The 72,089-nt window shown below is 33.3% G+C and overlaps 1 protein-coding gene across 2 annotated transcripts; it reads right to left on the bottom strand.

Annotated features, from left to right (window-relative positions):
* Positions 1-41,705: 41,705 nt before the first annotated feature.
* On the bottom strand, positions 41,706-59,953 carry LOC146534238 (uncharacterized). 2 transcript variants are annotated; one of them, XM_085193086.1, is made up of 12 exons: positions 59,118-59,953; positions 57,360-57,551; positions 51,385-51,531; positions 50,559-50,747; positions 48,889-49,039; positions 48,380-48,511; positions 47,801-47,968; positions 47,135-47,324; positions 46,607-46,758; positions 45,887-46,002; positions 45,502-45,666; positions 41,706-45,000 (listed from the first exon to the last, which is right to left on the bottom strand). In XM_085193086.1, the coding sequence occupies exons 1-12, from the start codon at positions 59,392-59,394 to the stop codon at positions 42,563-42,565; spliced, it is 4,317 nt and encodes a 1,438-aa protein (XP_085049212.1). In that variant the 5' UTR covers positions 59,395-59,953; the 3' UTR covers positions 41,706-42,562. The 2 variants fall into 2 exon arrangements, with proteins under 2 accessions (XP_085049212.1, XP_085049213.1); XM_085193087.1 differs by lacking the exons at positions 57,360-57,551; positions 59,118-59,953 and adding an exon at positions 53,669-53,769.
* Positions 59,954-72,089: the final 12,136 nt, after the last annotated feature.

The following is a 72,089-nucleotide window of genomic DNA, read 5'->3' as shown; positions in this document are numbered from 1 at the left end:
GTCACCAGAGTATCATCATCTTTAATGATTGCTAAGTGCCTTCTGGGTACATTAGTATAATTTGTTTTCTATTTTCTAGCTTCACACTGAATCGCGTATAATATAGCAAAGTAGGAGAACTCGCGTATATAGGAAACTTATTTCTTCGCGTTGGAATCAGAACCCAGAACTTGTTCCCAGAACCCAAAACGTTTACAGTTGCACGCTCTACACTTTTTTGCAAAAAAAAATAAACAAAATTCATGCACTTTACTCGTACAACACAAAAATAAAGAAAATGCGTAAAAATTAAACAAACTAAACATTTCGAGTATCCAGTTTCGAAGGCGGAAGCTTGAAAGCCCTAACGAAATTATGAGCTTAACAGGTAATGGATATTGAAGGACGGTGCAAAATTTTCAATTAACTTGGTTTACTTGTGAAATTACCGAGATACTATTTCTAAATAGAAATGTTTTGAATAAAACAAATAATTTACCAAGATTACAATTTTTCTACGTTGTATGGGAGTCAGTGGGAACCTAGGGTTAAAACATTTGGTTCCAATTTTCCGTTTAAAATTCGAGACGACGCGTGTTGAATAACGAAATTCAACGCCGCGATCTATGACTTTCAGAGCAGGAAAGAAAAATATTTCATATATAATGATTTCCCTGAAAAGGAATCAAATCTATAACTATCACGTTTACAGTCAGAAACTGTCCCACTTCTCCGTAAAGCCCTCAAATAATATTTTAACATAATATCTTAATAATAGATGGAAAATATAGGTCAGAGACTACAAAAACACATACTAATTACAAAAACCTTTTTAAAACAAACTGCCATTTTGTTACGGTGGTTTTTTTTTAATGAACAGTAGGTAAAATTGGTTATAATTATGTAATTTAAAACATCAAAACTGAAGTCGTAATCCAAATTTCAACTCAAATGAACATTGGAAAGGGTCAAAGTGATTCTATAAGAATTTAGTTTTTTATTTTTTCAGGTACGGAACCCTAATAAAAGCCTAGATATCAGAGCCGATGGCTTCATTGACTAAAGTATGATATCCAAAAGGCAGAAATTCGGTTCCCACTACGTTATTTTTTTTATTTCCAAAGAATGTTTTAGTTCCATCAGTATGGATAACACTTTAAAATACGCCAGCTGTAAGAAATAGAAACTATGACTAAGTTTTTTTTTTCAATAAATTAAACGTAAATCGAACTTTCTGTTATTACCTCACCAATCAACCACTAAACCAATCCCACCATACTAATGGTTTATTTATTCAATTCACGTCATTTATACGTCTAGACAAATACTCTCTAATATCATTTTTGACACGTGAAATATATACAAAAATATTTTTCTGACAACGCGAAGCTTATTCCAGTGACAGTTGTTTATTTTGTTATGGTTTTTACTTGCGTTCATGTAGTGGCTTTTTGTGGTTCTTTTAAATTAAGTGGATTTTTTGAGCTTATTTGAACTGCTTTTTTGGATAATGAAAGTAATAGCTGTAAATTCTATGGTTGTAAGTTCGATTCCCACTCGGGGATATGAATTATTTTTTACTTTCTTGCTATCGTAAGAAGACTAAGCTCGGCACTGAATTTCGCATCTTAATATTTAATTTATCGCATATTGAAAGTAAAGTAAGGCGGAAACGCACGGCGTTGAGTTCCGCCATTCAACACGCAATACCTCCAGAATTCGCCTGAAAATTCAGGAACGGAAATGTCTCAATTTGAATGGAGTATCTTAACACTAGGCTACCAGGTTCCTTCTGTCTATCCTGCTAGGTGCAGGACAACTGTATCCTTCCACTTCACACTAGTGAAGCTTTTATTTATATTTTTTATATACGTTATATATAAAAAAAATGTTTCCATTATGAATATGGAGTTTTTAGGAGTGTGTTGTCACTGTGGTTTTAAGATTGTGTACCTCAAAAGATTTAAATGGAACCCTGTCTGACATTTCGACCGACACCATTCTTTTTATTTTACTGTGAAGAGATATCAAAATGAAATCGATATTCCTTCGAAAACATTTTATATCTACAGAACTTAACACCGCACATGGATTTACTAGACCAAAAATAAAACATTTCGAAGCAACGACGTAACGTTAAATTAACTTATCAAATATATACTCGTAAGTTTCCCGCTACGGGGCTACTAACAATCAACGCTCAGCCGAAACTATGCGGCGTATAACGCTGAAATTTGGCACACGTGTAGATTCTTTGGAAAGTGTAGGAGAGCACTAATAGATAATCGAAATTCCTTTAATATAGTCTACAGGAACTAAATCACAGTTTGGATACAATATAGAAAACCCTTTATATAATGTTATCCCCTCGCAATCTCATTAATATGCAAAGCCGATCGATCGATGTTGTTAAGTAATTACTTAATAATTAACTATAGATTTGTTTACAAGCTTAGTCCTTTTAAGTTTTAATTAAACATTTTGTGTTTTAGATACATTTTCTATGTACACTGTATAAATTATTTCTAATGTATAAAGGCGATCATGGCGAGGGGACGCAAAACTCGACGGTCGTGGGTTCGATTCCCACTCGACTCAATATTTAATATTTTCATCTCTTGGATCTGGTAACGACGCAAAGCGCGGCGTTGAGTTCCGCCAACTAGCACAGACATGAGGAGTATCTTAACACTAGATTCTCACATTCCCTATGCGTAGCTTCTTCAAGCGAATATCGAACCAGCAACCTTCGTATATCCAAACAATGTTTCTCAGCTTAACTATAGTCCCATAATAACTTCACTGTATAACAATATTTTAGTAGATAAGCTCACCAAGTACAATATGTAGAAGGGCTGACATCTTAAGTACGGAACGAAGGTATAATCCATCAAAGTAACGAAGCTTCGGGAACCCAAAGTACGTAGTAAGTAGGGTATTTACTTTATGCTTACTGTTCTTGCAAACTTTATAAAGTGCATTTGCATTTTGAGCTATAAAATACAGGTATAATTGTTTTTCATGTAATACAAGTCAAGAATTTGTATTATACGTGAAAATAGTGAGTTCAATTCCGTTTTTCAAAATTATTATATTTAATCTGATCTACCCCACTCAATACCAAATGTCTCAAAGTGTCTTAACACTATACTAAACACTAAAAAGTGAAAAATATTAACTTATACATTTTTTACAAGTGCCGTCAATCAGTAATCAGAGTTCTATTTAAAATGTAAACAAATCGGGAAAAACGAAAATATTATTAATATAATAATAATGCAGTAACATAAATCATCCCCCAAACAAGAATTCGAACTGATAATCAATCACGCAAATCAATTTCCACTATATTAAATATCCCACTCCCATATTCGTAGTCACTTACAAAGTGTTTGTTATACACTTCCCCTAATGTATGGGATACATATCGTATAAGTTTTAATAGCTTACCATTTGTATCATGTTGTCGGTGTTTATAGCATGAGTAACGACTTTGAATGGCTTCAAGTTTACAAGTTATCTTAGAGTCAAGCTGATCTATGTTTTATATGCAATTTTCTTTATTGTTTTACAGTAAATTGGAGGCTAAGTTTAAAGAATATAGTGTTAAGACACTCCGTTTTTATTTTTAAGCCCATTATATATCAAGGAGTCTGTTTTGTTAATTTAATCAAGCCTACATATATAAACCGTGAGGAAAACAAAGGATTTAGTCTGTTTTCTTTATTTGTTTTACTGATAATAATAAGTATGTAAATCTATTAATTTGCTATGGTAACACAGTAGATTATGAAAGCTTAAGTAATTTTAAGTGTATAAGAGGCTATATTGGATTAATTTACCATTAGATTGTGATTAATTTACCATATTGAACTTGAGCAGTGGAGACGAGTGCTAGTGCATTGTAAAGGGGTCCCCGAAGCCTTCACTCGGCTCGCAAGTTCCAGGTACTGCCCTGAGCTCAAGAGTGTTTATGTTTGTTAATTAACGAAATTTATTCATCAAATTCTGGAGACATTGTGTGTTGAGTGGTGGACCTCAACACCGCGCTTTACCTCGACAGAATAAGAAGACAGAAAAGTGAAGAAATGAAAATATAAATTTAAATAAATATATCAATTCTTCAAGTGGGGATCGAACCCATAATCAGTTGCGCTTACAGTTACATACTAGTGCCACTGAGCCTGTAAATCATATAAGTACAAAAACTTCGACATTCTAAAAATCTTCTTTATTTTACTACAAGAAAAGTATTTTATCTTTATAAGATAAGTTTAGGATGAACTCGTTCGGTGTTTGTAATTACTCCACTAAACTTAATTGACTGTAACTAAATTACTACTTTTAAAAGCTTATTTAAAGTTTTAATTTGTTAACTTATTTGATTTTTATGTATATTCATGTTATTTTTTTAAGTTTTATTTACATTATAGTTTGTTTTTATTTTAATGTATGCATTTAAATAATAGTTTTGAATGCATTTATACGGAGAAGTTTGTATCAATCAAGACACCTTATTTTTAATTATCCGCCAGATTTGAGTATAATGCGGATCAAGTGGCGGAGCTTAACACCGCAATCTGTTTTAGAAAAAAATACTCCCTGAAATTTCCAATCAGATGCTATCGTACCGATATCTTTTGAATTACTCTAAGTGTTTTGTTTTGATAAAAGAAAGGTCAAAAAGGGACTAAATCTAATAGAGACCTAAGTATCCAAAATGTTCTTAAAGGTTGCCTTTTGAACGTCAGTTGACTGTAAAATCTAATTCAGATTTGAATTACATTTTACTTTTCTTTGGTACCAAATAGTTTTGAACGTCTAGACGCGAGTGATTGATGGAATTTGCTATGATACTGCGTTTTGAAATATTTTGAGATGAAATCTTTATTTCTTATTGAGTCTGGAAAATGTGGTAAATCTTACATTACTCAAGGCCAGTCGTGGCCTGGCGTGGGGGCGCAAGTGAAAACTACAGCGTGAAGCGTGAAAAAATTAAATCTTTTGGAAGTAAAAATTAAAAAAATCAGAATTTCAAAAGACTCGAACTGATATTAATAAATATCAAATTTAAAAAATATAGCTTAAATAAAGAAGAAAAAAAACTCCACTTTATCAACATCTATTAGTTTAATAGAAAATACAATTAAGGAAATTAATGTAAAGAATAATGGGGCCATTATTGGGCGTAACTAAAGAAATGTGAGAACTTCTCGCAGCTAATGATAATAGATCACTTACGAAGTATATTGTTCTGATAATACTAGTTTTTACATCTGACTTGTATGGCTATATTATTTTTATCAGCTTCATTCTGTACGAACTAAAAAGTGAAAAATAATTTGACAAAGATTTTATAATTTTGAAGTCATGTCACTACTGGCATCAATTTTAAAAGTTTTTGCTTGTAACGATTACAGTATAATCAATTTTTTACCAAAAAAAAACAAACTTTCTCAATTTTGACCGGATTCCATAATTGGAACCTGACCTGACCAAACTTTCACCAAATTATCCTTGATCCTTGTGTATCCTTTCAAATAAAAAAGGATCATCAAAATCGGTTGACGCGACATTGAGTTATTCGTCTATTTGTCGCGCACATACCTAATGCAAATTTAAGATTTATGTGATTTTCTCATAGATACTATTGTCAGATATGGACCAAAAAAAAATGGGACCATTCGGGAAGCTTCACCTTTCAAATAAAAAAAAAATATCAAAATCAGTTCACCCAGTCAAAAGTTATAAGGTAACAAATATAAAAAAAAATACAGTCGAATTGATAACCTCCTTTTCTTACAGAAGTCGGTTAAAAAAAATGTTAATCCTGTTGTAATCCATGTCTCATCATAATCAATGTAAATCCATGTTTCTTCGACTTACTTTACTGTCCGTCAGTCCGCCATCAAAACAATTTGCCTGGAGATTGCGTGGTGGTATCAAGGTAAAATTAATATAAATATTCAAGTCTACGGTCCCTTGGAGCACGAAAAAAAAAAGCTTCCAAGTCAACGCAATGCTAATAAGTTTATGCAACTAACTACTAACAAATTATATGAGAAACATAAAAATATTCTACACACTAATATATTTTATCGGCCGCGCGTAGTAGCGCAGCAACACATCATCTGAGTATATGCGCGACGAGTAAGCATTCGATTCCCACTCAGGGTAAAGAAAAATAAAACATTTCATCGCTTTAGTAACAAGACAAAGGAAGTACTGAGTTGCACTAGTCAACACGCAGTATCTCGAAATTGGGTAGAGCGTGGTTAACACTAAGCTGCCTCTGCCTATCCTGCAATATATAGGAGAAAGCATAAATAAATAAAAAAACTAATTATAATTAACCAACCCACTGTACTATTAGTGTTACTCTCTCTTAAAGCCAATATAGTGCATAATTTCTCCTTCCCTAAATCATTTCTCCATAACGTCAGAAGACTACTCCAATTAACGAGAACCATCGATCAAATATAATCGATACGTCTTACACATTACTGTTTCATACAAATGACTTATTTTGATAATATCAATATCAATAGTATTTGAGGAAGTGTCTTAATTTGCTTTTGTTTATGTTACTTTTATAAGAAGTGAAATATGATAGTTCTGGGTTCGATTTCTACTCAGGGGATCGAATTTTTTTAATTTCCTCGATCCGGTGACAAGAATTGGCGGTGTTCAGTTTCACCACTGAACACGTAATGAACGTCGATCGGTACTTGCGGCAATGGCGTAACTTAACCCTAGGTTCCCTCTATCTACCCTGCTATATGACAACGCAGAGAGAATCTAAAATATATTACTATTGAAATTTTACATAATATAAAATATTACAAAATATGAAATGCCTTGTTTTCTATCTTATATCTCAACAAGCCGCAACTTAGGCGCAATTTCGTCGTCAAACGAGGCGACTTAAATTAAGACGTATATGTAAATTTGGTACGTGAGCGGGTCTTTAGTGACAAATACTCGTGTCACGGATGAAATATTCCTTTATATCTTGATGATATACAATATAGCTGGTTAGCTATAGACTGTATTTGCTTATTATATTAACATATCGTCATTGAGGCCAGTTGCATAGTCAGGCAGCTATTGGCGCGATGGTAGGGGGTTCGATCTCATTTCCCCGCTCTAGTATGACAAAACCTGGCGTTGAGTTCCGTCAATCAAGTACCTGGTATATTTGTAGTGAGGGAAACTCAGAGTGAAGCTCTTTGAGACCCACTAATGAAACACCTAGTCTAGTGAAGTTAAAAAAAGAAGAACTAACGTTATTTAACTGGACTAAAATTTACTTAAAAATAAATGTAAAATTTCATAAAATTAACTGCCATACAGTCATATGAAACGGCAGCTTTACCGCTGAAACAGCAACTCCCAGGTTGACACCTGACGCGATAGAACCACAAAATAACCTGCCAAGCATATTTACCGCTAACTACTATATGAAAATAATTTCCGGTTAAAAGTTAAACTTGAGAGATTTATTTGACGCAGAGGTGCTGTGTGGGACTGTAAACACGAGGGTTGTAAGTTCGATTCCCACTCGACGACTTTAAATATTTAATACTTTCATATCTTCGCTCTGGTGTCAAGGCAAGCGCGGCGTTGAGTCCCGCCAATCAACACGCAGTACCCCAGAATTTGTCGAAAAATGGAGATCGGAGTGTGTTAACACTAAATTCTCTCTGAACCAAGACCATTTGAGAACTTCGTGGTGCCGGGGCGCAGTGTGTGACTATAACTGCGTGGTTTGTGGATTCCATTCTCACTAGAAGGAATTAGTAATTTTCATTTCCTCTTCTGTTAAGAAAATAAAGCATGGCGTTAAGTTCCACACTTAACACTACGCTTATCCTGCTTATCCTTCTATTAAAAAAAATATTTCAATATAAACAAAGTACGAACACATGTATGTAAATATCTTTCAATTAATTATAACAGCTATTCTGAGCACGGGCGCGGTATGCAGGAATGTTGAATGCAGTACTAACATCCGTACTATTGCGAATGGAGGTCTGCTTGAATTATAGTTTGGGAATATCTATTTGTATGGATTATACTCAGAAATTACAGTGAAATATTTTATATATTCATTAACATATATATTTTATATGTAATTTTAGTAACGAGGAAAAGTGCGGCGTTGAGTTACACCACTTAATACGCACGAGAATTTGGTGAAAAATGGAAACGAAAGTATTTAACTAGCTTCCTAGGTTCTTTTCGCCTACTCTGCTAGATATATGCAGGATACTGCGGTGGGGTGTTATGACACCGTTCCAATTAAAACAATTAATTGTACCAGATCGTGAAAATGAAAATATTAAATATTTAATTTCCCCTTTGGCCTCGATATAGTCATGCTAAAAGACTTAAATATTAATATATTATATTTTCCTCCCCATAAACATACTTATTTATAAATATTTCACAAAGCAATTTTCAACGCAAATGGTTGAACAATTCTTAATTTTCACCTCTTATCGTAATTGCGATCTCAAGGAAATAATTTTCTTGTCGAGCCTAAGTGCTGTCGGACCCACTGGTGTCGGATATTTAAGATTTTATAAGATGTTCTAATAATACATATTATGATGTAGCTTCATCGCTGTGTTATAAATGTAATAAATAAAAGAAAAAAAATGGACTTTAAGGATAAAAAACGGAATTATTATTTATTACTTAATTATTATTATCAACTTCACGCTGTATCCTGCACAGTGCAGGAAAGAGGGAACCGTGTGTTAAGACAATCCGTTCTCCACTTTCCGCCGAAATCTGCACCAAGACACTTCCATGCATAAATTAAAGCATACCCTACGATATGCGGGATACAGCGTGATTCTGTTAATTCAGCGTGATAGTCTTATCAAAGTACTGTAAACGCTTTCCCTCCAAATAGTAGTTTTATCGTATCTTCATACCACTCTGTGAAACTCGATAGTAACGTGCGTCAGTCATTACGCTATCTGCATGTTCCTGCGGGGTACTGGAAAAGCGACGTATTTGTGTGTAGGCTCGATACCACGATATTTGGATTTGTGAACATTAAAATGGCATTTAGTTCTCTCTGTAGTTCTAGATATGGGTTGGATGGTGGTTTGAACTGAATTTAATAATAAGAGGTTAACAGTTTCATCTTTTCTCATATAGAAAGCTGAAGAGTTTTGAATAACTTGGATAATCTCAGGAAGTAATGTTTCCATTTGAAAATTTGTTTTTTGTTTGATAGTCCATTTACTGAGTATAGCTGTAGGAAATTACATTACTTACTTAGAATGTGTTATTTTTCATATACCAGTTTTGAAGTCTAAATTCCTAATTCCAAATTAAAAAATAACTTACAAGATTTCTTCAACAAACTCTAACAAGTTAGTTAAATGTATTGTGAATTAAGTTGCATCTCAGCTCAACTAGCTGAGCTTTATAAACTCGCTCGCTCGAGCACGTGTACGTGAAACTACGTTATCTTTGTAAATAAAAATTTAGAAGTGCTTTATTTTTACCTTCACGCTTTATAAGACTATTTCTATCTAGTGTTATAACACTCTATTTTCCATTTTCCTCTTAAATTGAGTTTGATTTAGATTGGACTGTTCCCTAAGTACAACATTCAAATTTGAAAAAAAGTCTTGATATGACTTTTAGGTTTTGTAAAATTTGTAGACAAATGTATATAATGTATATAACATAATTTAGTACATATTTGAAAGCTAAAATTGATGATTCTGTTAAAAGAATATCTAATATCAGTTTACAAACATATTAAAGTGATAATCTCCTTTTATTAAGTCGGTAAAAATATAATATTCTTTCTTACTCTTTATAGCTTGTAAATACAGTTTACATCTCTATACATTTTATATTTGCATAAAAAGCAGCGTTACTTGTTACTCTATGATGATGTCGTACAAGTTATTACGGAGTTGAGCCCGAGTGGTTTCGGACGGGCGTAAATGTAAACTTTGTGTTTTATATGTTAACATCTCCTATGAAAACAGTTATGAAGTTGAAGTTGGTTTTGATTTTTATAAAACAAAAAAAGTATTTTCAAAATGTTTTTCATTACCTCGAGTGGACATCAAACCTTCAATCATCGTGCTTGCAATCAAACTCTGTCATACGGCACCACGAAGGCTTCAATTTTTTTAACTTCATGGTGTGTCTATCCCGTAAATTGCAGGGTGGGTAACCTGGAAATCTAGTGTAAAGACTTCATTTTCTTCATTACTAAGATGGAAAATTAAAAATATTAAAATATTTTATTCCCCTGGGTGAGAATCGAATCCACACTTGATGGTCTCATTTTTTTTTAACTTATAAAATAAGTAAGCTAAATTTTGTCTCCATTACAGAGGGACAAACTTAAAAACTTAGATAAACATGCTGGGGCTTGGTAAAAGATAGGCAAGGAAGTATCAGTATGACAAGAAGATTTCTTTAAGCTCTTACGGGAATGGCAAATGATGAGATTTTCCAAGCTCAAACTTTCTCGTCTCATACCTAATGAACATTAAAAATTTGCGGTGTCCAAAATATTACGTGGCAATTACGTAGGGATAGAGGCGACACGGATCAAAGGAGTCGTACACTGAAACCCCACACTCTAACGAGGGTTTTTACCCATATTAACTATTCAGGATATTATCAAAGTAAAGGGAAATGGAATATTTAATATTTTTATTTCTTCGCTCTTATAACGAGGCAGAGTGCGGCGTTGAGTTTCGCCGCTCAAAACGCAATCAATGCCTCAAGAAACCAGCGGAAGGTGGAGATCCGAAATGTCCTAATGAGAACGGAGTGTTTGAACACAAGATTCCTAAGCTCCTTTCTGTCTATCGTACAGCGTGTTAAAAAAAAGAAAAAATATATACAAAATGAAAAAATCATAAAAAACATACTAAACCTATGTACATACTAAATCCTCAAGCTTGTAGGCAAAACGCTTTAGCGAAATAGAACTGCCGTACTACGTACGCTTAAATTCTGAATTCATCAAGTTGAAATGTGCTTCATCACTGGGAACCCGCGCAATTGTGTAAATTTAACCTATTTGTGTGAATTAAGTACGTTTGTGTATTCGTCACTAGTCGCTGCTACGAAATAGGGGAAGTACTGAATGTACGATAAGATTAACGGATGGAGCGTAATGATGAAATTGTTATATTTTTTCGAGTTTTACGCTGTATTTCACTCCTGGCATGGGAGGCAGAGGGGACCTGGGAATCTTGCGTTAACACACTTCCCTTATTATAATTTATTAATCTTATTTTTTAACAATTTTTTATATTTTTTAGCGTTACATTATGTCTCTGACTGCTCCATTATTCGTTATTTACAATTTCAGCCTCCCGCTGTATTCCAGATCTAGCAGCTATTCTGCTAGAGCAGAAGCTAGAGGTTTGACAGCCTAGCTGAGAACCTAGAGTTATGATACTCTGTTACCATTAAGACACGGAGTAAGAATTGAATAAAAGAACCGTCGCGTTCGCACGCTGCTTCCCCTGCACCACAACGGCCTTTATAATTTATAATCATTATCATTATTATTTCGAACTAGTTGAAGGCAAAATATAAACAAAAATCGAACCTATAACCAAAATAAACTAAATAACCACTGTGCCACTATACATCAGATATCAATAGCCATGTTATTTTAAATAACGTTATACCCATAAGTATTCCCATGTCGCGTCCTTTCCCATTGAAAGTAAGTTGAAATGTAATAGTATGGAATAGAACCATATCCTTAAAAGGGGAAGCACGATAATATCTTTATAGCTTTTCCGCTAAGAACTTTGGAATAAATACGTAGGTACTTATGTAAGAAAATGATATAAAATTTATTTAAAAAAATATACTTGGGGAAATTTATTATTATTTTTATTTCCTTGCTTTGGCAGCGATTGCGGTGTTGAGTTACACCTGAACTTTAAATGTCCTAAATACAGGCGGAAATTGGTGAATTATTATCTTAAGGCTAAATATTACTCGGAAAATACTTTTTTTGATAGCTTGAAGCTGTATCCCGCATTAAGCAGCAGGCAGAGAGAGAGTGTTAAAATACTCCGTTACTCACTTTCTACCCAATTTTTCAAACTTTGGTCGAGTTTAGTGTACTTTTATCTATCTTTAGGATTTCGTTAAAAATCTACAAAATATTAAAAAATACAAAAAAAGACGTATTCTAATATAGGAAAAGTCATGCTAACAGGGTAGGCAGAGAGAGCCTGAGAGCGAGGAAATGAAATTATTAAATATGCTATTTCTTCGAATGGGAATCGAACCCACGACCAAGCGCGTGTAGTTACAAACTTGTGCCCTTTCGCCAGAACCACCTTGTATAAAATTATTAAACCCCCAAAACTATTGACATAACCGCAAAGCACGTACCAAAATGATTACTTAGTTCCATGATTAAATTTAACTGAACTTTTCTCAGTTAAAGTTGAACGTTCACATTCACCACTTAACTGCATAATTTTAACTTTTAACGGTTATTTGAATCCCGCAAATTAGAACATTTTCGAGTTTTATAGCTCTTTGTTATTTTATGGATAATTTATTAAAGCAGTTACAATATGTAGTTTTATAGCGTGTTATTATAATACAAATCAAATATAAGGATACTTATGTTACTTTTAAACCCTTATGTTGGTCAATACCAGGTTTAACTATTCAATCTAAGGAGTTTACACGAGTAGGTGAAGGCGATGATTAAAATTAAATAAATTACTAGCTGGAATGGAAATAAAAATCCAAAAAAAAAATTAAATTCAAGTTACAATTTCGAGTATAGAAGGAATGGCAGAGAGAAACCTAGTGCGAAGGCCGTTTTCCTTTCTCTACTCCAATTGGAGACACTGCTTTTTGAGATGCTAATTTCAACACCGCACTTTGTGCACCAGCACGGCGATAAATAAACTATTGCCATCATGAAAATCAAATTTTAATTTATATTTATTTTTATGCATAAAAATCGAGGATCGAAATCGAGTAAAAAAGATAAAAATACATTTTAGACTCCATACTATTATACACCAATAACACAATGAAACAACGACACCAATTACTCTAACAATAATAGAAAGATGTAAATAAGATTCTACTATCTTTTCAAATTATTGTCACAAGAAGTTGGTTCTTAGAAATTCTGTAGAAGAAACGTTTTTTTAGAACTTAAGTGAGTATTTTTGTTCTCAAGGATAATAGATGTTTAACAAAAAGTCAATTAACGGAGAGTATCTCAGCCAGGCGTTGTCAGCGGCAATGAATCTATTTGTGCTTTTATTATTACACTTTTTACAGTCGGTTTTTTAGTGTAAGTAATGTAAGTAGTGTAAGTTTTCAGAGAAAACCAACTCGTCCACTCTCGCCGGTGGCTCTAGTATTAGTAATGTGTGAAATGTGTCACTCGATTAAATAGAAGGGGCACAAGCGTTCGTCCGTGAACACGACAGGATGTAGGTTCAATTCCTACTAGGAAATTAAATATTTTCATTTCTTTCCTCTGGTAACAACGCAATGCGCGGCGTTAAGTTCCACCACCCAACACGCACGTTACCTCTGCGTATTCTGCTGTGTACGGGCTACAGCTTTCTCCAAGCTTATATATTAAAAAATACAATAAATGTTATAATTCTACAATTCTACATATCAATATAACATTTATACCAACCTTTGGAGACTACACCACGTCGCGCGTCGCCGTCAATACAGTCAGGTTAATTAATTAATTAAGATTAACTAGATTGATCTAAACACAACTAATTAATAAAATTATAATCTGATTATATCTAATAATAAATTAACATAATTATTTGAATGTGAAATATAATTTAGTGTAGAATTCAAATTTAATATGTATTTTTAGAAGCTGTCTTGGCACGGTGGGACTGTTTCTTATTGTAAATGCAAGAGTGTTCTATCCCCGTTTTGGGAGTTTGATTATTTATTTATTTATTTATTTATTTAGTTTTATTTAAGGTATTTCCATTTCCTTATTTGAATTCCAATGAAAAGTAGATTACGTTGTGTCTTAACACTAGGTTCCTTCTGTCTACCCAGATGGGCGGGAAAAAGGTTGAAGCTGCTGAAATTGTAAAAAATATGTACTACAACTTTTATTATTTACTACCCACCCAATTGTCGACATATTACAGGCAGGTAGAACGTAACGCCACGTTTTTATGTCCTTATTAGGGTGAATTAAAGAAAATAACTAATTTCCTCGACTGGAAATCGAACTCTCAACCCATCCTCGCAACGACGGCTTTAAAAAAACCAAAAACCCATTAACCTTAGACTAGTATGCATATACATATAAAGACCGCTTCTATTAACCATATTATATAGCGTAAGTGCCACCATAACTTCGTCCGGTTGAACAAAAGTGATATTATCCTTCTTGATTGATACTAATATGTCACATCTCTCGTAGACTCATAAACCTCTGGTTTGAGGTTAATGTAACGAATAAATTGTCCTTTATTAAGGTCGAAAGTATGTTAATATATTTTATTAATCTTTTGGCTTAATGATCGTGGAGATTGTATGTATGTAAATACGAAGGATGTGGGTTCGGTTTCTTTTTGGGAAAATGAATTATTTTTATGTTCTCACTGTGGACAACAAGTACAAGAGAAAGCGCCAAGGCTGCGCTTTGTTCTGCTACTCAATACGTATTGCTCCAAAATTAGGCGGTAAATGGCCAAAACGAGCATCATCAAAGCGAAGAAATAAAAATATAAATAAACAATAATTAATCGTCTCGAGAGGGGATCGAACCAGCAACCATCTCCGTCTTACAAACACACGCTTGAGCTCCAAGGCCAAGGCCTCATGTTTTCAAAAAAAATATGTACAAATATTTCTTTCTAAAATGTAGAATAAAACTTTAGAAAGAAAACTATTTTTTTGCCTTTATATATACTAAAAGTTTTAAAAGCTTCCTATTTGAAAAGCTTTACCATAACGACAATTCGTAACTTTAGCTAAATAACCAGTAAATACCATATACCACCGAACTAGATGACCCGTTTTACGATGGTGTTTGTGTATCCTCTACGGATATTGAATTTGAGTAGCAGAAAATTATTTCAAATACTATTTTTAATAGACACTGGTACTACAAATGCGACGATTGTAGGTTCGATTTCCATTTGGGGAAAAGTTTTTTTTTTATGTTTTCATGTACTCTGGAATAATGGAGTCTGGATTGCATGGAGGTTTCAAACTGAAATTAATAGAGAATGTTCAGAGGTCTACTAGAGCACAAAAAAATCAACAACTCGAGTTAATGCAGTAATGTAATGAGCACATGCATTTTTAATACGTTTTGTACAAACCTATAGGGTACTTTTCGTGGACCTACAGGTATAAAATTTAACAAGGCGTGAAAACGTATTATATAAATAAAAAAAAACGAACTACCGACTCACACTTGACTGTCTTCTTATTTATTATATATCTTATTATCTTAAATTAACATTTGCGATTTATACCAAGAAAGTAATGACATTTTCAATGTAAAATATCTTCAGTTTAAATTAAAATCCACACCCTTCTAATAGAAGTCAACAGCACTTTATTATTACAAGAAAAAAAATCTCATTATATTTATAAATAACATTCTGAGGTAATCTTGGTTAAATTATGAGCTCATATTTCCTGAGAGCGAGATGAGTCGTTAGAGAAGATACGTCACAAATATCATCTAAATAGCTGGGGGAGGGTAATTTTGTGTGTTGGTTTATTTGTTAAGGATTGTTGGCAGGAGGTAATGAGTTCGATTTGTCTATTAGTATATAAATAATATGTTTTTTTTTTAATATATTTCAAAATTACGATTTTGTTACAATTTTTTGTATATAAATTATTGTTTTTAACTTCACGCCGTATCCGTATTGACTAGTGTTCTTTTCCACTTTATACCCAATTTTCGAGACATTACGCTTCTTACCAATGTAAAGGTATGAAAATAAGAGGGAAAATTGTAGAGTTTATTTGGTAGAATTTCTGGTTCGATTTGAAGAAATATTTTCTTGATAAATAGATTATTCATCATAACTCATAGGTAAAGGCTTATTTATCCCGCATATTTATAGTTATTATCATTGAAGGCCAAACCATCGGTAATAACTAGTTATACTCGTATATGAATAAAGGTAATTGTATAAAAATGTATCCAAATTTAACTGTATGAGAACACAAATCAACATAATAAAAGCAATTCCGCGTAACGACTGTATTCCCATGAATCGACTTCATTACGCTCACAGAGATTAAGTCATTTGGTTGGAAATACACCGCGTATGTAGCGTACATACACTTCGTTAAATTGTGAACAAAATATTTTTTTCTGCTTTTCCTTTGCGTTGCGGACCTGTATCCCGTATACTGCAAAGAAGGGGAGGGAACCTAATGCTAAGACACTCCGTTTCTCTTCTCTCTTGATTTTTAGAGAGATTGTTTGTTGTGTCGCGGAGCTTCAACAATGCGGCGAAAAAATATAAAATATGTCAATCCTCCGAGTGGGAATCAAACCCATAAACATGACTATTATCTTCAAACTGTGTCATATTGCACCATTACGGCTTCTCGCTTTATATTTTACAATATAATTTTAACTAAATACGATTTTTGATTCATCCCAGTTTAATAGTATGTTTATATCAACTTCACGCTGTATCCCGCATAGAAAGTATAAATTAAAAAAAAAAACCATTTTCTCGAGTGGGGATCGAACCCAGAACCAGTCGCGATTACAGTCATACACTTCTGCCTCTGCATCACGACTGGCCTTAATGCTAAGAAGTTACTTCTCTCTTTTGCTATCATTTATCCACAGTAAATACATATGCTGGCTAAAGACAATCCTATTATGAACAAGAAATTTAAACTTTGAAATGTCTAACAAAAGGTCACCGTATATAATTTCCGCGTTGTGTTCCCGCAATCTAACTTTAACAACAAAAAACTTCTGCACACGCCGCAAAATGACCGAGAATTAAAGTGGGTAGATTGAAACGTTGTAAAGGAGCTTATAAGTAGAATTTTTACTTTTGCTATTTATACCCTACTCAGATACACCAAGGTACTGGATTTCATAACCTGACATATAAGTAGTATCACTAATGATGATAATGATAATTATTAGTTTCTATATTTATCTATATATATAAAAGGACTTGTCCTCACTGACTGAGGTAAGACGCACGCACAGCCGTAACCGCTGATGGTAGAAACGTCAAATTTGGACAAAAGTTTACTTTCGTAATCTGGACATCCACTAAGAAGGGATTTTGAAAAATATTAACCCTAAAGGGGTGAAATAGGGGTTCAAAGTTTGTATGGAAAAAAATTTAAATCGGCACCTATTCTTATAAAATTTGAAATTTAGATTTTTAAAAGTATTTAATTGAATACGTGTTTCGTCATTTTCTAGAATTCTCCCACTAAGGGTGCAAATAAGGGGTTGAAAGTTGGTATAGGATTTTTTTAAATCGTCACCAATTTTTATAAAATTTGAAATTCAGACTCTTAAACGTATATAATTAAACACATATTTCATGGTTTTCTAGACTTCACCCCCTAAGGGTCCAAATAAGGGGTTGAAAGTTTGTATGGGAAAATTCTTAAATCGCCACCGATTTTTATAAAATTTGATATTTAGACTCTTAAAAATATTTAATTAAACATATGTTTCATGGTTTTCTAAAATTCACCCCCTAAAGGTGCAAATAAGGGGTTGTAAGTTTGTATGGAAAAATCTTTAAATCGTCACCGATTTTTATAAAATTTTAAATTTAGACTCTAAAAACATTTCATTAAACACATGTTTCATGGGTTATTAGAATTCACCCTTAAATACGCAAGCAAAGCTGCGCGCGTCCGCTAGTCTAAAATAAAACATATCATCAAATCATATCATCATTATTTATATCAGATTTTAACTATTTTATTTCCACTGTATAATAAATATTACGTACGTATTTCGTTTCCAAACAAACATGTCCAAACAAGTTAATTGTAGTCAGTAAAAAAGAAATTTGGTTGCAACATATCCCGATACATCGATCACGCTGACAGCGAGGCTGACACGCTACGTAAAATAGCTTTAACACATCAATTCTGTCTTTTAAATTTAAATTTATACATTTTAAATGATGTTTTTAGTATATTAATAATTAAAACGGAGTTTCTTAACACTAGGTTCACAGGTACCCTTAGCCCACCCTGCTATGCTCGCGATTCAGGATAAAGCAAAAAAAATAATAACCGCACAAAAACATACTACGAAGTAAAATATAAATCCTTGTTCAAAGAAAAAAGTAATTAATTATTTTCAAGGATTCGAAAGGACGAGCCTGTTAATTAATAAACAAAGGACATTGGATTGATGGTTGGGTCGTCGTATTGTTTAAAACTTACTTTTAAAGATCTGTTAGGGAAATGGTATTTTTATTTTCAATATTATAGTGGACTAGCTCTCCTTTATCCAGAGTCGAGAGCTATCAAATTCCTTTTGACGTAGCTTAACGCTGTACCTACCTATACAAAATAACGCAGGGAAGGTGTCTATTCCTCACACACCACCAAATTTCTAGACATTAAATGTTAAGTAGCGGAATTCAACGCCGCGCTGTCTTGTTATCAAATCGTATAAATTATAATATTTTACTCACCTGAGTGGAAATCGACTAACTTTAAAAAAAATAAACATCATAGATAACTCCACATATTATTCTTTTCTATTCCCTTTTTTGGATTAGAAGTGAGATAATGACTCTCTGACCAAACCAGGAAAACAAAAATATTCTCAAATATAAACAATCCCATGAGTGGAAAAAGTAAAATTCGGTTCACAATGCACTTTTTAACTTAAACGATAAACTATTTTTCAAGGATTTATAGCCCGTATGATAAGACTTTTATATTTTAAAAAACTCGATGTTTATATAATAGTACTATTTTGTAATGAATGGTAGCAGCGAATATACTGAGGCAGTATTCGTCACTTATTTACTATATACAATCAGATAAAATTACATAATATAATAGCTATAGGCTTCCTCGGCAAGTTCGCTATGCAATACAAAAATATTTTTTCAATTATAAGTAATAGTTTCTGAGATTAGCGCTTTGAACCACGCAAACTGTTTTCTATTTAAATTATACCTGTCACTATATACTCGTATATAGATGGGCCAGTTGTTTCTCAGAAGCAGGTCATGAGTTCGATCCCCGTCTAAGGAAATTAAATATTCATTATTTTCGTTTCTCCCACACTCAAAACACAATGCCTCCAGTTTTCGGCGGATAAATGATAAACAGAGTGTCTTAACACAAGCTTCCCTCCTTTCCTTGCGTGAAATTAAAAGAAAAATGTATATAGATAACAGTATAAAATTATTCATTAATCGATTCTAAATTATCAATAGAAATTCGAAATTTCCATACAAGAAATATACATATATAATGGATACGCAAAATTCACTACATTAGTTGGTCAATGTGTGGTTAATAGTTGCTTCTAAACTGAGCACTCCGCTAATGCAAGCCTGTCTCAGTTCTATATAATTCATAGTCTAACTAATTTGGAACTTTGCAAATACACTATAGTTTAGTTACTCGTTACTGTTAGTTGAAATTGCCTCAAATGGGTGTTGAATCCACTGACTTTTGGTTTTGTATTGACATTGAGGTTAATGTTTTAGAATACGTGTATATTTAGTTTATTTTTCTTTAATAATCGATATATCATGGCAATCAATTAAAAAGTTTGCAGCTTCGTCAAATTATTTTCATTTATAACTTCACTCTGGCAACATTATATTGCCCGGCGTTGAATTGTGCCATTAAATATGTCATACTTCGAAGTTTGGGCTGTCCTTAGAGACCTGAGTGTTTTAACATTAAGTTACCTCTACCTATCCTGCTAAATGCGGGACACAGCGTGCTACACTAGAAAAAAGTAAAATTCCTAAATAGATACAAAAAAACCTATATGGCATATGAAAGAAAATTTCACAGTATGACACCCAATATTTGTTATATCCAAGAATACAATAACGCAGTGATTGGATTACATATGAAAACATTTTTTTCTCGATACAAAAGTAATATTTGGACGTGCGGAAAATACGAGTGTCCCTCCACGGTACAATATATATCGGCTATTTAATATAAGGGAGAATGAATGCGTTTTGTATTTTTTTTTTCTATTTAATTAAAAAATAAATAAACTGGCTGGTTGTGGAACTTCAATAATATGGCAATAAATTCATTTGATTCACTTTAAAAGTACTTCTCTTGTAGGTCTTCTCGTAGGTGTGAACGGGTAAACAATAGATCAGGGTTCCGTATAGATTTTATTTCAGAGGAAACAAATTACTAATCAATTCATCAAAAATACAGCAGATAAAAATGAAAGTTCTACTAAAAATACCATAAAATCTACGTAAACGAAGTAATGGAATATAACCAAATTAATGACATAAAAAAAGTAAAAAAGAAACCTTAATTAAACTGCCTCCACCTGAACACAAAAGGTACTATTGGTGATACAATCTCCCACAAAAATACAAGCTATTAAGGGAATGGTGTAATTTCCTGTTCTGTAATTTAACTGTCCTGAAAAATGTATAGGATACGATAGATTCAATTTTCAATATGTTGTGAATGAAAATCGAAATATTTCGAAATATGTCTCTCTGAAATTAAAACTGGAAAATTCTTAATTTAATCCGCTCTGTAAAATTACAATTTTATATATATTTAATAACTTATGGACGCAGCTTCACAAGTATGGTCGAATGGAAACAACTAAGAGACCCATTCTGAGTTCATGGTAAGTCTAACCGTGGTTGCAATAGTATACGAAATGATTAATGGGATGGGATGCGACACTAACCCATAAAGGCCAGTCGTGGGGCACTAGAAACGCGACGGTTTGTGGATTCGATTCCCACTCGAGAAAATGCAATATTTAAAATTTTCATGAATATTTAATATTTTCTCTCTGGAACAAGAGATAGCACAGTGTCCACTTTCGCCACTCAACGCCTCAAGAAATTGACAGAAAATGGGAAACTGAAGTGTGTTAATGGGAACGGAGTGTTAGTACTTAGTTTTTAGGTTCCCTCGGCCCACCCAGCTATGTGCGGGATCCAGCGTGAAGCTTAAACAAAGTGTTTACCTTGTTCAGTATTCTACTTAAATTAACGTGTAGATTTTAATTAGTATACATGACATTAATCTTAATTAAACTTTGTAACGTCGTCGTATCAAATGCTAATGTAAGGATCATCGTCTTAAGTTGTAAGTAAATTATAATTTATTTCCTGTATTATATAACGTTGTATAATGCCAAAGACAAGGTAAAAGTAGCAAAGCGGAACTCAACGCCGTAGTCTGTCTAACTGGGGAACAAATTAAAACCATTTTAATATTATTATTGCCTCGGATGTAAATTTAAAAAAATATATATATTTTAGTGTTGTATGCACTCTCAAAGTGGAAAATTTTCGAAATGTTGACACTGTCGTAGAAAAGTGACATCGTCTTAAATTTTCATTTCATTAATAAATACCAGGTTTCCTCTACCTACCATGCTATATATTAAAATGGTATTATTAAAAAATATATTTCCCCGAGTGGGAATTGAACCCAAAAATTGTCACGTCTGTGCCTTAACTGGCCCCACGAAATTAGGTCACAATTAAAAATTAACAAAAGCCAAGCCGCGAGCAAAATATATGTATGTATGTATATTCTATACGATCATTACTTAAGCGTTCACAATCTAGCCACTTGCTCCAAATTGGTAAGAAAGAGCTGTTTAAAAGACAGAAAGTGAATTTTAAACCTTATGTAAAGAAAATTAACGTCCATTTTTGAATATCGGTAATATAACGTAGAGCGTTAATTTACGTAATGCTGATATCCTTCCAATATTCAAAATGTAATGTTTAAAATATCCTCTTGGAGTGATAAATCATTTTGTTATAGAATTTCTGATATCAAGATTCATTAGTTAATTAAAGTTTAACTTTTAAGACATTTTGTACTTAAATGTCTGTAAATCTTAAATACATTATGATAAGTTGCTGAACTCAACGCCGCGCTGTCTTGCAAAAAAAAGGGTTTAATCTTTAATCTCCCAGAATCGGGGTTATATTCTTAATGTACATATAAGATGTCTTTTAGCTTTATTAGAGCCGTTGTTGTGGCATCTAATAGGACAACGCATGACTGCAGTGTTTCGAAAATTTGTCGGGAACTGGAGAGCGAAGTGACTTAACAGTACGATAAATGAAAATATTAAATATTTTATTTCCCCGAGCGGGAATCGAACTCACAACCATCACGTTAGCACGCACCGTTGTACCACGACGATCTCTAATAATAATAATGAAATATACAAAACTTTATAATTTACAGTCAAATTTAATTGAATATAGTGTCAGTTTACAAAATGAAGCTCCAGTCTTTGTTAAGAGTTTACAAGTATATTATATTAGTTGCACTTTAGCATCTGCCGGTGCAAAGTTTAAGCATATTTCATATACTTTGGTCTAGCTTTTAGTGAAACTTCACTACGTTTTCTACGTATATTGTTATTAATTATCTCTTTGTTTTTCATTTAAGTGTATAAGTTTTGTGAAAAAGATTACAGTCGTGGCCCACTATTTTGTATGTATTAACTTTTGGATATAAAATAGAATGACCTCTTTCCGTCCGTTTCCGTTGGAATTTAGAAAAACTAAAAAATGCCAATGTGCCTTGCGTTGTCTGTCGATCAGACAAAGTTTTATATAGAAAATTAACACACGTGATTTTCTATACGCAATGCAGCGTTAAGTTACGGAATTCTCTATCTAAAGTTTGCGATATTTTTCTGTATTAGCTTCGAGGTAAGAAATGTAATAAAAAATATATATTATAAAAGAAAATTTGTTTGTAAGCCCACGATCTATTTGTATATCTTTCCCCATTCTTCTGTTACCCATAACTCAAAAATAACATATCATAAGTGTAAATCAGTATGTAAACATAATTTCGAGCTTCGTTAAATATCAATATATCTAGTTCTTTACTTTCATTACTGAAGTGTCACGCTCAAAATTTATAACCTACACTTGAATAGAGGTAAAGGGAGGAATTTATTAATGCCTTTGTTAGAGAAATTTGATCTGGTGGATAGTGCTTTCGGAAGCAGAGTAGGCTAAGGGAACCTGGGAACTTTGTATTAAGATGCACTGTTCTCATTAAGACTTTTCTGTTCACCAATTTTCGTTGAATTTGAAGGCATTTGCCTCAATAATAGAGCGAGAAAATAAAAACATAAAATATTTAATTTCCTTGAGTGGGAATCGAACTCACAACCTGTCACGATAATAGTCGAATGCTCGTGCCTCTGCGCTACGACTGGCCTCTTGAAGATTTACTTTTCAAATTGATATTTTTGTAAAATTTCAGTAGATAATTCTAAATCAATTTCAATTTTTCAAACTCTCTTGAAAGCTTTAAGTTAAATTAAAATGTCGAATCTTTATGTAGGTACGTGGATTTTCGTCAAGAATTGATTTAATATTACAAAAGGACCGGTTAAGCCTCAATTTGATAAAATAAATTGCTGCTTGAGGTCGGTCTTGGCGCAGGGGCATAGCGTATGGCTGTAAGCACGACAGGTTGTGAATTCGATTCCGAATCGAGGAAATGAAATATTTAATCATTTTAATTATGGGTAACGAGGCAAAGAGTAATACAAACTGGAAAAAGAAAAAAATAAGAAAAGTAGAGCGGAGAATATCTTGAGACTAGATTCCATTTATCTATGGGGGAAAAAAGGGTGAATATTTTTTTTAAACGTCAAGTACGTTGTTAAAGTGATATTTCTCGTTGAAAATGTTTAAGCGAATTTGTAATTTCCACCTTAAATCGTAATTGCAATCTTAAGGAAAACGTTCTTCGAATACGAGTGCTTGGACTCTTCTTAGGGAATATTTAAGTGGAAGAATTTAGACTTTTACAATTCCAAGTACATTTTAATTCGTTATAATCAAATATTAAAAAAATGAGGCTGTAAACACGGCATTTGTGGGTTCTATTATTTTTCCCACTTAGCCGAATGAATTATTTTTATTTTCTAGTTCTGGTAACAAGATAAAACGCGGAGTTGAGCTCCGCTGCTTAACACTTGGTAATGATACGAAAATTGTGGGGGAAATTGAATATATCAAGTAGGATATTAAGGTATATCCTTGCATGCATTATAATCATCTTTATTCTCAAATATACCTACCTAAAAATATATATTTTTCACTGGAAACTAAACTACATAAATATAATATTGCCCCAAATGGGAATCGCACCAACGACCCCCGTCAAAACGAACCAAACTCGCGTCAGCAAATAATTAATTCACTGTACAAATCTTTGATAATAGCAAGCGGCGTATTTACAGCATTACAAGATAAATAGACGCGGTGTAGTGACAAACTGTGTCTGTTAGACGGGATTTCAGTTTGGAACGGCCTTCAGCGGATATACCCTTAAATTGTACTTAATTGTATGTGATAATAGCGTCTGGCAGTAAACGTGATGGTTGTCAGTTCGATTCCTACATGCGGAAATAAATATTTTCATTTTATCGCTCTAGTTGCAAAATAAATCGCTACGTTGAGTGTTGTAACATTTTTAACACTATATTTTACTCTCACTGGGGGACACTTTTAACAGGCTAAGCGCGGCGTTAAGTTTCGCTAAGGCAAGCGTTGACTCCATTTAACACGCAAAGCCTCGAATATACATCTGAAAGTGGAGAACGTAAGTGTCTCATTGGGTAAAGGAGTGAAAAGTGTTTATTTAGCTTTAGACTGTATCCTGGACATGGCAGGGTAGGCAGAGGGAACCTGGGTATCTAGTGTTAAAACACTCAGTTGCCCATTAAGACACTCAAACTCCGTTCCTCACTTTCTGCCGAATAAAGCATTTAAAGGCATTGCGTATTAAAAAGGGCGGAGTTCAACGCCACGCTTTGCCTCGTTATCAGAGCGAGGAAATGACTATATTTGATATTTCAGGCAAAAAGTGAGAAGCTGATAAAAATACATATTATAACTTAAAAATAAAACTAAGATACCGTATTTATACCATAAATCATAGGAACCTTCGATCTCTGTCGTTGCTAAGACCGCCTACATACCGTCTTAAGCCAGTAGAGCCGGGCCATGCATCCTAACTAAACCTAGCTTAGAGTATAACTATTCTTCATTACTCTCTCGATATTTTTATATTGATATTGTATTTTCAGTTTAGTGTCTCTATTTTCTAAGATAGTAATAGTGGGTTTGATTACTGTCAGTTATTTATATTAAAAATCCAGTTTTAGACACTGCAGTTTAGACAAAAATTTAATCTTTCTATTTTTTTGCACTGGTTAGGCCAAAATGCAGTGCACTTTTCTTTATCTTTTACGCTGTACCTCGCATGTAGCAGGGTAGGCAGAGACTAGTGTTAGGACACTCTGTTTCACATTTTCCGCCAAACTCCAGATCAATCTACTTTTTTTATAAGCATGCACTTTAAATACTTAAATGGGGTGTTTCAGATTTGAACCCAGGTCTTTTCGATTACAACAAGCAGCAGATCGGCACTATCGTATGAAAATATTACCGTCACGTCCCTTATAAGCCTATCACGCGTGAGTTCACGCTACTGTGCCATATAAACTGAAGATCTGTACGAGGTTAACATATTTATGGTTTTATTATGTAAAATATATTTATTTTTTATAGTTATATCGGCGTTTAGCCTTTTGGACTTAATTTTGTCCTATTTTATTATGAAGAAATGGCCATACTTGACCGTTGTGACCATCGATTTTGATTCGGAAGGATGATATATTTTCGTTCCTCACTCTGGTTATATCACTTACATCACTTAACACACGATGTCTCTAAAAGAAGTGAGTGGAATATGGGAAACCGAGTGTTTTAATATTATTTTCATTTCGTATCGTGCCTTTTCCTTTCACGCTATATGCGAGATGAAGCTAAAAAATATTTGAGTTGACCGACTAATAAGGATGTAAATGGACTAGGTTCCCCGCCGCGGTTTTTACGAGCTACTTAGTAATACGAGCAAAATAATTTAATGTAATATTTTTTATTGCGATCTAAAACTATTATACAGAATATATGGTCTATATTATTTTCTTTCATATAATTTTACAAAATATTAACTAAGCAAGATTTGAAGCGATACAACATGTATCACAAACTAAATTTAAAAACTGCAGCAAATGCTAAAATAAGAGGCAACCTAGTCCAAACACTTTATTCCCAATTTCCCTTTCGAATTCATCACGAAAATAATTAAATTTACCAAATGGGAATCGAATTTACAACCATCGTGTCTACAGTCCAAGTACAAAGACATCTACGTCTATATAACATTACATCCACTTGTCTTTCTATAGGAAATTCACAATGTACTGAATTCATATATAAAGTTAAAACGTAACAAAAGTGATAAAAGCCACTCGCTGGTAGCAATTGGTCGCAATTTGGCATACTCTGGGAATGGTGGAATCAATCAATCACAAATCGCTTCAAAGCCTTTTGAATGTACTTTTAGGTGTATTTTGACAATTGGATATTGAATGTAGGTAGGGAATGTCTATCATATTTATAGCTTTTGGCAGGGTAGGCAGAGAGAACTTGGGAAAATGTTTTTAAGACACTCCGTTTCCACAACCTTCTGTTCTCCACTTTCTGTCGAATTCTGGTGGCATTTCAGTCAAACACTTGCACCCCTCCACCACGACGGAAAATTGTATTTTATGATTGATTTAACTTTTTAGAACATTTAATGTTAATTATGTTAACATTTTATATTATAAAGCTAAAGAGTTTGGTTAAAAGCGTAATTTTTTTTTAGCATCACGTATTCTACGGGCGTATTTCTTCTATTGCAAATAGAACCTACTACCCCACCCTTACGTTGTTGAGGACGATTTTCTAATAGAAGCTAAATAGACAAGCCTACAGTAAAACTAAAAGAGCATTCCAAAATAAATCTGTTACTAAATGTTTTCAGCTTATGTAGGTACAATCGTGTATTTCGGGACATAAAACAAGCGGAATGGACGATGTACTGAGACTGGAACATAAATCTCTTACATCTGTGCAGTTTTATGGTCCTCTAAGTGTTTACGGGTGAAGGTGGATAGAATTGGTGGGATTTCTCTCTATGTACAGAGTGTCATTGTAAATGTGACAATCTTGGGTTCGATTCCCATGCAAGATTGTTTTTGAGTTATTTCTAATATACAATGAAACTTGGCAATTATATGTGGATTAGAGGACAGTACAATATTATGGCACCATCGAGCTGGTCTGATGATGGAGTTCAAAAATGGAATCTTGGACTACTACTAGTAAACATATCAAGCTTTTGATTACTTCAAAATATTTTATTGTTCTGTTAATAAAAGCGCGTTTTTAGGTTTTTAAACTGTTAATTTATCTCTAGATGCTTAACATATTAGACACTTTTACGACTACACTCATTTGTATATAAATACAATTGAAATTTGAATTGCATAAATCGTGTTTTGGTGAACAAAGACTACCCATATATTACAAGTTTCGGAAATAATCTTAACTAACATTATCTTTATAATCCTCCTTTGAGAAAAGAGGAGAAGGAAAACAAACATATAACTAATTTCATTTCCTCACTCTTCCGGTAGCGAGGAATGGAAGTGTCTTAATAGGAACGGAGTGTCTTACACTAGATTTCCAGGATCTCTCTTCTTCCCTTGCTATGTGCGTGATGCAGCATGGAACTAAAAAAAATAATTTAAGATTACACTAGCTTTTATAAATGCGGATACGTTAGAGAAAACTACAAATAAGTTAAGTCTAAATATGATTTCTTTAATAATAATCAGATTTAAATTTTCAATATTCGTTTGTTATATTACAGCAAGTCGCCCCCGCTACATTGTCTTGAACTTTAAGATGTAAAATAGTTAAATCTTTAATATAGTCTCTTTGAAACAAAATTTGAGTGCCTTAATAAAATTGTATCCAATTGGAAACAGAAACCAATAAAAAACTATCTAGATAAAAAAATAATGAAAAACTCCTTTAGTACGCTCATTTATCTTAGTAGAAGAGACCAGTCGTAAGGCAGGGACACAAAGAGATACTGTACTGTAAACGACAGGTTGTGGGTTCAATTCCTACTCGAGGAAATGAAATATTAAATATTTTTGTTTCTTCGCTCTGGTGTCGAAGCAAAGCGCGGCGTTGAGATCCGCTATTCAATATGCAATGTCTCCAGAATTTGGTGGAAAATACTAAACGGATTATCTTCAGACTAGGTTCCCTCTGCCTATCCTGGTGTATAATTGTATATTATTGTATATGGGTGTGTATAATTGTAACTACTACACCTATGTATATTACCTGGCCGTCTTCAAGGAAAGAGTGAATAGGCATTTTCTGGGTAAGCATGTTCCCCCATCGTTCGCATCGTCACTTACCACCTGGTGAGATAGCGGACAAATGCTTACCCATCTCCAATAATAAAAAAAAAAAATATCATAGTTGATACTTCATTTATACGACACGACAAAGTTGGATTTAGCCGGACGAGTTGAAACTTTTAAAAATAATCCCCGTAGAACATTGTATATATTTCCTTGTTCCTATAAAATTATCTACTACCTTTACAATTAAGGTACTCGAGAGTTTTTACTGTGAAAATGTTACATCTACCGTTCTAAAATTAGTTTGGTAAATTTTCGTTACTTCAATTGACATTGTATAGATTTAGGTATTTTTTAATATTTGTGATTTTTTTTATTTTTAGACTAGTTATCATCTGCGACTTTGTTCTGTGTTTCTATTTGAAAACAACACCCCTTTTTTCCACTTTCTACAAAAGTAAAATTTTGATAGATTTCAACGACACGCGACAAAACTCACGTAAACGCGACGGTTGCGGGTTCGATTTTCACTTGTCAAGTTCAGCGTAAAGTTAAAATAAAATATAACAGCAAACTATTAAACTAATAACTAATTAAACTATTAAAAAATAATTATAATTAGATACTTCTTTTGAGGCAAGGTATGTATATAAATAAGTGTATATTCGATTTAGGCTTGTGTTGAATATCGCTACATGAGACTATAAGGAATCCATAAGGGATTACACGTGAACCAATTTATTTAATAGCACCATTATTCGTTATAACGTTATTAGTGTAAGCTTAGTGTTTGAGTGTAAAAAGAGTAGAGCATTTATGTAATGAAATATCTATTTCCAATAATTGACTATTGACACTTTTGCAGAAAACCTACTTACCCTCTTGTAGATTAAGAATGTTTACTTTTTTACCAATAATCATTAAAACGCTACAGTTTTAATGATTAGCATTCCCTCTTCCCAAACGATAAATCTAAGCAATCGTCTTAGCGTAGGTTATGGTAGAAATCTCCCTACATAAATAAATTGCTACAAGCGTATAAGAATTTCGATCGAGCTTGTTATATGATGGAACTCAACGCCGCGTTTTAACGCATAATATACAGTTTGGCTTAGCAAAAAAAAGGAATAAAACAATTTACAGCAGTAAGTACCGAAGTTCAAAAAAAACACAATCTTGGTTAAGAATGAAAATTTCTAGAGATTATAATTATGATAAGAGGTGGAAATTAAAAATGGTGCCATTCACAAGTGAGCGGAAATTTCGCAAAGTTCCTTTTACAATGAAAGTACAAAAATAAAAAAGGGACTTCATACTGCATTAGCAGTGTGAGGCTGCTTAAAAGCATCTCGCATTTAGGATGAGCAGGGGATGCAGAAGGAACATAGAATTAAGACAATGCATTACCCATATTCCGAGATTTCGAGACATCGTGTTCTGTCGTGGAGTAGAGAGGAAAAGGGATATTAAAATTTTGTCTACCGACTTCACTATAACATTGCAAACAGACAAAGATGATAAGAGGAGTGGGTTCGTATCCTTGCGAGTCTCTTGGAAAATGTACCATTCTCTCTAGGCAATTAGGCTATCGTTCTTATCGAGCTATGTTGAAATTCTTATACGGTTGTTACTAATTAGTTTTTATTGATAACAAAATTTTTACATTTTTTAAATACATTTTCCTTATAACCTACTTTTATTTCAAGCAGTTAATTTATTATTTAAATTTCTATACCAATCCATCCTTTAATTAAGTTAAATATAATAAAATGAGCGAAATGACAGAAAAGTTCTATTTCCAGCTGTTCATTGGAAGTGTTATAATTGAAGTTAGGGAAAATAGTAATTTAAACCTTATTTAAAAGCAATTATGTTCAATATCCCCTAAAATTTGAAGCCACGCAAGTAAAACTTTGTATTATGATTCATTCGCCTGTCAAACCCTGACAATCCAACGGATATCGTCACAAATCGTTCAACGGTAATGACTTTCAGATTAATTTGATTAGTTCGCGAAGTTTAAAGTTTCTTGAGAGCTCTATAGGCTTTGTGGTTAAAGGCTTTGTAGTGAACAAAAGGTAAGAATTTGAATTATTTAGTGTCTGTATGAGTGAAATAATCTAAATATATAAAATCGAAAGGTCACTCACTCATCACGAAATCTCAGAAACTACAAGTGCTAGGAATCTCAAATTTTGCATAGGAGTTATTTATAGGACGTAGGTGCTCGCTAAAACGGGAATTTGCAATATTCTACTTCTAAGGGGTTGTTTTTGGGGTTGAAAGTGTGTATGAAACTTCGTTACTACAAATGCTAGGAGTCTAAAATTTTGCATGGACATCACTTGTAGGACGTAGGTACCATGGAGACAAAAATTAATAATAAAGTAGGTCACGCAGGCGAAGCCGCGGGCGGGCCGCTAGTAAGTAATAAAAAAGTAGCTTCACGTTCTATCCTGCATATAGCGGGATAGGCTAAGGAAAGTTAAGATTAAGACACTCCGATCCCCTGTTTTTGCCAAAGAAAATAAAAATAATTCCTTACCCCGATTGGGAATTGAAGCTACAACCGTCACATTAACTGAGTAGTGGCTCAGTGGCGTCACGACTGCAATGAGTTTTGTTTAGTTTTTAATAAACGAAATATTATAAGCAAATGACAAATATTGGGGAAGTGGCTACAGCTACAGCTGGGACAGGATAATCAAAATACAAGTTTATATTTGAGGTTTTAACACCCGTTCTAAATAAACAACGCGCGGCGTTATGTTCTGCGACTCAACACATTATATCTCAAAAATGTCTTAACAATACGTACATCCCCCGGAAAAGTCATTAAAGTAAGAAAAATGGCAGTTCCAGTGTTTTTCTTATATTTATTGTATTATACATATATTATTGCGAAGGTTGCACTCCGCAGTGTGCCTCATAAATAGTGTTTAGAACGACAGATATGTCACATCCATTCTTTTAAAGAATTTCAAGTTTGCTTAAATTTTAGCTCTGAATTTCAACTTTGTTTATGAGATTATGTCAAATTTGCCCATTTTTGGCTATCAAAACTTCTTTATATTCCATCGAGACGTGCTCAATATCTGAATGTAACGGTTGTGGGTTCGATTCTCATTCGAAGCAATGAATTATTTTTATTTTCTTGTTTTTACTGTCTCGGAAATTAGTTAATGCGTGCGACCCTCTAGGTTCCCTCTTCTTACTTTGCTATGTGCGGGATACAGCGCACAGAAACAAAAAAAAATAAGAAATAAAATTATATTATATTCTTCTTTTAATTACTACAAAGACGCGGAAAATAAAATATTTAATATTAAACAATTTACTCTAGAAGTGATAAAAGGCTTCACAAAAATGTCAGTATTATGACATCGAGTGTAATAAAGATGCTTGTAAGTTCTCAGTCTGAGGTAAAAGCTTAAGCGTGTTCAAATTTCACTCGACTTAAGAAAAGTTAAAAGTTTAAACGGTTTTAAAATATAAAATATTAAATTTCCTATAAATTTACGAGACTTCAACTTCGCGCACTTTGCCATTGAAGTCTCGGTTTTACTACAGCGGGGAAAATTAAAAAAAAATAAATATGAGAATTACCTCGAGTGAGGGTAGAACCCACAAACGTTGCTTTTACAGTCAGATGTTGCCTGAACGTGCCACAACGTAACATCTATATTAAACATACAAATACTTCCAAAAAATGAATTTGAACCCATTATATTATATAACTGGCCCAAAACGATATAATCATAGTATAACAATACTAATTTTCCAATTTAATCTATTTAAGTACGGCATAACAGTTTTTGCGCCATCCCAACCATTCCATTTTATGGTGAATTTTTACTTTTATATCTCTTTCAACAAAATTAAATTACTGAGGACGTTTTTGATAGTGCCTTCTTATAGTATTGTTATTGCTTATGTGTTTGTATGAATTGATTCGAAATAATTTTAAAGACGTAGGTGTACCCAAGAGGCACTGGTTCAAGTCCTGCTACCTTTAATGTTTTTTTCGCTTCACGCTGCACGCTGCCTTCACTTAGCAAGGCAAGAAAGAACTTGGAAAGGCACTCCGTTCTCTACTTTCCGGTAGATTATGGAAGTATAGCGGGTTAAGGCGGTACTTAACGCCGCGCTTTCGCTCGTTACCAGACATAGGAAATTAAATATTTTTCGATTCCCCCGAGTGGAAATCGAATCCATAACCGTCACGCTTACAGTCATATTGGTTATACTGTGCAAAGACGGCATTCAATTCTTCTTATACGAAAGTCTTTAATATAAAATTACTCAAAAAGTAGCATTCTGGCAAAGCTTTTCTTATGATTGACAAATGCTTTCTCTAAAAAATATTAAGAAATCATTTATGAAAATTAGATCTATGTCAATTGTGATGGATCACCGAAACGATTAGACACAAATGTTGCAGAAAAATTACAGCTCGAGGGAGGTAGAACTGCACCTAATTTACTGAATGGTCATTAATAATTTTATTCTTTTTTTAGCTTCACACTGAATATCTCTACACAATGCAGGGTAGGCAGTTGGAATATCTGAACCTAGTGTGACATCCTAAGGCATTGATAAATTAGTCCCAGAACTTAACGCCGCACTTTGCATCTTTACCAGAGCGAAGAAATGAAAATATTAATTATTTTCTTATACTGACTGGGAATCAAACCCTCAACCTTTATGATTTCGTTGAATGCTTATAAAAATTGTAAATTTAAGTTAACAAATTTCCATTTATAATTTAGTGAAAAGTTTTTTGTGTGACTGACTTAGAAAATGTATATTTCGCATGTAAATAAGTTCGGGATAGTATGGCAGCACCAATAGAGAATTTTTCCAAAATTGCTACAGGAGTGGAAAAAATAGGCAACGACGACGAATTTATAGATAAAAATCACTAACCTCTGAAAATACCTTAGTATATACAATATGAATTGGAAAACCAAAAACCGAAGTAATTTTAAAATGTTAAATGTAACATTTTCACAGAAAAAACTCTTGAATGCCTGAATTTTAGAGGTAGTCTTTACATTTTTATAGAAACGAGGGAATCTATACGTTACTTTACAGGGATTTTTTTTTAAATTTCAATTCGACCGGCTAGATACAACTTTGTAGTATAGTTTAATTGAAATACCTTCTAAGATAGATGAGTATAGGTAATTAAGGTTTTGATAAAAACTAGTTTAGTCTGGAACTTTTCTTCTTCAAAAAAAATTTTTTTTTTCTTCAAAGACACGAAAGGTTAAACTTTGTTTCTTCTTGAAAACCTTGCGGCCGAACTTAGTGCGCGCACTATTTGTCTTAGTAGGAAAAGAAAGTAAAATAAATATAATCATTCCCCTAGAATTCTAATTATAGAATAATGATTGTCATTTCTCTGTGGCGTTGGATTCCGCCACGCAATCCCCAATGTCTCAAAAATGGGGGGAATGGGAGGGAAGAAAAGGATAAAGCTTGAAGCTGAAAATAAAAATTTACCAAATTACTATTGAATTTATAATCATAGTGTATGTTATTATTCCACTGCACCACGAGGACTTTAACCATAATATTCCTAGAATAATAAAGAAAATGATAACCTAATTCTTCTCCCACACTTATATGGTACACGGAAAAGCCTTTACCAGTTAACTAATGTAAGCATATAGAGGACCCTTGTCACGAAGTGCTTTAACGATCCCGACCTGACAGCAAGTCATTTACTAAGACCTGCCCTATATCATATAGATATTATATTTATTAATATGGTAAAAGATACTGTAGTGGAGGCCGTTTGAAACGCAGCGGTTATGGCTTCAATACCCGCTCTGGGATATAAATTATTTTTTATTTTCTCACTCTGGTAGCAAGACAGACTGTGGTGTTGATTTTCTCCGAAACGTAATGTTTCGAAAATTGGGCGGAAAGTACGGAATGTATTGACACTAGGACAGCTATACGCAAGACAGAGAGTGTAACTTAAAAAAATAAGAAATAAACAAATACATCATATAAATACACATCAGAATGCTAGTTAACCAACACCTTAGTATTGGCTACCACTGTAAAAGAAAATTGTGAAAATAATGAGCTAAGCGTGAATGTAAATAATTCAAAAGGAAAATATATGTATATTTTTATAAGTACTGCATAGTGCATGTAACGGTTTTAATCAGGAAGACGATCAATACATGACACCTATGGGAAATCAGGGGATTCCCGTTGTATGGAACGAGGACATGTAAATTACTATAAAAAATATGCTAGAACAACTAAAAATGTATGAAAACTAGTGTCGATTCGCTGGAGGTAATATTTAAATATACTTTTATATTTTTGTGGAAGTACTAATATTATAAACTAATATATATATATATATATATACTAATATTATAAAGTAGAACAGTATTGGAGAGTGAGAGACGGGAATCAGTGCGGGAGAAAATAAGAAGTTGTTTTTTGTTTCTCGAATGGACTTTGAAGACACAATTATTGATATTGCGTACAATCTTGCATACATGAACTGTTTTTTTTTTGTGTTATTTTTATTCAGTGTCAATTTTTAACAATTTCAATGTATATTTCAAATTATGAAAAACATAAACTTTTAATTTACTTATATAGATGGTAAGTTAAACATTTTTTTGTAAGTCATCACCGGACATGAGTCTACATAGCGTATGAATAACTTCCTTTGAATAGAATCTCGGCCTACGTTAGATAGAGTTCAACGTTCCTTCTATAGGCCAGTGTGTTGAATGCAAAACGATTATTAATATTAAATTACTTTTGAACTCGTCGTGGCGCAGCGGCACAGGGTCTGACTGATCTGTAAAGGTGAGGGTTGTAGGTTTGATTCTAACTTGAGGTATTTTTTATTTATTTTTCATCACTTTGGTAACAGGAAAAAGCGCGGCGTTGAACTTAATGCCAGCACATAATGCCTCGAAAACAAGGTAGAAAGTGCAGAACGGAGTGTCTTAACACTTGAGCGTTAAGCTACAAGATATTATCAAAATTCCCCTAAATCCTCAAATCCTCAAATCCTCAACCGTCTTAATAATAATAAAAGTAAATATTTATCTAACTTCATTTTCACAAGGTATAAGTGTTTCTGCAAGCTAAGACACTAACTGGAATTTACGTGTAAGCAAATCCTACCGTTGAAATTAAATTACCTCACATATGCTCTAGATGGAAGCTTTTCAACTTAATTCACAGCATTATGGAGATAGCGACGCGTTGAAACTGGTTTTAGTTGTGATTATGTTCATTTTTCTTTAGGCCGTCGTGATTCAGTGGGATGATGATCCCAATTAGATGTAATTTCGATAGTTGTGAGTTCGAATCCCGCTTGAGAAAATTAGTAGATATATTAACTTTCCTTTAATTTTTCCGCTTTGGTGAATTCAGGTTGAGAATGAAATATCTCAACAATCTTCTTACTGGTTATTTTGCTGGATGAGAAAAATTGTCAAGGTACTATTTTGTTGTTATTCGTTTACGGATTATATTTCAGGTGCTTAAAATGGAATAACTTATTTGTTTCCATAACTTCGAGAAAAAAAGAGAGAATGTAGTGCGTGATCACATCGTGGGTTCCATCCGGACTAATTCAGAACCATAAGGGAAAAAAATATTATTTATTTATATTTTAATTTTTTCGCCCTTCAGCATCAAGGCGAAAGCCCCGTTGAGTTCCGCCACTCAACACGCAATGCCTCGAAAAATTCACTTTATAAAATAGGAAAATTTTGTGTAGCAAAAATTTTGGAATGATTAAATGTGCGACGACAAAAAATATTCTGGTTGAGAAACACTGGAATATTTTATATGTTCGTTCAAATAAATCCGCGTCAGCGAAACGAGCGACAATTAGTATGGCTGAAAGCAATCCGTACATATTGTTAGCAAAGTATGTCACATCTTTGTTAGGGTGTCATATAAATTAATATGGGAATCTCCGTTCAATATGAAAATATATGTAGATTTTTTTTACTTTAACCGTTTTCCGCTATAGTAAGGAACCTATTGTTAATTTCAGTATAGTTTATCTTTACTTACACTCAAGATATTGTGTGTAAAGTGGCAGCGTTAAACGCCGCACTGACCTCCCAGATCAGATTGATATATTATGTTTTTCGTATGTTTTTTTTCGTATCTTCTCCCTATCTTTGCAGGCACATAGCAGAGTCGACAAAGGAAACCTGAACCTAGTTTTAAGACATTCCGTTTCCACTTTCCGCGGAATTGTCGAGGCATTGCGTGTTGAGTGGTAGAACTTAACGGCGTGCTTCGCATTATTGAGCGAGACTGGTCTCGTCGAGGAAAACAGGAATAAAAGAGACAAGTATTTATAAAATAGAATAACAATCGCTTAAAAAATTTTAACTCGCAAACAATACAAAAATATCAAGAATCCAGCAGAAAGTACGAAACTGGAATAATTTTAATTGCAACATTTATTCCGTTTAACATTTTAAATGAAAGTTAAAATCTTAAATTAAATTTGCATATAAATTGTCCAAAATGAATAGAAATAGTTTCGAAGTAAGTTTATTCGTGGCGTCGGTCTCTGCACAATATCTTAAAGCGATAAATTTTGTGAAAACGTGGATAATGCCGTACTTTAAAGCGTTTTAGAGTGTACGATTTTCAGTTTCTTTTATACAATTTAAAACCGTATTTTTAGAAACCGCTCAGGAGCACAATTGACTGTAAACTGGATACATTGTAGGTCCGATTCCCACTAGAAGATATAAATTTATCATTATTTTAATTTCTTCGCTCTCATAACGCGACGTTGAGCTCCGTAACTCAACATGACTGATGATGTCTCCAGAATTTGACATAAAGTGGGAAACAGAATTGTCTTAATATTAAGTTCCCAGATTCCCTCTGCCTATCCTGGTACGTTTGTGATACAGCGTGATGTTAAGACAAAACATTATTATTTTACCACTTTTTAAGTTTTACGTATTTGATAGGAGGAACCCAAAGCCGCGCTTACTCTAACGAGGGATCTCAATTTTTTTTCACTTCAGAGTCCACATACATATAAAATTAAAAGCAAAGAGAACTTGAATGTGGAAGTTTAAGATATTGATTATTAATTGGCGAAATCTAAGTAGAGAAAATAAAAGTCATTTCATTGTATTAATTTCCTTAAGTAAAAACATTCAAGAACAACAACAAGAAATCAACAACCCATCGCTGTGCAATCACTGTGCAATGATGTTCTGTTTTATTTTCATCCTGTATATAGTAGGGTAGGCAGAGTGAATGTATTGTCGAGGCACTGTACTCGTATTACTAACTTTTCACCCGAATTCAAAACATTGCATATTGAGTCGACACCGCTATTCTTTGTGCAGGATACACCTACATATAGGAGAATAGGCAGAGGGAAATTAAGAACTTAGTGCTAAGACATTTCGTTCCCCTTAAGACACTACAGTTCCCAACTTTTCTCTGAATTCTAAAGGCATTGCGTGTTGAGTGTGGAACTCATAGCCACGCTTTGCCAGAACGAAAAAATGAAAATATTCCACGTCCTCGAGATGAGACTCGAAACCACAACCTTTCGCGTTTACAGTAGCACGCTTATGCCCCTACTTCAGGACTGGCATCAATCATCTATATTAGGTACTAGCGGACGCGCGCAGCTTCGCTTGCGTAATTAGGGGTGAATTCTAATAAACCACGAAACATGTGTTCAATGAAATATTTTTAAGAGTCAAAATTTCAAATTTTATAAAAATCGGTGGCGATTTAAAGATTTTTCCATACAAACTTTCAACCCCTTATTGGCACCCTTAGGGGGTGATTTCTAGAAAACCATGAAACACATGTTCAATTAAATATTTTTAAGAGTCTAAATTAAAAATTTTATAATAATCGGTGGCATTTTAAAGATTTTTCCATACAAACTTTCAACCCCTTATTTGCACCCTTAGGGGAAGAATTCTAGAAAACTATGAAACATGTGTTCAATTAAATACTTTTAAGAGTCTGAATTTCAAATTTTATAAAAATTGGTGCCGATTTAAAAAAAATTCTATACAAACTTTCAACCCCTTATTTGCACCCTTAGGGGGAGAATTCTAGAAAACGATGAAACACGTGTTCAATTAAATACTTTTAAAAATCTAAATTTTAAATTTTATAAAAATCGGAAAATTTTAATTTTTTTTCCATACAAACTTTGAACCCCTATTTCACCCCTTTAGAGTAAAAATTTTTAAAAATCCCTTCTTAATGGATGTCCAGATTACGAAAGTAAACATCTGTCCAAATTTCACGTTTCTACTATCAGCAGTTACGGCTGTGCGTGCGTCTTACCTCAGTCAGTGAGGACAAGTCCTTTTATATATATAGATTACTAGCGGACGCGCGCAGCTTCGCTTGCGTATTTAAGGGTGAATTCTAATAACCCATGAAACATGTGTTCAATGAAATATTTTTAAGAGTCTAAATTTCAAATTTTATAAAAATCGGTGGCGATTTAAAGATTTTTCCATACAAACTTTCAACCCCTTATTTGCACCCTTAGTGGGTGAATTCTAGAAAACCATGAAACACGTGTTCAATTAAATACTTTTAAAAATCTAAATTTCAAATTTTATAAAAATCGGTGCCGATTTAAAATTTTTTCCATACAAACTTTGAACCCCTATTTCACCCCTTTAGGGTTAAAATTTTTCAAAATCCCTTCTTAGTGGATGTCCAGATTACGAAAGTAAACTTTTGTCCAAATTTCACGTTTCTACCACCAGCGGTTACGGCTGTGCGTGCGTCTTACCTCAGTCAGTGAGGACAAGTCCTTTTATATATATAGATTATAAAAAAATATACTCTAATATAAAGGCGATTTTTCTACCGAAAATGCGAAATCTATATGCAATAAAATGAGGAAAATATAAGCGTGGCGTATTACTGGAAAACGTATCTTTAACCCCAAAGTTCTTTCCATAGCTGGTGCCGTTGTTTGCGGGAAATATGACACGATTAGTATAAATTCTTGTACGACTACATTTGAACGTACAAATTCGAGTTTGTTTTTGACATACGGTGGACAAATGGTGGAATATTTTGTTTAGAAATGTTAAACTATTTTTTAATAGTGATTTATATTATGATGTTATAATTCGGTTTGTTTTTAACCGACTTCTGTAAGAAAAGGAGGTTATCAATTCGACTGTATTTTTTTATTTTTTTTTTTATTTTCTTTTTATTTTTTTTTTATGTTTGTTACCTCATAACTTTTAACTGGGTGAACCGATTTTGAAATTTTTTTTTGTTTGAAAGGTGAAGCTTCCCGAATATAACGAACTAAAAAGTGAAAAATAATTATATAAAGATGTTATAATTTTGAAGTCGGTGTCAAACTAATGCTACAACACCTTTACTACAATATCTAATTACTAAGCCTGTTTGTTTTACTTGGCACCGACTTTAAAATTATAAAATCTTTATATAATTATTTTTCACTTTTTAGTTCGTTGTTAGAAGTCGGTTTTTGTTTTTGTTAAAAATTAATTTATTGTTAAAAATTAATTTATTTATATACATGTTGTCTTGCACATACTGTCGTCTTGCATAGGGAAAGGGACCTAGAAACCTAATGTTAAGACACTCCGTTTAAATTAAGACACTTTGCGCCTCGAAATTTAACGCCTCGATTTGTCTCTTTACCAGAACGAGGAAATTTCATTGTTTTCATTGCCTCGAGTGGGTATCGAACCCACATTCTGACGCATTAACAGTCGCACTATAGTACTTCTACCTCACGACTAGCCTCAAAATAACCGTTACTTGGTTACGGCCGTTACATTATATTTTTTTCGTTTTAAGTATTTTTCACTTTACCTGCTAGAACTAGCTCAAACATTTTATTTCGTCGAGCGGGAATCGAACCCACAATCTGTCGCGATTACAATCACACTTTTTTCACACTATATTAAATATTCGTATACTTCTAATAAAAATAAATTTCCATTCATAAACCGCTATTCTACAATATAATAATGAAATAATCTCTAACTCCCAAACTTGAACTTTACATAATAAAAGGTTATAAACCGTTTGCATTCAAGAAGTAATCCCTTCTGAGGCACATCTCCAAACTCAAAATACTTTATGGATGGTTGAAAAAGGTATTTGAGATAAACGGTACAATTAAATTAGTCCGAAAGTTACTTTGTAGCAATTCGACAAGAGTATTTAGTAAAATTTGACTTAAATGGTCTTTCTTAACATCCCTAATCTCTTACATTCTTTGATGTGACTTGGCAAAAGCTTCTTGGTTTGGGTGGTCCAAGTGTTTCAATTATAATAATGACGATACATTACTAAGCTTCTAAGTAGCAGTTGTGAGGAATAATGCGGTGTTGAGTTCCACCGCGCAATGCCCCGAGACTTCAGCAGAAAGTAGAGAACGAAAGTGTCTTAATGAGAACGGAGTGTCATAAGCACAAGGTTACCAGTTCATCTACGACTACGAGGTACAAGCGTGAAAGTGTAAACGCGACAGGTTGTGGGTTTGATCCCAATTTGGGGAAATTAAATATTTAATATCTTATTTCCTCGCTCTGATAACGAAACAAAGCGCGCCGTCTCCAAAATTCGTCGGGAAGTGTGAAACGCAAGTGTCTTAATAGAAATAGAAGGATTTAATACAAGGTTCACAGGTGCCTATAAAAGAAAAAAGAATCCACATCGCTTATAAATTAAACCAATGAAAATGTAATGTATCTAAACCTGTAATCAAGAGTCGTATCTCTGCAACGGTCGAGGGTCGTCACGCTGGGAGCCGGCAGTGGCAGGGTCGATGGCGGTACTGTGGCGGGCAGCTATGAATTTATTGATGCTTTATATAAGTAAAATAATAGGTTCAATTTATTTATTACTTTTAATTTTGTATAAATTAGAGTCAATAAATGGCTAAAATGTCTTATTGTGATTTAGTTATAGATGCGGTTGCGGACTTCTTTTAGAATTAATGAAATTAAATGTTTTTATATCATCCAATTAATTTTAGCGTAATAAATAAAAAATATCTAAAACACTGATGTAGAAAATTTTAGTAGCTAATTAAATTTACAAATTTTGTTTCTTTTATATTGACTTTTTATTTCCTGGTTGACTGGTTATAAAAAAAACAATAATATACAAAAAAATCTTTATATCTAAATATTGGTCAATTTTACAATGCATAAAACATAAATACAAGCGACGTCTTAACACTAGAACTATAATTACATTAAAGCTTTTATTTACATAAACTAAGTAATGTCATAGTTCTCGAGTTTCTTTCAATAAATGCCACCATCATTTCGTTATAAGATTTTATATGTGATATGTAAATTATTACTTTTTTACAATGTAGCTATATTAAAATGCATGCATCTTTTTCTTTTATTTAATTCCAGGTTGAGAAGCAGTTCCCGCTGACTGCTCTGACAGAGAGATAGAGAGAAGCAGAACTGCAATCCGAGCCGGTTGTGGCGATAAGTTCGTTCGACGATTCAAAACATGCTTACAAAAATAGATTTAATTAGGAAATATTTTATTTTTGAATTTGAAATTGTTTTTTGGAAATAAAAATATTTGCCTCTAATAAAAGTAGTTGCCAGATAATATCATCTTAGGACGATGTGAGGCAACGGCACAGCGGCTATGTGTAAGCACAACAGTTATTAGATGGGTTCGATTTCCTCTTGGGATGAAGAATTATTTACACTTCTCCGATATAACAAAACCTAACTTGGCGTTAAGTCACCATTCCATACCCCATACATTGTTTATTCCGATTTTACTTTTATGTCGGTGTAGTTTTATCTCACTGAATACGTCATATCGTCAAATTACTCAACTAATGCTTTTAAAGCATCCTAACGCACATATGAACTAATAGCTATAATTTTTTGTTACGTTCAATTTAAGTAACGTTTTCTATAAAAATCTATAGACAAATATCAAAAAACTTTACATATATCATACTTAATTTAGGTTTTCCAGAAATAATATTTTAATTTTAGTTTTCCATCAGCTTATTCATTTTAATACAACTTTTCTCACGGTACCTGTACTCGTTTCTGTATCATTTGAGGAACCAGAATTCGAATGTTCCAATTTACTATCAGTTTTGCTTTTAAAACTTCCACCACTACCGCCTTTTGTAGATCTACTTAAAATAGTGGGCTTAATAAACTTCTTTGGTTTAAGCTTTACAGCTTTTTCTGGTGGACTATTAATACTTTCACTTCTATTCTTCAATTTGTTTAAACTAAAATTAGGTTTAATTTGGGCAGTTTGTTCTAAAGCACTCAAATCTGGTAATAGTAGATTTGATATACATACATAATCTTCTGTACTTTTTGGTGAAACTTGTACTGTGTTTAACTTCACAGGTACAATTTCAACTTTCTTTTCATATATTGTTTCAGGTCCTTTAGAATCTAAAACGTCCATTTCTGTCGGAGATTCCACACCTCCAACTAGCTCTTGTATTAATTTATCTTCAGCGAGATCATTTAGAAAATCATCATCAACTTCGTCATCAACTTCATCATCAATATCATCGTCTGAACAAAAGGATGAAAAAGATGTCACGGATCCAGTTGTATGTGAATGAAAATCATCAGGTAATCTTACTCTAGGTACATTACTTGGTATTTCCACTTGACTTGGTGAAGGTTTTATTATTATAGTTGGTTCGGGAGTATACGGTGTGTCACTAGACGCTATTATAACTTTCGGATACTCTCTATTATGAGGCATTATTACAGATTCGTAAGACTTATTACAAGTTCTATTTATATCTGTGCTCGGTGATACAGTATCGATGTTCTCATAGTTTCTGTTCGTACGCTCTCTTTCATTGATCTTTTTGATATTTGAAACATCAAACGAGGAAAGTGGTTTGGAGTTTTTATAAGCAAGTCTTCTTTCTAAAGTTGTTGTACGCGGTGGGGGCTGTGGTGGCACTCTCATTCTATCAATATGACTTTCAACACCACGGAAGCTTTGGAAATTGGGTTGTAACGATAATCTTTTTTGGGATTTTGGCAAATCTGGTAGAACTTTTGGAAAATTTCGTCTTTTTATTGTTAGTAAAGCTTCCTCAGCGGTTAGAGGTTGACTAGGATCACTATCTCGAGATGTCACATTTATTTCATTTCTGAATGTCACAGGTGGAAGTATGTCTATTTCGGCTTCACGAAGTCTCTCTTTTAATAATTCATAATTAACATCTGTTACCGGATCAGACGTAGAATGCTTATGAGATATTTTTATACCATTATTGTTTCCTAAAGCTAGAGTAATTTCGTTAGTATATATTTTATTTTCTTCTAATTTATTTATGGAATTTTCATTTATTATAGCACCATCAGTTTTAGATCTTTGCAATTGATTATTAATATTGGAATGTTTTTGTTCATTATATTCGAAAGATTTAGAAAATTCTATCGGCTCCTGTTTTAATATAGAATTCGTTCTTGCAGCGGGTGTAGCGTCTATAGCGACAGATACTTTCTTAGATTTAAGACTGTCTGATTTACTTTTCATGGACTCATTGGACTTGTTAGTGCGTCGATCACTCACTAACGACGAATGAGAATCCAATGCTGATGTTGATGTCGTTTTCTCTGATGTTTTATTTTTCGAAGTTTTAGCCAAAAGGTTTTGTGGGCATAATGATTCATCGACTTTTATTGTCGCCTTCCCACGTCTATCCGCCAATAATTCTTCAGAACGTGTAAAAGGCTTCGGACTAATATGTTTTTCGCTTAAATCTGTATTAGATGTCTTTAAAATGCTTGGAGAGCAACGATGCATAACTTCATTTGCTATCCAATCTCTAACTTTAGTATGCGCATCTAAAGTACTTGTCGATAAATGTCTCCGTAATTGAAACCGTTCTCTAAATCCGCCAGAATCGTCCGACTTTGGTGTTTTACACTCTTTTTTCTTAATTTTCTTACTATTATTTTTCATTTTACTTATACTCATAGTCTTAATTACACTACAACCATTTTTAAATGATTTTAAGGCACTTTTGTCATCTTTTGAACTTTTTTGACCTATTACATCAACTTCACCGATTTCAGCACGAGAGTGATCAGTAGAAAATTCTCTTTCATTTCTAGATTTTTTCTTCTTATAATATACTATTCCGCAAATACCAACATTTATGGCTAAAAATAATATACTAAGAGTAACTATAAGTGTAATAGTAGCGCTGGATGTTTTAACAGGCATACCACTATTTGGTTTAGTGGTAGTTGTTCGTACGTCTGTGTGTACAATACGTGGTTTTTCTATTAAACTAGGATTATGCCTTGTTGGTGTTTTTATTGATTGAATTTCTCGATATATCGATTCCCTATCATATCTGGGCTCGGGTTGTGAATATGGTCGTAGTTTTCCGTATGAGGAGCCGTATTGGGTAGGTGTGTATGCCGGCGGTGCATATATTTTGCGGACTGGGTCTGTAAATTGTTTTATTGCATATTAAAAAAGTAAATTACTTTAAACATACATATATGTTGTACAATCAAAATAATAGTATGTATAATGTTAATTGGTGGAACTCAACACTAAGTGTTGTCTTGATAGAGATATGAAATAAATTGTATTGCAAGGGCACAAAGTGTGACTGTAAAATTGACAGGTTGTGAGTCCGATCCCTACTCGAGGAAATGAAATATTTTTTAAATTTATATTTCCAATTCTTCGCTCTGGTATCGAGGCAAAGCACGGCTTTGTGTGCCGCCACTCAACACGCAATGCCTCCAGAATTTGGCGGAAAGTGGAGAACGGAGTGTCTGAACACTAGGTTCCCTCTGCCTATCCTGATTTATTTTAATTTAATTTTGATACGTCAATGTTGAAAGTCGATTTTTTTTTATTATAAGCTTATATCAAAAGTATTATTATTATTTTTTAAATTGAAGTGTTCTAAAACCATAATCAATTTTAACTTTACTTACCAGGCATCCTATTACTAGATTTAGGTTTTGAAGTCGAAGGCGCCAATGTGGGTGTGAATTGATATAATGGATCAACAACAAATCCCTTCATTTTGTTAGGCAAAGTCTCAATCCAAAAGTTTGTGTTATTCGATCTGTATAGGCTATTTATGGATGGTGGTAAATCTGGAATATATATTTTCTTATATTAAATTAAAATTTAAAAAATGTTAGGATGAGACCATCGTGACGCAGTGATACAGCGTCTAACAGTAAACGCGATCGTTGTGAGTTCGATATCCAATTATTTTTATTCTCTTCGTATACGAGTATATCACTATTTCAAAAAATAGTGATTATATATCTTTTACATTCTTTATGTAAAGGATCATAATTTTATGCTTACCTATTCTCAAATAAGGCTGATGGGCGACATTATATTCCGGCCATTCCACGTTGTATTGGTTCCATTGCGTCTTATCGAGAGTAAAGTATTCGTTTACGCTCTGAGTGTTTGGAGATCTGCAATATAAATAAGATATATCAAAATATTTTATAAGAAACTTAGTGAAATTAAACTTAATTTTTTTTTATATATCTTCACGTTGTGTACCGCATATAGCAGCTTAGAAAGAGGGAATTTCGTGTTGAGACACTCCGTTTCACAATTTTCGCCCTTGCGCCGAGATGGCCTTTGTAATTAATAGTGATATTTTTTTATTATTATAATCGAGTAGCGAATAAATCTTTCTATAGAGATGAAAATGTCATAACGGAATGTGCACTTTGATTTTGATGAATGTGACATTCATATGATGAGATGTGAGCCACATCAGTCAGTTTAAATACTCGATTTTGTTAAAGTATGGGGACACTCGTCTCTAAGAAGTGGGGAACGGAAGTGTTTTAATTAAACCTAACTGAAAAAAATAATATCACTCATTCGTTTGTTTTAATGAAATAATTGCACATTTGGTTTATCAATATAGAAAGACTATTTACAATTTATTAATATTTGATTGCGTCTCCTGTAATAAGTACTTTATAAAGTAAAATTAAGTCATCATTGCACCAAAATATGAACAACATATAAGTACATGAACTCAAAATAGATTGTAATACGCACCCATTCTTCACAAAATTCGTCCAGAGTCGCATAACGACTTCGCTAAGTAGCTTTTCCTGTTGCGTGTACTCCGAATGAAAGTGGGAATTGGCCCCCCCTAATGGAATACCAAGTACGTAGGGCATTTCCTCGCCGTGGACGCTTTTGTTTAGCTGTAATTATTAGTATAGGTTAGTTATGTCAGTTTAGCCACGACTGTCTCAATCATTAAAATTTTAATTTAAATAATATCTTAATCCTCTAAAAATTTCATCCGCGCTGTATTGCAAAGTGACACAAACGACCCCAGCATCTCAAAATGTCGAGATAAATTTTAATCTTTGAATCACAAACGCGGACATGCCTTTGTAGTTCAATGTAGCGAGTCATTTCAACTGAATGCGGGCTGTGACTTATATCTATTTTATATAAAGTTACTTATATTTTGTATAAGTTTTTATTGAAATAAAGGTTTTTTTAGTTTTTTACTTGTTTAAACGCACTTATTAAATAAATCTCAAATACATAATCATAGTATAATTAACTCACCGCAGCGTATTCCGTACTAACAGAGTTATGACCAAATACATAGAAGTAGGATTGTCTGTTAGCTTTAGATTGGTAATTAGCGAAGCTTATCATCGGGGCCAGCGTCCGGGCGTCGCTGAACAGGTTCAATATTACTTCACGGTTCGTTTCAACGTTCCAACGTTGAGGATCGAGTTTTGATGGAGAATATCTGGATGTAAATCGTTTCACTCTTGTATTAAGCCCAGTTTCAACCATTAATGATTAACAGGTGAATCTACCGTTACCTAATGCCTATATCGTAAGATTGGGACATATTTGAATGATTGATTTATTTCCTTGAGTGGGAATTGAACCCACAACCAGTGGTGTTTAGTGACAAAATGTGCGCTGATTATCGGTAAATTCATTGTCATCAGAACTGAAGTGTGAAGTCAATGAATATAACTGAAATCGGATACTGGGAAGCTGTCTTCCTATAGAGATGCTAACAATATAAATAAGATCTAACAAGCGCATAAGAATTTTGACATAGCTTGATGAGAACCTACATAAATTAGTGATGAGAATGCTTGGAGGGTTTCCAAGTAATGCGGTTTCGAATCCCACTTCATTTAAATCTTTTTATGGTTTTTTTTTATATTAGTGTGGAATAACACTTTAAAATTTTCAAAATATAATGCTTACTGTTTCAAAATCTCCTTTAATGCAATTTTTTCAGCTCCTTCGAAAACAACTTTAGCGAATTTAGTTATAAATTCATCTCGTTGGTTTTCCAAAATGCCATGGTCTAACTCTATGACGCCAAAATCGTGATAGCTTTCTAATTCTGTCACGCCACTTAGTATCTGATATCTGGAAAATATAAAATAGAACGTATAGGAAACTCAAAATAAGTAAAAGAAAATCGTGGTGCAGGTTCGATCCCCGCTGGAGGATATATTTCCATTTTTCGCGGCGTTGAGTTCTGCCACTCAACACGGAACGCCTCCAGAAGTTGGCAAGCAAGTGGGGAACGGGGATGTCTTAATACTAGTTTCCCTCTGCCTACCCTGCTGTGTGCAGGATATGAAGCTAAAAAAATATATATTTAATGCAAACAATCATTGCAGGTCCGAAATCAAAGTCATAATAGTCAAACAAAGTTGAGAAACGGCGTTGAGTTCTGTATTTCAACGTTTCATGTAATTTTAATAGAAAGTGCTAGAAATAGTGAACATAAGGTTCACTATCTATAAAACCAATCAAAATAAAAAAAAATCTTACTTGCTTAGTAAATTTGGGAATGATTCCATAGTCTTCTCTGGTTCGTTTGGTATGAACGACCCCGCCACCACCGGGCCGAGAGGTGTTTCAAATTCACGCGACAATATTTGCACTTTCTTTATTTCGGAAAGTCTGTAAAAATAATATAAGTTATTTATTTTTATGTTAGATCCCTACTTAATGGGGCAATGATTTTATTTAAATTATTTTTATAACATCGAATTAAAATTCAATGAAAGATGGGGAATGAATTTTTGCTAACAACAACAAAAATTAATTAAGAGGCCAGTTATATCCCTGGGGCACAAAGTGTGACTGTGTGTGGTTTGCTCTGGAATCGAAGCAAGGCGCGGCGTTAAGTTCCGCCACTTAACACGCAATGCTTATAGAATTAGGCGAAAAATGCGCAACGGAGTGTCTTAACACTAGTTTCCCTCTACCTACCCTGCTATGTGCGGAATACAGTGTGACGTTAAAAAAAGATTATTAATTATTTTTTATCAACTTACGGTTTATTCTGTAAGCAAGTCATCATGTTCCTAGAGTTCAAGTTACACCCGAGGCTTTGCGCCACTTGCAAGGTGTACTGGGTCGGGTCCTTGGTGATGGCGGCGTCGGAGAGCGCTGACCCAGACATTAGGATTGCCCGGTGAAATAAACCTTAAAAATATTATTGGTTTTTTTTATATATATTTTATATTTTTTAGTTTCACTCTTTGCGTCCAATTTCAGTTCTTTCGCATAGGGAGGGTTTGCAAAGGGAACCTGGAAAACATTTCTGTTTCCTACTTTCCGCCGCCGCACACCATCATTCTGGAAGCATTGCGGATTGACTGGCGACACTCAACGCCACGCTTTTTCTTGACAATTAATATTTTTAAATATTTCATTTTCTCGAGGGCGATTCCCAATCGAGGATATGAAATATTTAAACACACATCCTATCGCGCTTACCGACCGACCCTGATCGACCCTGTGCCACGACTGGGCACCATTGTTTGTAAATACACACTAAATAAGATAAATATTTAGAAAGCTGGAAAAATCATAGGTAATGGGACTCAAACTCGCGTCCCTCGGAAACCAGAGGGGAGAAATGAAAATAAATTCCATGTTATCATGACCCCATGTGGGTATTGAACCCACTACTCAGCAACAATCCCACATAAGCCATTTAATTAGGATTTTCCAGAGTATTTTTATAAACAACGATGGAAAACGAACAAAACATCGTGCACAGTGTTTTCTACATTAATTATACTCAATTCAATGGGTCAGATGCGCTACCAAATTTATCTTTTGTAAATGAAGCATCATTAGTCAAAGCCTTGTTTACTTTCGTTAGCTGTTTTCTTTAAATAAAAAAAATATTAAATTTAAAAAATTACACCAGTGGTTCCCAAAGTGGAGATAATTTTTAAAGGATATATTATTGAGGCTTTCAGCTTCAGACAGCTTCCAACTGTAAAGGCGATTATGGGTTCCGTTCCTACTTGGGAATTATTTTATATTTTCATTCAATGAGAATCGAACCCACAAACACTGTCACGCGCTTGTGTCGCTGCGCCACGACTCTCGTCTGCAATAAGCTTGTCTCTAAATAAGCGAAAAAACTAAAATAAAAGCTAGAAGTTTTTTATTTAGTATTGATGAAATCTACAAGATTGAGAGTATTTGTTATAAAGCTACTACCGTTTTAATTAGAGGAAATCAAGTAACAATCTAACAAAAAAAAACGTGAGATGATAATGGGAGGCTCCTTTTGTTCTGTTAACGTTCTTTTATGGCTGGGTTTAGGCTTGAAAAGACAACTTTCTTGAATAATATAAATGTTTTCGCCTTTTTTACGGTTTTTGAGATGTTTCGTTTTTGTTTTACTTAGTTATACTCGTAATTAACTTCTAGTCTGAGGTAAAAGTCGTAGCTGTGTGTACAACCGATATAAACGGTGATAGTGGGTTCTATTTTCACTGACTAAATCATAACCATAACATGACTGTGATAGTCAACGCAATGTCTCGATAGTGTGGTGCGTGGGGAACGAAATGTCTTACATTGGGTTCCCTTGCCTATTATCGCGTTTATAGTTAAACGTCGTCTCATTTATCCTCATGCTAAAAAAAATCAAGAATAATTTTCATGAATAATTCTTGGCTTCTTCATGGCTTCCTCCTCTTACCATTAGATATAGGTGACAGCATTAAATAATTGACACACGCCGCCCCCGTGCCGTGTCCCATCAATGTAACAGATGTGGGATCGCCGTTCAAGTCCTCAATGTTATCCTTTATCCACTGCAGAGCAGCCAACTGGTCCAGCAGACCATTGTTTCCGTAGACATGTTCTGTGATACTGGGTTTCATGAAACCTGAAAATTTTTGGAAGTTTATGTAAAATAAAATACGAGAAATTTCAGTTTTTTTGGCAAAATGTGACATTAGCCATAAAGCACTCATTGTCACGATTGCAGAAAGTGAAGTACGTAGTGTTTGGACACTGAATTCTCTTAGCCTATCGGGAATCGGAGCACAACGTTGCGCTTTAATAAGACTATTAACAAAGCAATGAGATGAAAATAATTCAACCTGCCGAATGGAAATGAATCTAAAATCTGACGCGTATATCGTCGTACCATGAGTGACCACAAATTAATTAATTTAAAAAAGTCATACATAAAAGATAAAAATTAACAAAGGAAAGATTATAAGATTATATTTTTTTATAGAAGACCAGAAAAACGTTAACTTAAACTTAAAATGTTCATTTTTGCCCTGAAGCGATGCTTTAGTTCATCATATTGAACAAGGTTTGCTCAAAGAAGATTCATATTTTATGTATTTTGTCTTATAACTTTAAGTGTTTAAATATTTTTATTAATATATAAAAAGTACTATTATAAAATTGCTAAGATTAAATACATGTGTTGGTACTATTAATATAATTAATATGGTATGTTTTAACTCTACCCTACTCTATTCTTTCTTTTTTCTCTCACTGCAACTCACCTAAGATTCCCAATCTGAAGTTGACAGTTATAACCATTATATTTCCATAGGACGCCAAGATTCTGCCATCGTAAGGGTTCCCGGAGCTCCACTCAAAGGAATCTCCGTGTATGAAGACTAGTACTGGAAACTTTTTGGACTTTTGTTCTGTAATAATAGATAACAATATATTTAAAGAAAACTTCACGCTGTTGACCATATGCATAGCGAAGTAAGGAGACGTTCTCCAATTGCCTCTGCAATCAATTTTCAAGATATTGCGTGTTGAGCGGCGGAACTCAACGCCGTGCATTGTTTTCTTTACAAGAGTGAAAAAAGAAATTCGTACCGATTAGAAATCGAACTCACAACCGTTGCGTTTAAAATCAACTGATGTACAGCAGCCTCACTTTATTCTTATATTCCCATAAATGACGGTATACAAATATAAGAAACATGAGTAATAAATATTCCTTTAATATTCAAAAAACCGATAAAAATGTGATCAAAACACTTTTTTAATATCGAAAACTTTGTAACTGTCGTAAATTACGAAACATAATAAGTTTTTATTACTTTCGTAGTAAGCAGCGCCATCTATTGGGTATATTTCATTAAACAATAACGTTTCAAATGTTTTTTTAATTTCTCGCTGTTCCCTACATTTATAAGGATAGGTAGTGGGAAGCCAGTGCTAAAACACTCCCTTTCTCACTTTCCACCCAAATGGATACATTTCCTATTGAATAACGAATCCTGTAAATCGAACCCAAAGCCTGTCACATTTTTAGTCACATGCTTGTGCACCTGCGCCACGACTGGCCTCTATAATACCTGTGTTCCAATTTTAGAAGTCATTGATTTATATAAAAAAAAACATATTTTTTTGAAAACACAAACGCTATTAAAAAAAACGTTAGTTTTTATATTAGTAATGTACTGCAAAAATAAAAAAACCACGAAATGAGTTCATTTTAACACTCTAATAGATAAACAATTGCGTAGTTCAAGCAGGTGAAGACGCGAGTGAGTCCCTAGTGTTAAAGTAAAATTGAATAACACTGCCATCTATGCATAATAGAAACGAACTTCATCAATTTTAATTTTGTTTACGTTCTGTATTTCAACTGAACGTAATTTATATAGCTTCTTATAGATGGCGCCATAACGGAAATTACTTGATAAGAAAAAGCAATCATTAAAGGTAATTAAAAAAAAGTACCTAACTTATAATGTCTATCAACAAACCAGGTGTACAGGGTGGAAGAGGCAGCGCTCCTTTTACTGAAACTGCATATAGGGTAAAATATTTCAAACCCAGAATTTAAAAAAATAATCAAGGTACCTCAACAGTTTGGACGTAGGATTTTTTTTTCATTTCACGATTTTTATCCATACCTGTATTTCGTGTGACGCACACATACGTGTGCGACGTTGCCGCTTTGGCAGGTAAGTGTGTGCGTGTTTATGTTATACTTTACAAGTGGTGTTTTATTTTAAAACGATAATTTTATTATTTATTTTGTTTGAAAAAATAACTTTTTCATTTTTGGGAATTATTTTTTTTCCGAATTATATTAGGCTTTTATAGAGTAGTTAAAACTGTGGCTTCATTTAAAGTGGTGCTGACAATTCCACCCTATATATTTTTTAGGGTTTTCTCGCTATGGTAACACAACACTCAAGCCCTCTACAATTCGGTGGTAAGTGGGGAACGCAGTGTCTTAATTCCATGTTCCCTTTGCCTACCCTGCTGTATGAGTGATTTAGTGTGAAGCTGATTTTATTTGATTTTTTATTTTATTTTCCATCTTGGCGCAATGTGACAACGTCTAACTATAAAAGACGATTGTTGTGAACTCGGCAAAATTATTATTTTCAAATTGATGAAATAATTTGGATAATTGAGTGAAAACTGGTGATCGTAGCTTCGTGATTTCAACACCAGGTTTTAGGGAAAAAACTTAACTGGATTCACGCTTTTTTTTCAGGGTCCTTACCCTACGGGAAAAAGCGTGAATCCAGTTTAAAAAAAAAACAAATGGCAAAATTTAATAGTCAAAGTATGACCATCTTTTCGACGATCTAGCTTTTATCGAGTAACAAATCGATTTCATATTCATTCACCATCATAATCGAATGAAACCGCAATCCGATAGTACCTAATAGGGATTGAAAGCAAAACTAATTGGGATTGTGCGGTCCCACGTCTTATTGGGGAATAGGGCTGTGACATTACTTACTCGATGTTGTTGAGGCCCGATTGTACCAACATTTATCTCAAATTGAAAAATAGTATATTTACCTTTGTCCCGCATAGCACGGTATGCAAGAGAAGTTTTAAAACACTCCGTTCCCGAATTTCTCGAATTTTCGATATATCACGCGTTGCATAGCGTAACTCATCGCCGCGCAATCAAAAAACACACGAAAATACATAAAATTTCGTACAAAACAAGTGTTTATATACAAAATTTTCTTACGACCTCGTAAAATTTACATAGTGTGTACTAGAAATGCGCTTTAAAGTACCGTTTTATGGTGTTTTAGTGGATTCTTGCATCAGCGGGCTAAGTTTTCTGCATGTAATGGACATTTCTCGATTACGTCAGCTGTTCTTGAGTTTTGAATTAAAAGCGATTATACGAGAGCTTACAAACAAAAAGCTAAGTGTGGAGATAACATATTTTACTTCGTGCTTTTCCTATATATTTTTAGTGAAAATTTGTAAGTATATTTAATTAAAGCTGTTAGTTGGCTGTTGTTTTCGCTCGTTGCGCTTAAATTTAAACTTATAGGAACACTGTTTTATGTTTGTTTGTGTTTCTTATCTTAAGAGTAGTGTTTTTTTTTTTTAGCTTTACTAAGCACCACCTTGTGCTTAGTGCTGTGTACAAGGCAGGATGGAAATGTCTCTATGGGAACAAAGTATCTAAATACTAGTTTTCTACTGCTACCCTGTATATATATACGATACTATTAAATACCTCAACCGAGAACCAAATCCAAGACCTCTATTTTACGTGTGTCTCCATAAAATATTATATTAACACAATATTTCACAGCTACCGTGAAAGACAGTAGGTCCGTACCCTACAACGTACACAGACGTACAAACATACATTGTTTCGTCATAACTTTTTAATCGCTAGGGAAATTACGCTTAATTTCCCATAAACAAAGCCCATGAAAAAAGAAAAGGGGTGAACAATGGGGCCGGTAGTATTTTCAAGCTTTGTATAGCATTCAACTGGCTGGCTTCAAAATAGTAGAATGCATCGTATAAATCTTTAAAGCTCTAGCGAAATGTTGATATAGTGTTTAGATTTCTGGTGCTATTTTTTTTAGTTTTACGCTGTATCCCAAATGTAGCAGGGTGGAAAAAGGGAACCTACCGACCTCCTCTCGCCTCTCTCCACATCATACACATATAAATGTCTCCGCCAAAACGGCCTCATATTTCTCATATATCTCTATTATTAAATAATTATCTTTGAAATTACTATCATACTTTTACAAACATATGTATGAAAATCTAAAACAATGGCGCCTCAATCGCTTGAACTCATTCCTATACTATTTTCAGAACTTCCGTCCACAGAGTGTCCAAATAGTTTAGTCTAAAAATACATTTATTTTGAACTACTTTTCTTAGGTTTCGGAATGCGATACAACTATTGAATTGGGTTATGATAGTGCTAGGGTAGACGCGAGGAGTTTCATTAATATTTAATATATTGTGCAAAGTATACGTAAAAAGTAAGGAGATACATAACGACCCGGCATTCGTTCATGAAAATTATTTTAAAGTTCAAGCGTATCATTTTCTTATTTCAGTAGCAGTAGGTGCAAGTTCCTCTTGCACAAGCTTTCTCAAGAAATGGATGAGTTTTCGGGTGTCTTAAAATATTGAACCGATGTTGTCATGGTATAGCATTGTAGACATAGGGAACCTGGGCATCTGGTGTTAAGAAACTCTGCTTTCATTAAGCACTTATGCTCCTCATTTTAGAGGTTTTTCATTCAAGAGACATTATTGGGCTCAACACCGCGGTTTTCCTCATTACCAGAGCGAGCAAACAAGAATATTAAATATAATATTTTCACGAATGGTTATCGAACCCACAACCTGTTGCGTTTACACATCACGCATTTGTACCCCTGGCCTAGATAACATTTAGATTTTACTTAATTATCAAACACCGACCACCTATATTATTACTAAGATTATTTTCTTTAATATAGCAACGTCCAGTAGAATCTGTATCTAATAAAGTTGTAAGTATACCTAAGTCATATACAAATTTGAACAAAACACATTTCAGCACTTAACTATCGATTTTTACTCCAAATAAAATGACAAAAAAAATTGGAAATTTCAAAGGAACTTGGCGTTTCTTTAATGGATGTTACTTAAAGTTTGATTGTTTTTTTACAGTTGAGACGAATCTCAAACTTCAGTAATTATGCTGTCAATAAATTGTAGGAATGACAGGAAAGGACGAGGAAAAGAATATAACTTACGCCATTTTTAGGGTTCCGTACCTAAAGAGGTAAAAATGGAACTTTAAAATGATGTTCTAGGTACATATGTATCTAGGAACAAAATGTAGAATTTTAGTTAAAAATAAAGTTTAAAATTTTAGTTTAGAATGTAAACGCCGTGTCAATCAACGTCAGCACTAGCTTACCTAAAATCTTGAAATAGTGTTGAGTAAATGAATGAAATGAATGGAACTGACCCCGTTTTAAGTATTTCGTGGAACATTTCACTTTACTGCCTATTTTTTGGGACCGTCGTGACGCAGGGGCACAAGCGTGCGGCTCTAAGCATGACATTTGTAGGTTAGATTTCCACTATGGAGAATGAAATATTTAATACTTTCATTTTCTCGCTCTGTAGACGAGGCAACGTTGATTTTGGAGGCATTGAGTGCGTTTCAAGTTTTACTTCACTCTAATTTACTTAGAATTTTAATGTATCTAGTAAAAATATATCTTAACAAAACTGTTATCGAATACATCCTGTAAAACAAGTAGGTAGGTATTATAGAAGATTATCTGTAGATATACATAGTTTTATTCTTTCATAATTTTCTGGAAGCCTAGGGGCTTTTGGATGTCTATATGTATATATGTCAAAACAGAATTGGTCGCCCAAAATAGGATCTTCCAGGCAAAACGAGAAGAATGAAATGTTTAATCAGTAAATTTTATATGCCCAGCCCAGGTTTTTTTATGTTTGTTTGTTTATTCTTTGGTTCTGGCGTTGCGAACGTTTTTCAGCTTCGCGCTAAATAAGGCATGTCGACTTAGTTTAATTTACCGAAAATTCGAGACATTGCGTGTTGACTGGCAGATCTCAACGCCGTTCTATGTTTTATTACCAGAGCGACAAAATAAAATTATTTGTACTGTCAGGTGCAAATCGAACTCACTACCGCCTCCGACGGATAGTAGATTGTCAGATATACTCGTATGTAGTTAACAACACTTCATTTTGTCTAATAGAAGTGTTTACACTAACGTAGAGAAGTGTTTACAAAGCAGCGTGATATTTAGCTTTCGCTAGGCTTGCGTTTGTTTGTTTATGTGTTAATAGCTCATAAACTGTTCAGTTTATTGTATTAGAAAAGCTTTGCGTGATGTGTGCTAAAATTGTGGTATACAGGTTCAATTCTCAATTGACGTATACTAATTATATTAAAAATAAATATTTCTTTATATATTTATGGAATATAAAGGAACACGTCGTGGCACAGTGGCTCATCACCTGACAGGGCCGTTGTTATGTCAATTCCCACTTGGAAGAATAAACCGTTTTCAGTTTATTATTTGACTTTGATTTTCCTCGCTCCTTAGAGTTCCGGTATTTAACACAAAGTATCTCGAAAATCAGGCGAAAAGGGAGAAAAGGAGTGTCTTAACACTAGGTTCTCTTTGCCTACCCCGTTATAAAAAATATAGGTACATATCAATACAGTTTAATAGCTTACCTCGATATGGAACATATATATTTAAATATAAGCAGTCTTCAGATTCTTGTTTCAGAAATGGTGTTAATCTACCCAAATAGTGTTGTCTTCCCATAGATGGTGGATTTCCTTTCTTTATGACGGGCAAGGATTGTGAACATACTGGTGCGAAGTGTGTTGCCATTTTAGTGCCGGGCCAGGGAGGAGCACTGACTGAAAAAAAAAAAAATTTTTTTTTGGATAAAAACATAATTATACATATTAGGCTATATTTTTATCTTAGGAACTAATCTTAGGAACTATTGGTACAAATTGAAAGAATCTTTTTGTTATTGATAGTCCATTTTTCTAGGATCGCTATAGGCTCTATTACATTATATAAATATCGAAGTAGCCCACGGTACTTGCGGTCACAGTACTATATACTAAATGCTAAATTTACCTTAAAACTAAATAAACGTATTATATTTACCTAATTTTAAGCCTAATTACATAATTACGTAAATCGAGACATTTGTGCAACGTTGTTTCATGTCATTCTTTGAAGCTCCTTAATAAGTACCCTTAGTGGGGCTTTGTTTCGGTGTACAAAGAGAATTCAAGTGACGTTATTCAGAGGAGCGTATCATTTAGAATTCGTTAAAAATTTTCGGACTTCCCCAAATGCGTGAAATTACAGGTTGTTTTGAGAAAAGTTTTTGCTTTTTGAAACTTAATGTATATTCAAATTTATTTTGATGGGTTCCATTAATTGGAAATTTGAACTTAAAGTACTTTATATTTAGCTGAGATAATAGTTAAAACGGTAAAAAAATATAATGAAATAATAAATTATTCAATGTGATACAAGGAAAGCAAAAAAGTAGCTTTACTCCTTTTTCTGAATAGTAGGATAGGAAGAGTTGCGTTTTGAGTGGCAGAACTTAACGCTGTGCTTTGTTTACCAGAGCGAATCTCTCCCAAATGAGGATTGAACCCATATCTGTAGCTTTTTCCAGATGATGTGATACTGTGCTACTTCATCTATATACTTTTGTAGATCTATTCAACTTCAATACAGATACAAAAAAACAACAGAGTATAAAAAATAAATGTCGCCACAAAAAACTTTAACATTTAATAAAACAGCATTAGAATTGTGGAGCAACTGAAACTACACTAACATAATATTGTATAAAAGTAGAAAAATGAAAGTCATTTATAATTTTATTTCTCATTGTGGAGCTCGGATTGTTGAAATGAAAAGAAAAAAAGAAAACTTTGTAATAGACTTAATGAGAATCTTCAATTATTGTTGTTATATTTAAATGTGACTAGATTTTATGACTATAATTTCTAATTTTACTTAAGGGAATTTTATTTAATTTTATTAACTTCATTTTTTGGATAGACAAAGAGAATAAAAGAAAATATCGCTCAATAAACTCCCTTTTCTCCGCTTTTCTTTGTCGTGCGTGTTGACTGTAGCTAGTAGCTTAACTCAACGTCGCGTTATAAAAAATCGTTGAGAAATAAAAATTACTTGAATAAGATCAATTCCTTGAAAGGGAGTCGAACCCACGACTAGTGTTAGTTAAATACCGACGGAAGGAATTTATTTATAAGTAGATAATAAGCGAGAAATATTTATTTATACATATTATGTATTACACAAAGTATTTCTGTCGGAAAGTGGGTAACGGAGTGTCCTAATACAAGTTCCCTCTGCCTGTCCTTTTCTACGTGAAGATTAGAAACAAATATTAACACTAAAGTTCATATATGTGAAGTGAAACTAACCAGGTGGCATAAACCTCAACGTCCCCACAGGCGGAGCAGCATACGGTATACCCAAAAACATTTCAACCTGCTGCAAATCATAATTCTTCCCCGGCTTCACAATCAACCCTCGCAAAGCACCCTGCCTTAAATGATACTCCCTCGTCAAACGTTTTTGATCCTTCGTAAAGCTTTGGGGATCTTCGTATATCTTCGCCAATCCCTCATCCGCCATCGGGATTAAGAGCGAGACGGCAATATAAATAAACAAATTGTTACTTATAATAGTTTCAGCCATTTTGTGTATACATCGCTCTGGTCGTCTTAAAATACTTCACGTTTATACGATTGGTACTCTGCTTTTATTACACTGAGTCACTTTTGAACTGATAAAATGGGTTCTTAGTTCTGTTTTTTTATTGTTTTAAACTATTTTTATACAGAAATCGGTACTCTAATGCCAATGTATAAATGTATGCACGTGACATATTTGAGGATTTAAACCAAAAAAATAATATTATCAACTCTATTCTTCATATGAATTTTGATACTGTATATGAATTTTCAAAACAAACAAACACCCAATACGCTAACCAAATATCAATAACGGTATCTAAAAATCCAATTTCGTATACAATCACTGTTTTTTCATTAAACTCGTATACGGTCACGCGCGTGAATCGGACAATCGGAGCAACCCTCAAACACTGTGTATAAATTTACCTAATAAATGTTGTTTTTATACTTTTAGAATATTTTTTTATATTGTTATTGTTATTTTATTATTTATTATTAATTATTGTTATTTTTGTTATAACTTCACGATCAATAACGCGGTGCGCTCGCGCACTACTGAAACGTGCCCAATCTGTCCCTGCTCGAGTCAAATACCAAAATACTACGGAATGCGCGCCAGAGGGGAGTGTAGTGTGAAAAAAATTTAAATGTTCTTAGTTTCTTTTTCTTTTATCTTCGCTTTTATCGCTTTTTTGCGCGTTTCTTATGTGAGAAACTAGTATTAATATAAAAATTTGCGCAGTTTTTTTCATTTTATGAATATTAAGTGTTTGGCGGAAATAAATGCCGCGATGTAGACAAAACTGATACAAGTTAATAAATTGGGGTCAAACTTATAATTATAGTGTAAACGTGACCTACAATCATGGAAAGGGTACGAAAACTTCGGTAGTAAATTCCGACTCGCACTTGACCGGTAATATTTTTTAATAATATTCATTTCTCATTGTAAATTGTTAACGTTCCGTTAAAATAACAAAACATTTGTGGCCTCTGATGTTTACAAAGCTCCGACCACAAATTAACATAGATTTTAATGTAGTGCCCCAGTCAATTTGGTTAATGACTGTAATGCCATCATTAAGCTTTAAGTATAAGAGCTTTTATGTATTTAATTTAGCTAAGAGCTAGTAAAGATTTGTATGTACATATATACGTATAATGTATATGTTACATATAATATAGGAGATTTTTTCCTCTTTCCCGTATATACCTAGATGAGTTGGCTTATTGAACCTAGTGTTAAGACACTCAGTTCCTCAAACACCGCGTATTTTCGAGATTTTACTTTTCAAGTGGCGAGGAAATGAAAAAAACGTATATGCATTCTTTTCTTTACTAACACAAGACAATGAAAATATTATTATTAATATATTATAATATATACTCTGATCGGGACTCGAACCCACAACCGTTGCGTTTACAATAGTACGTTTGTGCCCCTGAGCTAAAACGCCCTCATTACTTTCTTTAGAAAAGATTAAAATACTATAAAGGTTAGCTTCTATTCTCATAAATAAAGAAATATTTATATAAATACTTCTATCAATCAAAAAAAAGGTTTCATTTGTGGTATAGAATCCGTTCATTAAAAAAAAAACACAAACTTACTAGAGCGAGCCAGGTCATTTGGTTTTGCCGCATTTTTCATTATTGAAGTGTCTTTATTGCAGCTTCAATACTTTAAAAATTGTAGAAAAATTGTATTTAAATGTAATTGCAGTAATATTACATACTAGTGTTCCACTCACAGCTTCGCTTACATTGAGTTTATAATTCTATTAGTATTTCTATTTACCTTAAATATATTATTATGATTATTTAATTATATTTGCATATTGGTAGCGAAAACACGAGACGATATCACATTGTATTTTGTTTTATATATAGCTTCACGATATATTCCAAATGTAGCAGGGTAAAACAACTGTTAGAAAACACTCCGTTCACCTCTTTCCGCCTCATTGTCGCGATATTGAATTGCGGAACTCAACACCGTATATTGTCTTGACACGAGAGCAAGATAAATAAAATAATTCAATCCCCCGAATAGGAATTAAATCGATGATCCCTACTGGTAAAGTATAGAAAATAAAAAATCGCAAATGTTTTTATCGCTCTTTTGAATTTCTTTCTTCTTTTCTCCAAATGTTCAAATGCTCCAATACTTTATCTAGGAACCTTTCCCTAGAAAATAACGAATTAATAAATAATAATTTATATTAAGATTGAATTATCTTAAGATCTAAATATCTTTACCTCGCACATGTCGCTCTCACTCGCCGCATCGTTGCGATATATTTTTGGCCCCGCGACCACGTGCCAGAAGTAAACATCCGGACTAAGCTCACTAACCGTTTGAACACTAAAGTATTAATAATGTAGTTAATTTTCACTTAATTATCTATTAAAAATGAGTTGTATGACTCTTACTAAATTTATATAACTAATATTATTTCTTTTGCAAGTACTTTTAAATATACAAACGTTTTTTTTTTCTTTCATGATGTATTCCACATATAAACTACACTAAGCTCTGTTAAATGTCTTTAAAATTGGGCTTTTTCTGCCAGGCCATGCCCTTCGAGGGTACTTATGGTGACCTTCCTCCAGTATCAGTATGTCAACCAAGGTGTCGCGTTGGCTTCTTTTATCATTCACTCTTGCTTCATAAACTCTTTTTGTCATACTTTCATTCAATCTCATATATTTATTATTCTATTAAATACAATTATCTTTATTTGATTTTCATCAACGCAACGTAATTAACAACATGTTTACACGTAGGTAATATTGACATAAATAAAATTACGTTTTCAATGAATTTAATTAGTAGATATATAGTAAGGAAAAGGACACCAACGAGAGAAATATATTTTCTCGGAAAATGGAGAACGGAGATTTTAACACTAGATTATAAGAAAGAAAAAAAAAACAATTTTAAGCAGTGATTCCTTAGATTAGTGCGTTCAACCAAGCAAACTCAGCTTTATAACATTAGATAATGCTACTTCTACAATCTCATATTCTATACACATACGTCAAAGTGACGTAGCTAGTTAGAAGACAAGCTGTCACTTTCGACCTGGCCGCTAGATTAATAAGGGGACGAGACCATACAACTTCCTAGAGCAGAATTGGGGCAATTGTCAAATATATTTTGGTTGTAAATAGTGTGAGAACCTTGCATATAAATACAAATAAATTACTTCGCTAGTACTCTCAGTTGGAATATAGCTAATTTAAATAGAAAAAGATTATATTGACATAAAATTTAGTTAACGAAAAATTTGTGGACAAACATACCAACAATTTTTATTATATAGATATATAACTGATAATATACGACTCTTTCTTACATACATAGTTGGTAGAGAGTTTAGTGCTAGCATGTTCCATTCTCCACGTTCCGTCCTAATTTTGGACACATTGCGTTAAGTAACGGAATTCAACGCCACACTTAGTCTTGACTGGAAGGAGGATATAAAAATAATATTCGTCTAAGTGAAAAGCATATTAATATGACAATAATATAAACATTTTATACATTTAAAGTTGGCTCTTCAATCACTTCTATTGCAAAAATGACGTCAAAACCCATAATGTAATTTAAAGAGAAAGCTACGTGCCATGTTTAAGAAAGGTTCCGTCACCAAGCCCACCGAAATTATTTTATAAGATGGCTAAAAGTTTAATTACGAAATGTCTTAATAAATCTTATATTTTGCCCCAAAACGCGTTAAATGCATTTAAAACAAAAATATCCCATCAGTTATAAAATATCTAATAGTCAAGTCGAAGTTGAAAACAAGAATGGTAAAAGGAATAACGAGATATCTTCCCTAAATAATCCTTCAGTGAAGAGCAAAAAGGTTTCGCGCAGCTGCTCGGCTCCAAAGATATCGTTTACAAAGAGTAGAAACAAACAGACTATCTACTCAGTGGTAATTTATATAGATATTTTATATATATAATATATTTATATTGTATATTATATCACATAATTTTAAATTCTTTAATATTTTACTATAATTAAATTTTAATAAAGTGACAAATAAATAAATAATAATAGCAAACCGTGGATATAGTTCCGCTATTTAACACAAAATATTTTGAAAACTGGCCAAATGGTAATATAATGGTTTAAAGTCAGCAATCTCTTGAGCTTGTAATAACATTTTTATACTTACTAATATTTTTTTAATAAAAAAAATTAATAGATAAAATTTATCTCATTAATTCTCATCATTATTTATTAAATACGCAGCGTAGAGTTCCGCGACTAGAATAAGACTTTCTTTTATTATTTCTTTTATTATCTTAATCTTAAAATTTTACAAACCAAACCCAGGTCTAAACACTATATTTCAAATAGATAACCTTCTTTGAACCCTTTACACCGCATGATATTCCACACTTAACTATTTATAGAGTTAGATATTTGCTCTCAAGTAGATGTACCTACCCACATATACGTAGATGCCGCAAATCGTCCTGTTATATTATTACTAAGAATCGTCCGTCAGAGATTTTAGTATGTTAATATGGATATGCCTTTTAAAATTTAATTTTTAACCGACTCTAAAGAGAAGATGTCTGCCTACTTCTGTCAAATTCTGAAGGCATTACGTGTTGAGTGGCGAGATCAAAGCCGCGGTTTGCCTCGTTACAAAAAGAGGAAATGAAAATATTGAATATTTAATTTGCTCGAGTGGAAATCAAACCCATAACCTGTCGCGTACAGGTATTATATATATAATTTTTACTTTTCTCAGCAAAACTTGAATCTATATTCACATTCATAGAGCTAAATGTTAATTAAGCCACAATAATCTCATATTACACATTCCTCGCTTCAAACGACTTCAAAGCTTAATGACATACATACTTGAAAAAATTAAATTAAATCTTGTAAACGAAATCACAATTTACAAAATATATATTTTTTAATTTTTTTTCAAGCAAAATAAACTTTTTCATATTTATTAAAATTTTTTGATAGGACCTCTTCATTAGAGAAAATATGAACTTATAATAGAGGCTTGTATGAACGTGAAGTATCGTTAGGCGGCTCTTTAAAAAAATATACCGGAATTTTTGCTTTTTTTGGAGTTATTTTCAAAATATTATGCTTCTGTAGTATGGCTTTTAAACGTTAACTGGTAAGATTTTGTTAAATATTATTCAAAACTTCTTTTATACTAGTGGTGTAGTTACGTTCTCCTACTACTTCCATTATGAAGCTTGAGCACAGGAACTCAACACCGCGTTTTGTTTTTAATCATTCCAAGGAGTTGTTATACCATTCTAAACAACCATGCTGTTGATGTCGGTGCCGCATCGGTCTTATTTTTAACAGTTTTTATTTGTGAACGAAAACTATCTATCAATATGGTAATAAGACCAACTAGTGCTAATGTACCATTTCCTTATTTCTTAAGATTTAACTAGTATAATATTAATTTCGATATAATCGATGGAGAATGCCTATCACTCTCAATAACTTCCATCACTCAACACATTCTCGTAAATTAGGCTATGCGTCAGGAACGGAATATTTTAACACTGGGTTCCTACTGCTTACCCTGCTATATACGGGCTACAGCGTGCTACTAACAAAAGAAATATAATTATTCACCCGAGAGGGAACAAACATAAGGAACGACCACTATTTGCCTCATAGCATAAATAAAGCTAAAATTAGATCGAAATTAGCAAAAACCCTAGCAGATGTTGCCATTTCAAGTAAGAAACGATATAATGAGATCATACAAAGAAATCGAGAGTCGTAAATCTTGAGGTGACATCATCCTGTGTTTTTGTAGACGGGCTAAGGAAATGCTTTTATAATAAAATATTTGATATGGTTTTTCAGCATCAGCTGTATCCCACACATTGCAAGGTAGGAAGAGAGTACCTAGTTGCCCACTCACCACCCACCATTGCCTTCCATTGCCCACTTTTCTATGAAAACTCGAAGCATTGCGTATTGAGTGACAGAACTTAATGCCGCACCTTGTCTAATTAACCTAACTACCAAAGCGAGAACATAAAAATGTTTTAAATATTTCATCCCCGCGAGTGGGAATTTGAAATTTTAATAATATATAAAAACTCGATTTTCTTCTTACTATGGAATTCAAGTCCGCCTTGTCTTTTCAAATGAGAAAATGGAAATAAATGACAGTCTCCAGGGGCATTTCCTTAAACAAGAATCGAATCTACAACCGTCGTGCTGGCGGACGCAGACCAAATCAAATGCAAATTTATACAAAACATACAAAAATGACAAAGCGTCGGTGCCAAGCTGATATTAAGAAGTCATTATATTGTGACGATAACGACAGAATTTCAAATGTCGGCTATTACAGTCAAAGCTGAAGTTATTTTTCCCCCGATTTTATTCAAATTAATTACTTTTTTATGGCCGTGACGCGTCCATTTCTGATTGTAGCCGGTAGATTTATTGAGTGTCCTGGAAATATTCAAGTTATGGTCTTTTATCAATAGCTTGACGTTGGGACGGTGAGCGCTATGGTCGTGGGTTCGAATCCAAATCGAGGAAGTTAAATATATTTTTATATAATATATTGCATATAGCAGGTTAGGCAGATGGACCCTAGGAACCTAGTATTAAATCTAAATTAACTAATTTAAATTTTAAATGACAATTAATTGTAAATGGCAGAACTTAAAGCTGTGCTTTATCTCGAGTTTACCTTACCCGACTGAGAATCGAACTGGCCTTTGACATGACGGCCTCAATGGCGAAGTAACAACGACAAATTTTGCAAAAAAGGGGAACTTGAGAGCATATGAGAGCATGCACAACGCTTAGTTATTTCTCTTCGAACACGCGGGTAAAACCGCAGTTGGAAGCAAAATGAAATTTATATGCGAAAATATTGCTCTTCAAATTATATTAATCTATCGAGACAGCGGGAAATGGTGTTTGCTTGAAATAAATTGATATCGATTTAATTTAAATATACAAATTATTTTGTCGGTGACTTTGCTTATTAATAATTTTAATTTTGGCAAGACAGAAAACGTTCACTGTAAAATATAAAGTGAAAATAATGTAGAAGGCTATCGTATCTTAACACTAGGTTCCCAGGTTCCCCTGCTGACCTTGCCATAGCTTCACGCTTTTTAACTTGCAACCATTAAATTTAATTAAACTGAATTTCCCGTTGTGAGGTAGAATCGTTTTACAAATTTCTATGTAGTCACGTGAAAAAATGTCATAAAAGTTGATTCCAGTTGATTACGTTAAGTCATAAAATAGGATTAAAATCACTCCTTTGTTCCCAGTAGATAGGATAAAGGTAAATATAACAGATTTACCTGGTTTTTTACTTGTAACTTTTACGCGTGCCTCACGCAAAATGGTCTCGACCATTAAGAGTAAAAAGCTCGAGTATAAAATTAAAAAGCTACTTTTTGTTTAGTTTCATTGATAGGCTTTAGCGATTTTTAAGTAATGTATACAATATAGCCCCGCCGAGGAATAAATTTCTTAAGAATAGTGATGGACATAGTAGCTCTTTAAATATGCAAGACTATTGAAATATAAAAACATTTTAATATACTCGTAAACATAGAAGGCGGTTGGATATTTTTTGTCACCTGAGACACTTCATAAGTTTAAAGTCTTCATCTTTCCAGATTTTCACCAACTGCATCTTTGCACATTTGGGCAGTAGACCCCAAAAAAATTGTTAGCAGCAATTTGATACAATGATTATGACAACTTATAGATGAATGCCACCTCGTGATCTATCCGTAACCACGGACTACTGCAGTAAGGACCGCCACGTTTCCAAAACAGAAACAAATGTTTAATACTAAATATTAGGGATTTATCCTGATTAAGAGTTTCAGTTAAAATGTCTAAAAATCACAAAATTGAAATAATTTATTATATAAAACAGTACTCGTGACTCGTCGTTACTATCTCGTCACTTGTACCAGAATAACCAATGTCGAATCTTCATTAACAGAACTTGTTTACTGAGGGTCGTAGATACGAAGCGGTGATGAGCGCCGAGTTAAATACGATGCCCAGTTAATTTTTGTTGTACGTGATTCAGATTGCTTTTGGATTCACGTAGATAATAATAAGGGATTATCTGATGAATAAACTTAAGTGGAATCGTGCTTTGTCGCTTTTCAGAGAAAAATGAGTTTTCGTTGTTTATCGTTTCGTTTGTTTGTATAGTGCTAGTGGATGTTTGCTATACCAACTTGGTTATATCACGGCATTTTAAGTAAAATTATTTTATAAATTCAAGCCAATTAAAAATATTTATGGTTTTGAGTTCGATTCTCACTCAGGAAAATAAATACAATCACATGTTTTTCGACAAAAAAGTGAAAATAAAATGTCCTGAAACTACGAGTAAGTTATCTCTGCCTATGCTGCTTATGTGAATGAAAAGTCACATTCAATTGTCTCATAAACCTAATTTATTACAGATTTCAAGCAATAAGTTAGGGAAAAGAATTAAATGAATTCTACTAAAATGTTTGTTATTTTGCCTTCACAATAGCTTAACAAGAGTAATCAATATGATATCTCACAGCCACATTTTATCTGTAGGTAGGTAATAAAATCAGTCGTAATGAACTCAGTCATACAAAGTGAACTTTGTTTCACAGTTAGAAGGGAACTTCTCCCAAATGTCCTGATAACGTTACGTACTGATAAAGGCATAAGTTTAATACTTTAGCTCCAATTAAGGCGACTTTTACTTAGATCCAGATTTAATACATCACAGATACCCGTATGTCTTTTGTTGAATTAGGAAACTATTAAATGAATGTTAGTAACATAATCGATTTGTGACTGTTTGTTAATTATTATTTTTTTATTTTAAGTAAATCAATTACAAAACAAACCTACTTTTACTCTCTTAAGATTTTGGATAATCGATCACCGATTGATTATCCAAAACAAAAAAGATTATAAAATAATATTATTTTTATGTTCTTGTAGTAAATATCATATAATTTTATTATTAACTATCTCATAAGCACGTTTTTGTTTTTAAGTACCATTAAATAGGTTCTTAATTTGTCTCAGAGTTATAGTGCTATAGCATACGAGGATAATTGTTCATTTTCCTCGCTCTTGTAACGAGGCGAAAGCAAAGCGTTGAGATCCACCATTCAACACCCAGTATCATTACCATCGTTAATCTAAAAACGAAATCAATAATGTTTAATACGTTATCTGTAACCTGTTATCCGTTATCTGTAATCCATTACCCATAAACCCATAACTATAATCGATTATAGTTTATGAATTATTAGTTTTTGACCATTAATTGATCATTGATAATCATTATTTCATAAAATATTATTAATTATCGATAATTGATGATCCATCGATGAACAATAAATATAAATTGATAATGAATATAATGCAGAGAAACAAAGCGTAATGATTTTGTTGTCTGTCTGTTATTTAACATTACTAAGCTAATAAAAACCTGTCTACGATATACGATATCCCCATCTGGATTGAACTGTGCAATTTAGTCAATCGAGAAAGAAATCATGCAAACACCGTTTGCAAACACCAAAACACAAGCTATTGGCGCTTTGGCTAAATGAATTAGAAAAATGGTGTTTTTTGTGTTAATTATTTTTTTTAATAAATAATATTGTTTACTTTCTTTCGAAGTAAATATTATTACATGGTCTCCTTGCCTAGGTTATGATTGTTAAAATCAGTACTATATCTACATATAATTATAAATTATTTTTCTCAACGAGGTGGTAAGCCATATTTCATAAATATTTTACCACTACACAGTAACTGTTAAATTTTAACTCAATAAATCTAGAAACGAGCTAACAATGTTCGGCATTCATCAAGACCGTGGAATAAAAAGCTTTAGAATCTGCGAGTGACATAAGGCTGTATGACGAGGGTCGAATCGAGGTCCCATATTACTGGAGGCCACTGGAACTGGCATTTTGGTTAAAAATTCTTCTTCAAAGAATTTAAGTTTAAATTTTACGAGTATATTATATAGTTGAGTGGATTAGTTGAGGCTAGTCGTGGACAAACGTGTGGCTTTGAACGCGATTCCCAATCGAGGAAATTAAATATTTTCAGGATCCTCCATAGCAATTGCAGTCAGACAATATCTATTGCGCCAACTAATAAGGGATGATATTAAACATACATTTATAAATGATGGAGGTATTTGGGGAGTATCGAGGCAGACACATTGCATCATTGATCCTTAATTGGTTCTCTGTTACTGGAAAGTCCTTTTAACGTGTGCAGCTTAATATCAAATTAGTCGATAGTAGAATTGCAATATGGTAGCATTACTTTAATTAATTTTAAAAAATATTTAAAATCATTCTAGTTTTGAAGCATTTCGAAAAACACAATTCAATTTGTAAACTAAATATTTACTTTTTTTGTATACCTGGGAAGCTAGTGTAAGGACATTCTCCCCATTAACACCCGGCCTGTTTTCCACTTTGTGCCGAATTTCGAAGGCATTACGTGTTGACTGCCAAAACTCAACGCTAGATTTTGTCTCGTTATCAAAGCGAAAAAATGAATTAATTAAATATTTCATTTCAAGTTTTAATCGAACCCCAACCTGTAGCGTTTACCGCTACGCCACGACTAGCCGTAAACTGAAGGTACTTTTGTAATCTTGTGACATACTCGTAAGTACACAGACGTGCAGTATGGCAGTATAGTACGTATAGGTAACCTAATATTACACTTGAACTAGCTCCGATCAAGTCAATTACTTGAACAAAGCTTTAGCTATTTCATATTACACATATATCCTATATCTTATAAAACAAAGTCGCTTTTTGTGTCTGTCTGAACTTTCTAACTCTTCTTCTTCTAAACCACCCAACGGATTTGGATGCGGTTTTCACCATTAGGTCGAGTATTTCTCAGGGAAGGTTTATATATAGTTTATTATTTGTACATTCTTATGTAAATTAACATAAATACGATAAATGTGTATAAAGTCCTACCCGCTGAGACACTTTCGCGCATGCGCTGCTTCAATGGTAAATACTACATGAAAAAATGTACTGGAGTATTGTTCCTCTTAATAAGATCTACAAAAAAGTCCGCGATGGCATATTCGTATCTTTTAAGAATAACGTGTAGTGATCATATTTCTGTCTAAAAATAGTAATTTCAATATATTTTTTATTGTGAGGGATATTTTTCCATAATGGTATTAATCCTTATCCTTTAAAATACTTTATTAAATTTCTACGTTAAACGAAGATAAAATTTGCTTTTTAAACTATTTCGAAATTGCGAATAGTGTTAGAGAAAAACGCATTTAATTATTGACACATCACGCCGTTCACACATCAACTGTATCGAGTCAAGTTTTACTTATCCCTTACTCTCAGCATATAAATAAGTATATTAGTTACGTTGGCCATTTAATGTAGATCAAAACTGTCTTTTCTGTTTTTCATTTTAATAAGTACTTTAGAAGTTGTTACAATATCAAAAAATCCTTGCTGCGAAACGCGCCTCGCGACGTTATGCTTATACAAGCGAGTCCGCCGCGCCCGCCTGCCTTACACGCATCGGTGGTTCAGTGGTAGAATGCTCGCCTGCCACGCGGGCAGCCCGGGTTCAATTCCCGGCCGATGCATTCTATTTAATTTTCGTCACAGGCAGCCACGTCGTGCTTGCTTTTCATCAGGGACAGAATACCCTCTTCAGCATTAACCACAAGCTCGAAAAAAAAAAACCCGCCTGCCTTTATAGCAACGAAGATTTAGATGCGTTTGCACGTATTGGATAATTCGAGTTGAATGTATTATTTAATGTCATTTAACTATCTAAAAATAGTAATTTAAATGTATTTTAATAAGTACTTGAAAAGATTAGTAGCACAGATTTAAAATTACGGTACCTACTAAAAAATCCTTGCTGTGTAAAACAATTGAAAAATCCTTATTGAAACTACAAAAATGCGGGTTGCATTAGGGTTTAATTAATTTTCACATTATCTTAAGTGCTTTGCAAACATACATTATATGAATAATCCAGTAGTAAAAGCGGGCGAAGCCGCAATAGGGTCGCTAGTATATAGTATATATTCAATCAAATGTAATTGCCCAAATTATATTATTAGACTAATTTCAATTATACCACGGAAATAAACATATTGTTTTATTTAGCTTTACTTTGTATCCCGGGGATTGCAGGGTAGGCAGCGGGAACCTGGGAACCTAATGTGCCTTACACTTGCGTTACTAACTTTCTGCAGAAATTCTGGGGGCAATTGCCATGTTGAGTGGCGGAATTTAACGGCGCTTTAAACATAACATTGCTGTGATGAAATAATTATAACTAATAGAATAACTATTTAGTAAATTTAGAAATAAATAACTAGGTTCTTTATCTAAGAAGAAGCCATATTGGATGGTGGAACTCAATACAGTTTGGAAAAAAGACTTCAAGAATAAATATAAATTAGGCATTGAGTTATGCCACTCAATATCGTACACATATTGTAGTGTCTCTTAAGATAAAACAGAGGGTTTTAACACTATTCTCTCTGCCTACCTTGCTATAAATGTTATGTAACACTACTAAACTTAAACTATTACGAACTTAAAAAATCTTAAAAAACCAAAAATCTTTCTCACTAAAGCGCTATCAGCAAATCACGTGAA

Source organism: Heliconius melpomene, chromosome 11 (assembly GCF_056956725.1).
Source record: "Heliconius melpomene rosina isolate 202511_hmr_F chromosome 11, ASM5695672v1, whole genome shotgun sequence".
Lineage (NCBI taxonomy): Eukaryota > Metazoa > Arthropoda > Insecta > Lepidoptera > Nymphalidae > Heliconius > Heliconius melpomene.
Note: the sequence above shows the minus strand (reverse complement) of the source record. Positions and strands in the feature narration are given on the sequence as shown.

Bases quoted from the DNA above. Each gene is read 5' to 3' on its own strand.
- LOC146534238 (XM_085193086.1), bottom strand. From the start codon at position 59,394: ATGGCTGAAACTATTATAAGTAACAATTTGTTTATTTATATTGCCGTC. The intron at 48,512-48,888 runs GTAAGTTGATAA...TTATTTTTACAG, and splicing joins ACTTGCTTACAGAATAAACC to ACTTTCCGAAATAAAGAAAG. The intron at 47,325-47,800 runs GTAAGCATTATA...ATTTACATCCAG, and splicing joins TTAAAGGAGATTTTGAAACA to ATATTCTCCATCAAAACTCG.